This window comes from Centroberyx gerrardi, chromosome 8 (genome assembly GCF_048128805.1).
Source record: "Centroberyx gerrardi isolate f3 chromosome 8, fCenGer3.hap1.cur.20231027, whole genome shotgun sequence".
Taxonomy (NCBI): domain Eukaryota; kingdom Metazoa; phylum Chordata; class Actinopteri; order Beryciformes; family Berycidae; genus Centroberyx; species Centroberyx gerrardi.
Window position 1 is genome coordinate 28,473,179 of NC_136004.1, and position 72,089 is coordinate 28,545,267.

Consider the following 72,089-nt stretch of genomic DNA (forward strand, 5'->3'; position numbering starts at 1 on the left):
GTCAAGTCCAAGTCAAGTCCATTTCATTAATGTTAAGTCTCAAGTCTAAATGTAGAACAGCAAGTCAAGTCTGAACAAATCAACAGTCCAGTATCAATTTAATATCTTAAAGAAAACTAAATATCTAGGACTTTTCAATGCAATATGGTTTTAATAGGATAAAAACTTGGTAAGAGCATCATGAGTTTGATTTCTATAATCAATTTCAACTTCAATAAATTCAATTGTTCCATACAAATTCAGAAAACAGAATTTAAATTCAGTCGTCTGGTGGAACAAATCTCATCACTTTCAATCTAGACCTATAACAGAATCAGATGAGTCAAAACAGCAGTGATACCTAGTAGCATGTTGCACAGCAATGCCAAAGGAAGTTAATAGTGTCTGCCTTACTGTATCAAACCTAGTAATAATCAAGTGAGTATAAAATAGCATGAGTGACAGAATATTCACAGCTTTATTCTCTGGGACTAAAAGACATACTTGTGTTCACAAATATCTCAACATTGAATAAAATGTTGATAGGACGGCGTGCACAATGTTGAAAACCTGTGAAAATATATTTTGGCAAAATGAACGTTGAGACAAAGTCCTTAGTCGTCCATAGTCATTTTCCCCAACAATTACACAATGTAATATCAGTAAGATGTATTTCATTCTGATTCCAATCCAAGAGTGGGAAAGTAAATCGTTGGTGCAGAGATGTTTCTTGGGTTCGGCCTCAGATTTCGAGCCGCGGGACGTGCCGTTCCCTACGTCTTCCCAGTCGAACAGATAATGCGGTTTCTCTTCATCGCTGATTCCACTGATTCCACACGTTCCTTCGACCTTAATCAGCTGTGGACACATAAAGCACATGATTCTTGAGAAGCGGGATGAAACCGCTTTTAATTTTGAAAAAGTCAAATATTACATGTTAAGATATAAACAAGTTCGCCCTCTTAGATGACTGAGAAATATGCCAACCACACCCCCCACAAGGTAACAGCATCATTCACCTCCCACCTATCAAAACCCTGCCGACCTGATCATTGTAATAAACCTAATGTAGCTGTCCTTTCTAGTTATGACAAAGACTCAAGTCAGTTATCTTGCATTGACATAATAAACTGTTTTAAACCACTCAGGGGGCCTGGCCTCCTACACGAATCATACTATTTTAACTCTGCCAGTCAGTCAGATTGGCCTGGGTTAATCTATACAATCTGTAAACCATCATGGCACTCATGTAAAAAAATCGTATTCATATTAAACCTGCTACATCTAATTCTGTCACCAGCGCCTCTACATGCACCTTAAAACTGGCACTGCTTACTGTAATGTGAGATCTTTAGTTAACAAAACTTTCATTGTTAATGACTCATATCATGAATCATATATGCCAATAAACTTGACTGTATTCTGCTCACCGAGACCTGGCTTGACAAGACAGGTAACAAAGAGCTAATTGAAACAGCACCTGCGAGTTTTAAATTTTCACACTGCACAAGAAGTAATAGGAAGGGCGGGGGGGATTGCTGCTCTCTATACTGACTGTTTAAACTGTAAAACTGTTTCTCTTGGTGATTTCGCAACTTTTGAATATCTAGCTATAGTTGTTAAATCTGTATTTCCTACCTTGCTACTTATAGTGTATCACCCTCCTAAGCTCAAAAATGTTTTTTTTAGATGAATTTGGTGAGCTGCTGTCTAAAATTGCCATTGACTATGACATGCCTTGTGACTTCAACATTCATACTGACAGTCCCACTAACTCAGATACAAAACACTTTCTTAATGTGTTAGAAACGTTTGAAACCTGGTTATCTCTAAAGGCCTCAATATAACAGTAACTGACATTTTGGATGTTGCAATTTCAGACCATTTTTGCATCTTTTTTAATATGACCTGGGTACCCAAACATGACAATCTAGTCAGATTCGTAGATCAGCGTTTTATCCATGCTAATACACCTGATATGTTTATTTGTGAATACACAAAGCAAACACTGCCCACCGTGTCATCATGTGATGACATGATGGACAACTTCAACTCTGTTTTTTTGTGATCAAATTTTTATTGGCCATGTGCTTTTTTTTTTTACACACAAACACAAGAAAACAAAAACACAAAAACCACATACACCTACATACTCATAAACATACACTCAAGTCCCCCCTCCCCCCTCCCCACAGGACCCATCAACCCACCCCTCCAAAATCACAACAAAGTCAGCCCAACCAAATTCAAAGATTAACAAACATAGATCATACCTTGACCCATACAATCTACCAAATGAACGTACATCAAATCAACTGTCATGGGACTCAAAAATACAACAGTTATAAATTAAATTACACAATATTACCTAACTCATTGGAATAATTCATCACTCTCCTGCTGGTTCAGCGCCCGTATGCATGGCTTCAATAAATGAAGACCACGACCTAATGTTTTCCACGTTAGCGCCATGCATACGGGCCACTGACATCTCCATGTTGGCCAAGTCCACTACTGTGGACACCCATTGCTGATATGGCAAGGTGTGTGGGATGCCTTCCATCTCTGGGCTATCATTTTTTTTGCTGCTGTTAGGCCGACCAAAAACCAACGCCGCTGCCTCACGGACAGGTTCAACCCAGTGAAATCATTTAATAACAAAATTACAGGGGAACAAGGAACAGCAACCCCCAACACTACAGACATCCTCTCTGTTGTAAGTCAGATCATCGACAGCATTGCTCCCATTAGAACTAAACAGACCACTGGAAAACCTAAAGCTCCTTGGAGAAATGGGGAAAGAGTGAGGATGCTAAAAAGATCCCGCCGAAGGGCAGAGCGTAAATGGCGAAAGACCAAGCTGCAGGTAGATTATGAAATCTATAAAAAAAAATGCACTTAACTGCTATAACAAAGAAATGAAAATTGCAAGACAGTATTACATCTCTCAAATGATAAATGATAATAAAAATAAGGTACAGCTCCTAAATACATTTCCGACCTGCTCACTGGCTATAAACCAATCAGATCCCTCAGATCATCAGGCATGTGTCTCCTAAATGTACCTAGAGTTAAATCTAAATCAGGTGAAGGTGCATTTAGTCACTATGGTGCTGTTCTCTGGAACAAACTACCTGCTGACCTGAGATCTGCCACAACTGTATCCTCTTTTAAAAGCAGTCTTAAAACACTGCTTTTTTCTCAGGCTTTTGGTAGTTATAGTGTGTGTTTGCCTTTGTGTGCGTCTGCTGTAGTCCGTGTGTGAGTGCTGTTGTATGAATAGGACAGGGGTTGTAAAAAGCTGTATTTTATGTATGTGTGTGTGTGTTGTATGTGTGGCTCAAAGGTTATTTTATTTATGTGGAGTATTTTATATATGTGTGTATTCTATCTCTTATTTGTTTATTGTTACTATTTTGCCTTTTTATGTGAAGCACATTGAACTTACCTGTGTATGAAATGTGCTATACAAATAAAATTGACTTGACTTGACTTGACTCAGCTACTGAGCAGTGTTTCAGTGCAACCTCTTGATTTGACCATTTTTTCACAAAATAAGTTTTTCATATCATCGCTTGGTTTGTGTCATCACCGTCAGACGTGTTATTTCGGGGGGGTTTTAACATCTGAAGGGCCTTCAGATGATCACCTCCGATGAGTTTTAACATTCAAATTGTATTAACTTTCAACAAGAAACATTCAACGTGAAATAACAAAAACTGCTGTATTTGCATAGGCTTTGAATATAGTATCCATGTCACAGGAAGGAATGTCACAGATTTGTTTCTAATGCTTTATTTTGACCTCCACATTGTTCCCACAGAAGAAGAATTGAACAGTTGCTTTAATAAAGGTTAATATTTACCTGCACTGCACCATCTGGTTTGCGGTAGACAAAGAAAGATTCGCTGAAACTGAAAGCAAATTTTGAAGCTCCATCTTTCATAGTCCATCTGTGCACAGTCACTGTAAAAGAGAGAAGTAAGTTTAGTTTATATGTGAATGATTGAATGTGGCACAATAATATATTTAATACAAAGATAGCCCTTTACCCCGCAGCTCATGATGTTTCCTCAGTGACTGTCGGAGGCTGTCAGTAGTCTGAGATCAAGATGCCATTGTTAGATTAGGAGAAGGAATGTAAAACCTTGAATCATGTGATACCTTTAATACTAAATATCTTAGGTGTCTCAGGAGCATAACCGGTTCTCCCTATAGGATTAATAGGCAAATGCCTAGGGCCTCAAGCATCCTTTAATGTATTTTTTCTACTTAAAAAAAAAATATATATATATATATCTTATATTATCTTATCTTTTTGGATACATTCGTGCCAGTGATCATAAAACCAATCAAAAGCACTGATTTGGGGGAGGCCCACCCCCAGAAAAAGATGGATCTTATTGGCTGAGGCCCCCTTGAAAGTCTTCATTTTCTGCTCATGTCCACACAAGTAGAGAGAGCCACATTCACCTTTGTATTTGTTACATTTTATTTTGATATGTGCCGTATCTTATAACAGGTAACAAACATACAATGCTTTAAACACTACATTTTTATTCAGTCTTTATTGCTTCATGGTGGGTAGGATTTGTCTTAAATCCCTGGCAGGAGCATCCAGAAGCTCCAGTATCCTTCAGGGTTTAACTCTCTCTTACATGAGGGAAAGGGAAATGAAAGGGAAATGAAAGGGAAATGAAAATTACGTAGATTGAATGGAAGAAGACATGAAGACAGGATGTGACTCAGTGGGGAGATGTGGGGGTGTGATGTGAAATATCGTGAAATTTTCTGCCCGCATCCTACAAAAGAAAACCTATTTGGTCCTTAAAGGAGGTTAGCGAGACCTTTCTCCACAGCGCTCGCAGATGTGGCCCACATGCTGTAAACCGTCTGACAGGCAGATAGCTGAGGTGGGAGGCAGAGACTCAATTATTTCCTCAGAGTTTGACCCTGTCTAGTTTGGCCTGTTTATCCGGTTCAGCCAGACAGCTTGCAGCTTGCATTAGATATTCACCTTTCACTCAACGCTCATGTCGTCATTATCAAGATTCTCCAGGTGCAGATACATCATACATTTATTGCATGTCACCACTATCCAGAGGTGGGGACTCGAGTGGATTCAAGTCACAATTTTAATTACTTGAGACTTGACTTGACTTGGGTTCTGACTTGGGACTCGACTGACTTGTACTTAAAGACTTGAAAAGGTTTCTAAAGTCTTGACTTGAGATCTTGTGTTTGTGTAAATGACTTTGATTGAAAGTGATGAGATTTGTTCCAGCAGACGACTGAATTTAAATTCTGTTTTCTGAATTTGTATGGAATGATTGAATTTATTGAAGTTGAAACTGATTATAGAAATCAAACTCATGATGCTCTTACCAAGTTTTTATCCTATTAAAACCATATTGCATTGAAAAGTCCTAGATATTTAGTTTTCTTTAAGATATTAAATTGATACTGGACTGTTGATTTGTTCTGACTTGACTTGCTGTTCTACATTTAGCCTTGAGACTTGTGCCTCAAGACTTGAGAATGACTGGGGACTTGAGTAAAGTCTGCTTGGACACATCTCTGTCTCTACAACTTTATGTCTCCATAAAGTGTCTCCATATTTCAGAATTAACTTAAAGGATAAGGCCGGTGTTTTTTAATGCATTGCTTACCATCAACAAATCCTATGAAAATAACAAAATCAACAATGTTTGCTCGGGGCGCATGTCCTCCCCTCTCTCTCTCCCATACCTTCCTGTCTTTCTCTCACACTATCTCTGTCAAATAAAGCGTAAAAATGCCTAAAAAATAAATCTTAAAAAAAAAACCCAATGCGTTTGCTCTACTCCCGTTACTTTCTGACTTCCCACGTACCGTTTTTAGCCGTCAATCCGGAAGTCATTGGCTCCAATTGTAAACTAAAAACCTTGAAATACAGCTCACAAAGACATAGTTTCAATTTTAAAAATAGCAATTACAAAAAACTGTAAACAATAGCAAGACATACCAGTCCAAAAGAAAAAGAGACACTCTTCGTCTCGGAAAGCTTCTCATCTTACAGTTTTTTGTGATTGCTTACACACTTGTTGTGGGATTTGGCTCACTGTGTCAAAACTCTACACACAAGCCAAATAAGACACAACACTTGAAGATAAACATCTCACTTCTATGTCAAAATGAAACTCTGCAATCAAAACCTAACAATCCTTTTTCAAAATGGCATTTTTGCAACAAAATGATACACACATGCACCATTTGAATTACTCTTTCAAAGCAGCAACAACACACTGATGTACTTTATACAAAACACTGCTGTCTTTAGTACTTTGTATACCTTTTTAATTTTCTCATACCGGCTTCTGTGAAAGATTGTTCCAGTACAGTACATCTACTCAAATTTCAATGAACACAAAAATAGAAAGGCTTCAGAAAAAAAAAAATACAGCTTATTTTTTTGCCATTGCAGGTTTTTACAACAACAAAAAAACACAAAGAAAAGTAGAATTACAGTACAGTAATCAATACAATATGTTACCGTAAACTCAAACAAACAAAAATAATTACAGTAAGAGTAATGTCGTCGGAAATATGTCTCCGTCTATTGCCTGGTCCCCTTCTTTGTTCTTCTCTCTCTCTCTCTCTCTCTCTCTCTCTCTCTCTCTCTCTCTCTCTCTCTCACTGCCTCCATGTTTGCAAAGTACTCCCAAAAGAGGTGAGCTTACCTGAGGCCCATTTGTAGTGCTAAGGCTCAGACTGATTGGTGTTCAAGTACTGTATAAGTGTTTTCATGTATGTGTGGGTGTTGCCAATTTCAGGTATGTTTTGCATTTTGAATAGAAGTGTTTTCCCAATGATTGCAAGAGATTTCATTTTTTAACGAAGTGTCTAATGTAAGAAACTGTGTGTAGTGTTTTGCAAGAAGTGTGTTGCAGAATTGCAAACAAAGTGCAAAGCAGAAAATGTACTTTTGGTGCCTTTGTTTAAGGCATAGTTACAAAAGTTAAGGTTTTGATGCTTTTGTCTAAGCATTCACTTTCGGTGTGTAAGCAATCGGCAAAAACTGTATTAGCTGCAGTCTACACTTGAGTGTCTTTATAATGTTTATTTATGTTGGGCCAGCGCCAAGCAATAACCGCTCATCACCAAAGCTGTCAGCAAAATCAAGAAAAACTTCTGACTCAGAATTCTGAGATTTATTCTGAGATTTATCTCAGAACTCAGATACATTTTTCACGTGGCCCTAATCCTCTTCCGTAGCCTTGTGTTCAAAATTTCATCACTTCACTGTAGAGCTTTCATACCTCCAGATTGCTGTAAGCTGCAAACACACGAGACAAACACAATCTCCAACAGTTGAATCCAAAAAGCGATTAAAACACGTCTTTTCAACACAGCACCAGCCACACAGCAGTGGGACCTGCCTACATACTTCCTAAATGTCACGTTCAGTGCCACCCTGACTTGAGTCGGTGCCCCACCTCGGCCCCCTCAGTCAAAATGGCCTGGACACGCCACTGTAAAGTCTTTATCTCTCTATTTTACAGGCTGTATCTCTACAGCACATCTAGGACGACCTTGCTTGGATGGCTGTTATCAAGCTGGCACCTCCCTTCATAAAATAGTTTACAGAGGAAATTCTCTTTTGCCAGGAGGTCAGAGGCCAGAGTTACTCACTGCACCGCCCCTCTGCACAAATCATAACAAGTTTAACAGATTTACAAGTTACAGTTTTTTACGATTGCTAGCAACCTTTTATCAGTTCTGTAGTCACATTTTCATAACTCTTAACACAGTTAGCACAACATCGGTCTGTTGCGGGCCATACCATTAACACATTTCTTGTTCCTTTGACACAAAATGCATTCACTGAACACATTTTAAAAACTCTTGAATTTCTTTTACACACAAGCTCAACCAAGACCAAAACTATGGATTTTTACTGCCAAATTTACAAATGCTTTCACACTGTATGTCAGAACAGATAACCTCATGTTCTAAACCTAACTTATAGGCTAAAGTTGAAGTGAACAGCAGTTCACATTGTACATTGAAACATGTACATTTTTATTGCTAGTGAGAAACAGCTGATTGAAGTTATGCAAATAGACCAATCACAGCTGAACACTGCCAGGGGTGGATAAGGCACGCCAAAAGATACTTCCCAAGGTGCATAGCCAGAGAAAATATAAGGAGTGATGTGGACGAGAACATGTGGCCAAATGCAGAAGACCGGGTAGATTAGAAAAGGACTGTGTATTTTTCTTTTTTTTTCTTCTGTGCCTTTTTCTGTTTGTATATTTTATTTTTACACCACTGTAACCAGCAGCTATACTGCAGATTTTTGTTGATCTCTTGCAGTAATTTCCTATAGCAAATAAAGCCTTTACTGCAGCAATTCTGTAACTTATTCCTTTTTCATATACTGTACATTCTATAAAGTAAAGATGAGTCATTCACTTCTGATATAGAATGTTTGCAAAACATTTACTACACTCAACAAAATAAAAATGTAGAGTGACTTCAAAAGTAACTGCAGTGTGAAAAACAATTGATTATCAATATACTGTCTATTGTATAAGGGTAGAACTGACACATGTAAAGTAATGCATTATCTGTAATATCATCTGCTGTTAGTATTTTGTATGTCATTGTGCTGTGATTGACTAAATGTTCCTGTTGGAAGAAAACATGTGCTAGTGTTTTGAAAGAATTATTTGATTTTGAGACATGTTTGCAGTGTTTTGGTAGAGTTAGTGTATTTTGACAAAGTATTCTTGCATTTTGAAAATTAGTGTTGGTGTTTAGTTTACAATATGTGATTTTGAGCATAAAATTAACTGTTTTGCCAACTGTGTGTTGTAGGTGAGTTGGTGTGTGAAGAGTTTAGAAAAAGTATTATAAGTATTGAAAAACGCTTGCTAGCGATCGTAAAAAACTGTAAATGTAGGTTTCAACCATTTTATAGACAAAAAAGAAGACTAATAGAATATATATATATTTCTATACACTGAACAAAAATATAAACGCAACACTTTTGGTTTTGCTCCCATTTTTCATGAGTTGAAATAAAATATCTAAGACTTTTTCTATGCACACAAAAGGCTTATTTCTCTCAAATTTTGTTCACAAATTTGTTTAAATCCGTGTTAGTGAGCACTTCTCCTTTGCCAAGATAATCCATCCACCTGACAGGTGTGGCATACAGATTGGCAGTAAAAATGATCTAATTTTAAACAAAATAGATATGTGTGAGGCTTTTAACCATCATTTCGTAACCTCTGGCCATCTATTTGATAGACTGCCAATATGGTTCCAATAAACCAATCTCCTAGTCTGGTAACTGAGAACTCATCCAATTCTTGCCTCTGTGATAACAGATTTTCACTTTGACCTGTAAGTCAAATTTAAGTTCTTATTGCACTTACGCACTTAAGCACAAAGAAGTCAAAGGGTGAGGATGATCTTGATCTTTATCTCCTGCGTCTCAGTGCTCATATAATTGCCTCCCCACTCGCTCATATATTCAATCTAACATTTATCTCTGGTAAAATCCCCACTGTATGGAAAGCTGCACAGGTTGTTCCATTGCTTAAAGGTGGTAATACGAGTGACTTAATAACTATCGTCCAATATCAAAACTATGCTGCTTAGTCAAAATCCTTGAATCCTTAGTTAATTATCAGTTACAGGCTTTCCTGGAGGCATACAACATTCTTCAACCACAACAATGTGGGTTCAGACCAGGGCATAGTACGGTTACAGCAGCAACACTCGTAGTAAATAATATTGTTAACTGTCTTGATAACCGTCAGCCTGACCGCCTGGCTCTCCTCTGCACTTTCCCTGTCCTGCCTTGGCCCTCAGCTCCAGGTTTCCGACTGCCTGCCCAGGCCCTCGCTCCAGCTTCCAGCTACCAGCTATCGGCCCAGTAAATAAACTGTCTTTTGAACTGTGCTCCAGCCTCTTGTCTCTGTGTCTACACTTGGGTTCACTTGCCTAGCCGTAACACACACACATTAGATTAGACACACCACGTATGAACAGTGAGGCAGGAAAGACCGTTTTCAGTTTTTACGCTCCTGATAGATGGAATAGGCTGCAGGACTCTCTTAAACTGGACCGATTTGTCTCTATGGAGAAGTTCAGGGTGCTTTTAGAGGATGCATTATGTGAGGATTGCACATGCTTCTCATAGTCTTGTTGTTTATCTGAACCTGTGATTTTCATGTGATTTTATATTGTACTGTAATGTTTGTAATGTGTTTTTATATCTTGTGCTGTAATCAGGGCGTCCTTGAAAAAGAGAGCTTGCTCTCAATGGCCCTCCCTGAATAAATAAAGGTTCACATACATATCAAGATGCTGATTAAACAGCATGATTATGGCTGGTCACAATAAAAGGCCACTCTAAAATGTGCAGTTTTATCTTGAAAAAAGACATTTATTAGGCACTGAACTATGGATCTCACATGACTAGGGCTACAGATATGCATTTTTTGAAAACCAGTCAGTATCTGGTGTGACCACCATTTGCCTCATGCAGTGCGACACATCTCCTTCACATAGAGTTGATCAGGTTGTTGATTGTGGCCTGTGGAGTGTCGGTCCTCTCCTCGTCAATGGCTGTGTGAAGTTGCTGGATATCGGTAGGAATCGGAACACGCTGTTGTACACGCCGATCCAGAGCGTCCCAAACATGCTCAATGGGTGACATGTCTGGTGAGTATGCAGGCCGTGCAAGAACTGGGATGTTTTCAGCTTCCAGGAACTGTGTACAGATCCTTGCAACATGGGGCCGTGCATTATCATGCTGCAACATGAGCTGTGGTGGACATTCCTGCAGTCAAAACTTGTGACATAATAATAATAATCATGCTGTTTAATCAGCATCTTGATATGCCACACCTGTCAGGTGGATGGATTATCTTGCCAAAGGAGAAGTGCTCACTAACACAGATTTAAACAAATTTGTGAACAAAATTTGAGAGAAATAAGCCTTTTGTGTGCATAGAAAAAGTCTTAGATCTTTTATTTCAACTCATGAAAAATGAGAGCAAAAACAAAAGTGTTGCGTTTATATTTTTGTTCAGTATATATAGTGCATAGAAATGGCAGCAATATGCTTAATTATAGAAAAGTGGTTTTCCTCACTAAAGACCAGTGAAGGAATGCATTATGTGAAGTTAGTGTTGTGCATCTCTACATTTTACATTTTATGCATTTAGCTGGCACTCTGCTTATATGACTTATCTGTCTTATAATGGGTGTAACAGCAGAATAAGCTTCAATTCGTAGATCGCCAATATTACAAGCAACCAAGCAGTAAGAAGTGCAGGAGACAGAGCTGTGACAACACTCCTGCGACTCGAAAATGATCATGTACGAGAGAAAAGCTCTCTTACATGAGGGAAAGGAAAATGAAAATAAGAGCTAAGGAGACAGTGGTTAGTGGTTTTTAATTTGTGGGTTTTTTTTGGTGAGAGTAAATTACGTAGATTGAATGGAAGAAGACATGAAGACAGGATGTGACTCAGTGGGGAGATGTGGGGGTGAAATTTCGTGAAATTTTCTGCCCGCATCCTACAAAAGAAAACCTATTTGGTCCTTAAAGGAGGTTAGCGAGACCTTTCTCCACAGCGCTCGCAGATGTGGCCCACATGCTGTAAACCGTCTGACAGGCAGATAGCTGAGGTGGGAGGCAGAGACGCCCACCCCAAAAATTATTTATTTTATTATTTTATATTACATTTATATTATTTTATTATTATTTTATTCAGAGTTTGACCCTGTCTAGTTTGGCCTGTTTATCCGGTTCAGCCAGACAGCTTGCAGCTTGCATTAGATATTCACCTTTCACTCAACGCTCATGTCGTCATTATCAAGATTCTCCAGGTGCAGATACATCATACATTTATTGCATGTCACCACTATCCAGAGGTGGGGACTCGAGTGGATTCAAGTCACAATTTTAATTACTTGAGACTTGGGTTCTGGTGACTTGGGACTTGACTTTGACTTGCACTTGAAAAGGTTTCTAAAGACTTGACTTGAGATCTTGTGTTTGTGTAAATGACTCAGATTGAAAGTGATGAGATTTGTTCCAGCAGATGACTGAATTTAAATTCTGTTTTCTGAATTTGTATGGAATGATTGAATTTATTGAAGTTGAAACTGATTATAGAAATCAAACTCATGATGCTCTTACCAAGTTTTTATCCTATTAAAACCATATTGCACTGAAAAGTCCTAGATATTTAGTTTTCTTTAAGATATTAAATTGATACTGGACTGTTGATTTGTTCTGACTTGACTTGGTAATCTACATTTAGCCTTGAGACTTGTGCCTCAAGACTTGAGAATGACTGGGGACTTGAGTAAAGTCTGCTTGGACACATCTCTGTCTCTACAACTTTATGTCTCCATAAAGTGTCATATTTCAGAATTAACTTAAAGGATAAGGCCGGTGTTTTTTAATGCATTGCTTACCATCAATAAATCCTATGAAAATAACAAAATCAACAATGTTTGCTCTACTCCCGTTACTTTCTGACTTCCCACGTACCGTTTTTATCCGTCAACCCGGAAGTCATTGGCTCCAATTGTAAGCTAAAAACCTTGAAATACAGCTCACAAAGACATAGTTTACATTTTAAAAATCGCTAACTGTTACCACGAAAAGTCAGGCTGTTGTAGTTATTACCAAATCAAATTCAAATGGGAACAAATTCTTCATTATGCCGGGGACTATTTCAGTGCTACGGAACTCGCAAACATGTTTACAGCCGGCTTATTAAGTTGTTTGAGGAAAAAGTCGGCTGGCCCGGTGCATCATGATGATGAAATATGTTGCCCAGAGCAACGGCATGGCTCTTTGATGTGTTTTTAATCGTTTTTTTAATACAATGGAGTTCCTATGGCTGCTGGGACATGAGGCTGCATTGGGCACCGGCTACATGGACGAGACTTGTTGGCAAAACAAAATCATTGCTGATTTTGTTATTTTCATAGGATTTGTTGACGGTAAGCAATGCATTAAAAAACACCGGCCTTATCCTTTAAAGACGTCAACCTGCTTCTCAGATTGATGGGTGTGAATTTTGATGAGTAGTTTTCAGCAGGTTTTGTGGGCCAGGCGGTCATAATACTCCCTCTGGCACACAAATGACTGGAGTTTTTCACTTGACACCAGCATATTGTACTGTACAAGGCATTTCCATATGTAACATAAGGAAATGCAGGCATGGCTCAGATAAAGAAAAAAAAAAAAAAAAAATCTATTTCTGGGCCTTGCACATGCTCATGCTTGTGTTTTTCTATCAGTATTTGCTTTGGCGCAGCTCCAGCACTCCAATACTGCAACACTTCATCATGTTTCAACTTCAAGGACAAGGACTGTTCACCAAATGCAAGCATTGTTTTACTGTGAGCAGGCTTGGGCTCTTTCCATCAGGCATGACATGGGAAGTTGATTTAGGTTATGATTCATTCCAACAAAAGGGCTGGGCAGGGTTTTCTGGCAGCCTCGAGGTGTGTCACACACCGCTGGACTAATGTGTAGAGCTCTGGCATTTCCATTTCTGTAAGTGACAGTTTAGATTGGGGAACACATATTAATTATTAACTATGAATTTCCCTCAATAGTTAAATAATTTCCCTCAATAATATGTGATACTAGCACCTTATAAGCCCCATACTGAGCAAAGCAAAGTCCAATTCATGTGCAACAGCTTCCTTACTGACTGCTAAAAGCAACTAATTAGGAGGCTGTTGAGGGAAAACCCATAGTTAATAGGCTATACTTGTAGAATACAATAGTGCAGAATAGGGTACTAATAAGTGGTTTGTAATGACTAATAATGAACCAATACCTACTAATATGCAGGTTAATAAGCAATTTATTAATAGTTAATATGTGTTCCTTAATCTAAAGTGTTTCTGCAGCTCTTTATGTCAATGGCCTCTGGGATACATTACTGCTTTTAAATGAAAAATTTATTAAAGAACATGATTCAGCAGTTAGTATAAATTAATAAATTGTGCAAAGAAATTACTTTCTGCAGCTGTGATCTCATGAGGAAGCTCCATCATATCATATCATATACCGATATTTAATAAATACCAATATCAGACCGATATATCGGTCTAACTTTATCTGCACCCTCAGGAGAGCTGTCCTCTTGTTCCACCCTTTCATCTGCAGAGATTAACAGCTTACTGTGAAAGGGTGGACAGTGACTAAATGAACACAGCAACCCCTCCTTTGAGACAAGAGTGTGTCTGGGCCATTGTGTCGAGTGTGAGAGACTGTGTGCAAAAGGGTTGTAGATTGCATTAGACTAGAAACCTCTGATGTCCTCAATGAGAGATGAGAGAGGATAAATATCTGATGTTGGTGAGTCCAGATCTCACTGGATGGAGCGTTCTGTCACTTTTGTTTAGGGGACAGATTGGATTTCACTCTTAAATTTCGATTCATCTCTTCCTGAAGATGTCCTGTGTCCAGTGTCCACTCCTGACACAATTTCCTCAGTAAGCGGTGATAAGACGCTCTTCTCTGTTACAGCCCCACTTTGTGATTCAGGCTGATGAGGAAAGTGAGCTTTTACATACACATCTTGCCCAGTGTAGCTTTAAGGAAGTAAGAAACACAGCTTCATTCACAGACAGACAACTATACCCATCGCTGAAGTGGCATAATAGATCAGGAATGTATTTAACGCCCCGGGGGTCATGCCACTCCCCCAGCAGGTAGAGGACTGCACCACCTTTCACTTCATTTTTGAAAATGGAAAAATACATAAGGTCTTCTCATGCAGTAGCAGCAGCTATATAGACACAACTTCCCATCTCTCTGCATTATACACCGGCCAATGAGAATCCAAATCAATCCCAAGGAGAGGGAGACTCAAGAAGGCCCTTCATACCAAAGTTATTAAAGGTTACTAAAAATGCAGCTTTTATGACTTCTGAAAATCAGAATTTTGAATGCATTTTTTAAAAATAACAATATATATTTTTTTAAGTTTAACCATCTGTTCAAATACCAGTGGCAGTTTGAAATGGGTATGCAAAAAATGTTGGATGTCTTTTACTGTTTATCTGATAAGGCTGAAAATACCTTCAAATCATCAAATCAGATTTTACTTTACTTTACTCGTCTACCTCGAAATGCATCCTTTTATATTTAAAGTAAGTACTAAACTGTTGAAATATTTTGGAGCTCACTACTACCTACATCTTACTGTAATCTTAATGTAACCTAACCCTAGTCCTAACCAGAACTAAAAATAACTCTCAGTGAGAGTCATACATGACTGTATTCTTGTAAAAGCATTTGGACATCATCAGGTAGAAAACTCATAATGGATATACACCTGGTTAATGAAAAGAGAGTATCAGGTTTATTTTTTTCTGTAACATTACATTGTGTCAGCATAGAAATGAGTGTAAAACATTTGAAGAATCTCTCTGGTAACTGAAAAAGACACATGAAATCTACAAGCTTTCCATTTCCACCACCAGCAATCCCCTCAAGACATGAAAAGGCAAACAATTTATACAAAAACAATTGTCCTCCTGCATTAAAGCTTTGTACAAACACATTTGAAATCACCTGTTCAGAACATTTTCACAAAAATTCAGTAATCTTCCATTTTCATGCCGTACAACTCCTCTTTGACGGGTATAAATGTTAGTTTTTCTAGACACTGTGGGAAGGTACATCAGTTATAAGGTGCACAACAAGTTAAATGTAGCTGCTTTCAGTAGGAACAGTTTTCAACAATTACAAAATACTATTTAAGAACAGGTAGAAGAAATCATTTGTGAATGTGATACAATATGTGAAAAATAAACATTTGGTGATATAATACAAAAATATTCTGCTATTTCTGCCCAACTGCAAAAAATAACCTCTATACAGACAGTAACGAGAAAAGAAAGTATGTTTATAACAGAATCAGATGAGTCAAAACAGCAGTGATAGCTAGTAGCATGTTGCACAGCAATGCCAAAGGAAGTTAATAGTGTCTGCCTTACTGTATCAAACCTAGTAATAATCAAGTGAGTATAAAATAGCATGAGTGACAGAATATTCACAGCTTTATTCTCTGGGATTAAAAGACATACTTGTGTTCACAAATATCTCAACATTGAATAAAATGTTGATAGGACGGCGTGCACAATGTTGAAAACCTGTGAAAATATACTGTATGTTGGCAAATGAACGTTGAGACAAAGTCCTTAGTCGTCCATAGTCATTTTCCCCAACAATTACACAATGTAATATCAGTAAGAAACATTTCATTCTGATTCCCATCTAAGAGTTGGAAAGTAACAACCTCCTGACTGTTTGAACTGAGGATGACTTGGTCTTCATCATTGATGGAGAGATGTTTCTTGGGTTCGGCCACAGATTGCAAGCCACGGAACGTGCCGTTCCCTACGTTTTTCCATTCGAACAGATAATGCGGTTTCTCTTCATCGCTGATTCCAGTTTTTCCAGTGACCTTAATGTACTGTGGACACACAAAACACATAATGATTGGATGAAACAGCTTTTAATTTTGAAAAAGTAAAATATTGTAACGTGGATTGGTGTAGTTCTACAGTTCATTCGGCCATGTTAATGTTTCATGTATTTTGATAGGCTGCTGGGCATAGCGGAGACCCCTTTATATTTGTCCCTCTCCCCCTCCCCTTTGTTAGTTGTCTACTGTCTGCCCTGTGTACTGGTTTAACATCTGAAGGGCCTTCAGATGATCACCTCCGATGAGTTTTAACATTCAAATTGTATTAACTTTCAACAAGAAACATTCGATGTGAAATAACAAAAACTGCTGTATTTGCATAGGCTTTGAATTTAGTATCCATGTCACAGGAAGGAATTTCACAGATTTGTTTTTCCAGTTTCTAATGCCTTATTCTGACCTCCACATTGTTCCCACTGAAGAAGAATTAAACAGTTGCTTTAATAAAGGTTCATATTTACCTGCACTGGACCATCTGGTTTGCAGCAGACAAAGCAAGATTCGCTGAAACTGAAAGCAAATTTTGAAGCTCCATCTTTCATAGTCCATCTGTGCACAGTCACTGTAAAAGAGAGAAGTAAGTTTAGTTTATGTGTGAATGACTGAATGTGGCACAATATTATATTTCCCTTTAAAATCAGAGATTGCTCCTCACTGCATGGAGTGCTACAGTATCTAAGGACATACATGGCATTCAGGATATTTTTATTTATTCATGGACGGGTTTGGTGTGGAGCGTCACGTCGCCCTTCATACTGAACAAAGTGGTTTTTGGTGACATCATCAGGTGACAGTGGGTGGATTAAAGTGACACACATCCACCTCTTCCACTCATGCTGGACAAGGATTCAGCTGCAAAACTCAAAAGTCGGTCTCGCTCCACCGTGTTTGTACTGCGGTGGAGTGAGAACGATGTGCAGACCGACTTTGAGTTTTGCCGTTATAAGATGACAACCCATAAGACATTTCTGTGCATGAGGCTGGATGCGGAAAACACTAGAATGAAACACAGACTCTTATAACATCATTTTAGTGTCATTTTTTGATTGACGCTCTTGTTAATTGGCCATTAGGTTACTAACACCAAGAGAGACAAGTCTTGACTGTCGATCAAACTGGCACAGCACCTGTGGCCAATGGTACCAATGCCACATTCAAATTTGCAACCATATCCAATTATAGAAATTTAACATTTTATTAAAAAAATATTGGTTAAAATAATACAAAAAACCTACCCGCACAGTGGGTAACCAACAATTTACCCACATTTGGTGGGTGGCGGGTGTTAATTTCAGAGCCCGATCGCAAACTATAGGCATGTACCACCGAAGAAGAAGTTATTATACCTGCTTTTTTATTTTCCACTTGGACATCTCTGACTTGCAACTGCTCGTCCCAGACTGCCATGAGTTTCCCCTCTTTAGTCTTCAGATAGCCCTTTACCCCGCAGCTCATGATGTTTCCTCAGTGACTGTCGGAGGCTGCCAGCTGTCTGAGATCAAGATGCCATTGTTAGATTAGGAGAAGGAATGTAAAACCTTGAATCATGTGATACCTTTAATACTAAATATCTTAGGTGTCTCAGGAGCATAACCGGTTCTCCCTATAGGATTAATAGGCAAATGCCTAGGGCCTCCAGCATCCTTTAATGTATTTTTTGTACTTTTAAAAATATATATATATATCTTATCTTTTTGGATACATTCGTGCCAGTGATCATAAAACCAATCAAAAGCACTGATTTGGGGGAGGCCCACCCCCAGAAAAAGATGGATCTTATTGGCTGAGGCCCCCTTGAAAGTCTTCATTTTCTGCTCATGTCCACACAAGTAGAGAGAGCCACATTCACCTTTGTATTTGTTACATTTTATTTTGATATGTGCCGTATCTTATAACAGGTAACAAACATACAATGCTTTAAACACTACATTTTTATTCAGTCTTTATTGCTTGATGGTGGGTAGGATTTGTCTCCACAGAACATTTTGCCTAGGGCCTCCAGCGGTTTAGAGCCGGCCCTGCTCAGGAGGAAGATGGGACTCTGGGAAAGTATCGGTCCCTTCTTAATACTGAAAAAAACAGGGCTTGTTTGTTGAATTAAGTTAGAAGAACCTTGAATGATCCCTGTGGGGAAACTGGGCAGATGGTCAGGTGACCATGCAGTGTCTAGCTTCAGGATATTATAAAGCCAATCAGATAGTTTGTTCTGCACCAGGTGAGTCTGGGCTGGATATTTTTTCATCACAGAATAACAAAATAAAAATAAAAGCAAACATAGTAAACTATGGCGCTGAATGCAATTCAAGGCAATCATTTTGTACCATTTTTAGATTGAAAGGGGGCGGGGTCAGGGATTCCTTATTTATATCATGCTTGACTGAACTAAGAATAAATCACTCTGATCCGGAGAGTAGGTTAATATTTCCAGGCAGCTCCCATGGGTGCCCGGTCACCCTTTCTCTCACATCACAGAATAGAGACAGGACAAACTCACTGTTATGACTGTTATGTCAGAGGAAAAGTAGCCTGTTTATTGACATAAATTACCGTTTAAGTTAAATGAATATATGTTTTGCCATCACTCTGTGTCCGTGCATGGGTTAAATGATCTGCAGCTGGGACAGAACCAAGAGAAGCTTGGTTAATAATAACTGTTGTAAATAATAACTAAATAGCCATTGCTGCCAAAACCGTATAGCTGTTGCTGTGTCACAGCTATGAGGTAGAAGTTATATAGCCTGATTTCCAATCATTTGTTAACCTACTTTTTTATTTTTACCTGATTTTATGAAGAAACTGTTAATCGTCGACAACAGTTATAAAGCAGGTGGCAGCGACTGACACTGAACCACAGCTACAAACTAGATTTATAATTTGTAAACAACTGCCCCAGTTTTGTTTTTTGTTTTATAAAACTAAGCTGCAGGATATAGACGGCTATGCAGGTCGTGCACGAACCTCAAGTCCCTGTAGCAATATTATAGTGTTAATCTACCCAAAAAAAGATAAAATAATACCATTAAGTACGCTATTGAGTACCACAGTTACACTATAAGTTCCTGCAGGAATATTATAGGAATATTATACTTATTTGTCTTTCAGTCGGCATGCAAAATAAATCGATACAACTGTAAAGCATTTCTCTTACCTTCTCTGATGGACCGTGTCGCTTCTGTTCTCAGGTTGGTTAAACCCCAGAATTAGACGCTGTCGGTGTCCCGGTCAGTTACTCTGTTGCTGTCAGAATAGTTTCCAGTCGAGCCTTCTGCACCAATAAATAGTGCATCGATCCAGCCACTGACTCAGTCTGTAGGCGTCGTCTGTCTCTGCAAGGAGAGGCGACTTGGATGCACAGAGCAAGACACATAAAACAGCACCAAAGGAAAAAAAAAAAAAAAGAAAGAAACGAGTAATTTTATGATGATCTGCAGTAACAGATTAAGACACTGGGTAGCGCTCCTCGTTTTTACTGGGACTGGGTTACAGCGGCAGGTGGAGTACTATCTATCTCCTGACGAGTAGCTTGTCTCTTCAGTAACGATTTGGTACATGTTAAACTATATTAATCTACATGTATGTTGAGAGATCATAGTGCCAGAGACCAGGCATTGTATGGTTGACAAGTATAGGTGAATAAAGTGGTACATGTGTGAAATCCCAATACTGACTGACAATTCTGGCTCTGTCATGTTATCTAGGAGCAGCCTACTTCCCTAAAGCTAATGTAAGCTAAGACACTACAAAGCGCGTTACAAGTTCCCAATCTTCCCATGGAGAAAAACCCCTCCAGCAGGTTATACCATTTTTCTTGTGGCTGTTTTGAAATGTGTGTACAGCGGTGCATGGTGTAAACTGGCTTTTTTTCTGAATGCATGAATTGGAATTACACTTCTTGATTACTGGAGAGATTCCTTTAATTTGGTTAAAAAAAAAAAAAAAAGCTATAGGCTCTTCAGAGGGCCGGATCATGGTCCCGCAAGGCCCAAGGCTGGATTATGGACCGGGCCAGTGGGGCCAGTGCCCCGGGGCCTCGGACTGCCAGGGGCCTCCGAAGCCTCGGGCCCTGCGGCCCGATACTGCCAAAGGATGTTGAACACCAGGGCCCTCGGCACATACAGCGCAAGCTGACCACTAGGGCCCTCCGACACCTCGGCACATACTGTAGCCTACATAACGTTACTCTTTGCCGGAGATCAAGCAGAATTGAATGATATATGATAAGTGGGGGTGTGTGTCTTCATAGTGCAAGGCAACGAGACAAAGAATAGAAATAAAAAGGTATGGAGTCTTCATTTGTTATTTTGGATCATTTTTATGCACTATTATAAAATGCCCGCTGGTCACTCCATGACATCAGCTGGTTTGCTCCTATAAATAAAAATGATGCTTAAAAATGACACAATAGGCAGACATAGAAGGTTTAACACTCGGTTTTTCTAATTGCCAGGTTGCTAATAGCTAGCTAGCATTATCGTTATTTTTATAATGCTAATAGTTCATTGTCACTTATGTCTATAGAATCAGACCTTGTCAGACAGCTAGCCTTTGATGAACTAGTGGATGATTTTGCGAGGAGGAAGGTAAGAATGACACCCATATAGGAAAGCCTGGCCAGAAAAGGTCAATATGTAGCAAGAGGTGGGACTCTCCCTTCCTATTTCTCATAAGGAAAAAACAGGGGCAGAGGGGGGGGGGGCCTTGCGGGACCGTGATCCGGCCCTGGCGAGGCCCCATGGGCACATGTCTTGGAGGCCCCGTTAAACAATAAGGGCGCTTCAGCTTAAAGAAATTAGGAAATGTATGTTTTGGTATGAGGGGCAACACAATGGCACAGTGGTTAGAGCTGCTGCCTCGCAGCAAGGAAATTGATCAAGCTAAATTTAGTGGAAGTGTGAATATGAGAGTGAGTGGGAGTGTGAAAGTGAGAGTAAGTGGGAGCGTGAATGTGAGAGTGACGTCTGATCTACCACTATTATATATTAGTGTTTTATGTGGTACTATAAATAGTATTAAATATATTGTGGTATTATTATTTGAATAAATAGATATTACATAATAATAACAACAGCCTTCGAAAGACTGTTGTTAGAAAATATAGTCTACTTATAACTGAAGGCAGCTTTGAGTAGATATTAATAAAATCTTTTTTTTAAAAAAGCCTTTAAAAAGGCTGTTAGAAATTAGCCCTTCGGAAGGATTTTTGAAATAGTCTTTAAGAAAAGGAAAAAGATTTTAGAAAAAGATGAAGAAAAGTATCTGAATTTATCACTGTGACATACCAAGCAAGCAAAACTGCATCTGTCTGTGACTTTTGTAACCTGGAAATGTCTTACGTATATACTCGCCTGACATCGAGAGAATTCCGTTGCTTGAAATTCAAAAGATAACTTTTTTTTCATTGGCTGAGACCATGCACATAGGCCACACCCCGTCGATGGGGAGAAAAAAATACATTTACTTCAAAGGAAGCCATTTTATTACTTATATTTATTTTTATTCCCTTTATTTAATCTTGCCTTTTGTATTTTTGTTATGCTCTATCAGGTGTATATTAAAAAAAATATGGGTCCACAATCATAATCAGATGTACCAATTTTACATATTTATTCAGTAAACAACAATACTAAATAATAGCCAAATGGCTAAACAGTGTGCTAGCAAGCTAGTGTGGAGTAACAACACCACAATCTCCATAAGCACACTTTGGATCTGTGTACATTTTGGCCATTTGACTTTGAATAAAAGCCATGCTGAATGGTTAAAATGTACATTGATCTGTTAGCATTATATCTGAAAATCCATTCTTCCAGAAAAACTGTATACATTTCAAGATTTGATTACTACAGAGGCCGAGATGAGGAGACGTGCATTATGTTACGATCCGGCTCATGGGTCGCAACGTGATAAGTTCTGTGGTGTAGGGTTGGCTATTAAATAAAACGAAAAGCGCAACCGAAGCTAACAAATAAAGAATACGAGCACGGGGAACTGGAAGTGACCGGCGTGGGTTACTGTGTGTTCAGCTCCCATACCCAGACCAAATCACTCTAGCAAACACCCGTGCTGCAAAACAAAAAGGAACTAGGGGGGAAAACGAGCCAGAGCTTTAAAAAGCTCCCAAGAGCAAAACGCCTTCAATTTTCTTTTGTCAAAAGTAGATTTGGGAGAAGGTTTCGTGAGTTATGTTGAATTTTGTTGCTTTGTTTTGCACTAGTACTTGTCACTTGGTTTCTTCATTATGGTTTTCGTATTTCGGTTGATTTTTGCAAACTAGTGCAAAGGCTTTCACCCTTAGGAGCTTCTTTAATCTCCGGCTCGTTTTCCCCCTTAGATCTTTTTTTTGTAGCGCAGGTGTTTACCCCAAGCCGGGTCGTAACACATTGGCATTATTTTCTTTGTGCCGTTTTCTCAAGAGTATGATTATTTCATGATCTTAAGAAAAGAAAAAATAACGATAATGCTAGCTAGCCATTAACAAGCTGGCAGTTAGCAATTAGCAAACCGAGTGTTAAACCTGTACAAGTAAACCAGCTGACGTCACGGAGTGACCAGCGGGCATTTTATAACAGGAGTGCATAAAAATGATCCGGGGGGGCCCTCGCGGTCAGCTCGCACTGTGCGGAGGTGTACCTTGACCTCCTGAGTACCTTGACCTCAAGCTTGTTTTTAGTAAGTCCAGAGCCACCGGGTTACCGACTCACCGCCCTTATGACTGTGGCATTGAGCTACTGCCTGGCACTGCCCCACCCAAGGGGCGTGTTTACTCCCTGTCCGGTCCCAAAACAGCAGCCATAGATAAGTACATTTCGGAGGCTCTGGCCGGTGGCATCATCCGACCGTCTTCCTCTCCTGCTGCCGCTGGCTTCTTTTTTGTGGACAAGAAGGACAAGTCTTTCCACCTCTGCATTGACTACCGGGGACTGAACAACATCACCGTTAAGAACCGGTATCCACTACCTCTCATCTCTTCTGCCTTCGAGCTCCTGTAGGGGGCCAACATCTTCACCAAGCTCGACCCCCGCAACGCCTACCACCTTGGGCGAATCCGGGAGGGCGACGAATGGAAGACGGCATTCAACACCCCCAACGGACACTACGAGTACCTGGTAATGCCCTTCGGTCTCACCAATGCCCCAGCAGTTTTCCAGGCTCTCGTGAACGATGTGTTGAGAGACTTTGTCAATCGCTTCTTGTTTGTCTATCTAGACGATATTCTGGGTTTTTTTTGTTTTGTTTTTTTCCACAGACGGAACAGAAACATGTTTGCCACGTCCGCAAGGTCCTCGAGCGTCTCCTGGAAAACCAGCTCTACGTCAAGGCAGAGAAGTGCGAGTTCCACCGCACCACCGTATCTTTCCTGGGGTTCGTTGTTGAGCCTGGAAGCATCCAGATGGAAGAGTCCAAGGTGCAGGCAGTGCTCAATTGGCCACAACCCACTTCCCGCAAAGAGCTTCAAAGTTTTTTGGGGTTCGCCAATTTCTACCGCCGCTTCATCAGGAACTACAGTCAAGTAGCTGCTCCCCTCACAGCACTTACTTCCACCAAGACTCAGTTCAATTGGTCTCCTGCTGCTTTCACTAGCCTCAGACGTCGTTTCACCTCTGCTCCTATCCTGACCCTGCCAGATCCCACTCTACAGTTTGTGGTGGAGGTCGACGCTTCGGACGTGGGCGTTGGCGCCATCCTTTCCCAGCGCTTTCCCTCTGACAATAAGCTCCATCCCTGTGCCTTGTTCTCTCATCGCCTCAACCCCACTGAGAGGAACTATGACATCGGCAACTGGGAGCTCCTAGCAGTTCGGCTAGCCCTGAAGGAGTGGAGACACTGGAGGGTGCTGAGCAGCCGTTTATTGTCTAGGACCGACCAGAAGAACCTGGAGTGCATTACAGTTTTTCTCGATCGCTTACACACTATAACTGGGCCTATTAACTAAACATCCCAAACCATGATGCCATCTACCAAAAGACAGACCCATTTCCCAAAACTATAAACACTATTCCCCTGTTTCCACACATGATTAAGATTTGTTGAACTTTTTGTGAAAAACTCTACACACAAATCCCTTCATATATCACTGGCTGCACCATGTGCTCATTTAGAAAGCACTGGCATTCAATATCATTAACTCAAGTCATCACAGCTTGAACCCAATGACAGTAAGACGGCCATGCGTCTCAACTCCCGTCAGGCTTGCTGGGCTCTGTTCTTTGGCTGGTTTAACTTTGTTCTTGGAGCCGGGTCGGTAGGAAAGAATGGTAAACAAAGATGCTCTGACTCTCCTTCCTCTCCAGAACCCATCCTGCCCGCTGAGTGTGTCATCGCTGCAGTCCAGTGGGGAATTGAGAGAGTGGTTCATTCCGCTCAAGAGCAGGAGTACTGTCACGACTCGAGCTGGTTGATCATCCTGATCAGCTCTGCTCCAGTCCTGGTTTTCACCTCACCAGTTCCTGTCTCAGCTCATCTGCCAGTTAGTCTTGCAATCTGGCACAGACTGAAGGGAGAGTGGGTAATATATAGGATATTACCCACTCTCCCTTCAGTCTCTGTCAGATTGTCCTAGCTTCTATCTAGTTCGTTCCCGCCTTACCTGTTTTGCTCTGCCTGTACATATTATCTGCCTGGTTCTGACCCTGCCTGATCTTTGGACTACCTGATTGCCTACTCCTACTGGTACTGTGCCTTGTGACCACCCGTGTATGACCTGTGCCTGCCTACGACCCTGTACCTGCCTATTCCTTCAGTAAAGACGTTTTGAACTGTATTCCCCGTCTGCGTGTCTGCATTTGAGCCCTGGGTACGGATCCTGACAATCACTCTAACAAAGCTTATATAGCCTATATACAGTATATATGGCTTTGAGCTCTGCTTCATCATGCTCTAAGCGTAAACTACAGCGCAGTGTGCAGAGAAAATCATTGACTGCCAGCCCTCCCTCCCCTCTTCCCCTCCTAGATCTGATGATGGTACAACTATATTCCTGTAAAAGCATTTGGACATCATCAGGTAGAAAACTCCTAATGGATATACACCTGGTTAATGAAAAGGGAGTATCAGGTTTATTTTTTCCTGTAACATTACATTGTGTCAGCATAAAAATTACAACATTTGCTCTCTGGTAACTGAAAAAGACACATGAAATCTACAAGCTTTCCATTTCCACCACCAGCAATCCCCTCAAGACATGAAAAGGCAAACAATTTATACAAAAACAATTGTCCTCCTGCATTAAAGCTTTGTACAAACACATTTGAAATCACCTGTTCAGAACATTTTCACAAAAATTCAGTAATCTTCCATTTTCATGCCATACAACTCCTCTTTGATGGGTATAAATGTTAGTTTTTCTAGACACTGTGGGAAGGTACATCAGTTATAAGGTGCACAACAAGTTAAATGTAGCTGCTTTCAGTAGGAAGAGTTTTCAACAATTACAAAATACTATTTAAGAACAGGTAGAAGAAATCATTTGTGAATGTGATACAATATGTGAAAAATAAACATTTGGTGATATAATACAAAAATATTCTGCTATTTCTGCCCAACTGCAAAAAATAACCTCTATACAGACAGTAACGAGAAAAGAAAGTATGTTTATAACAGAATCAGATGAGTCAAAACAGCAGTGATAGCTAGTAGCATGTTGCACAGCAATGCCAAAGGAAGTTAATAGTGTCTGCCTTACTGTATCAAACCTAGTAATAATCAAGTGAGTATAAAATAGCATGAGTGACAGAATATTCACAGCTTTATTCTCTGGGATTAAAAGACATACTTGTGTTCACAAATATCTCAACATTGAATAAAATGTTGATAGGACGGCGTGCACAATGTTGAAAACCTGTGAAAATATACTGTATGTTGGCAAATGAACGTTGAGACAAAGTCCTTAGTCGTCCATAGTCATTTTCCCCAACAATTACACAATGTAATATTAGTAAGAGACATTTCATTCTGATTCCCATCTAAGAGTTGGAAAGTAACAACCTCCTGACTGTTTGAACTGAGGATGACTTGGTCTTCATCATTGATGGAGAGATGTTTCTTGGGTTCGGCCACAGATTGCAAGCCACGGAACGTGCCGTTCCCTACGTTTTTCCATTCGAACAGATAATGCGGTTTCTCTTCATCGCTGATTCCAGTTTTTCCAGTGACCTTAATGTACTGTGGACACACAAAACACATAATGATTGGATGAAACAGCTTTTAATTTTGAAAAAGTAAAATATTGTAACGTGGATTGGTGTAGTTCTACAGTTCATTCGGCCATGTTAATGTTTCATGTATTTTGATAGGCTGCTGGGCATCGCGGAGACCCCTTTATATTTGTCCCTCTCCCCCTCCCCTTTGTTAGTTGTCTACTGTCTGCCCTGTGTACTAGATGTCGAGCTCCCGTCTCCGTCTGCGCCCGGTTGTAGCAGTAAGACAAGCCTGACCATTTCCATCTGTAATCATCATCATTGAGGTAACTCTCTAACTGTAAAAGTTTGCCAAGTAAAGCCTGTCGGAACATAACAGCTCCCCCCTTGTTGTGGCATGTGCCTCGCCTCCATTGATTCCTGCTGTACAACAGCTAGCCACAACATAACCACGACAATATTACATGTTAAGATATAAACCAGTTCTCAGCTACTGAGCAGTGTTTCAGTGCAACCTCTTGATTTTACCATTTCTTCACAAAATAAGTTTTTCATATCATCGCTTGGTTTGTGTCATCACCGTCAGACGTGTTATTTCGGGGGGGTTTTAACATCTGAAGGGCCTTCAGATGATCACCTCCGATGAGTTTTAACATTCAAATTGTATTAACTTTCAACAAGAAACATTCAACGTGAAATAACAAAAACTGCTGTATTTGCATAGGCTTTGAATTTAGTATCCATGTCACAGGAAGGAATTTCACAGATTTGTTTTTCCAGTTTCTAATGTCTTATTCTGACCTCCACATTGTTCCCACTGAAGAAGAATTAAACAGTTGCTTTAATAAAGGTTCATATTTACCTGCACTGGACCATCTGGTTTGCAGCAGACAAAGCAAGATTCGCTGAAACTGAAAGCAAATTTTGAAGCTCCATCTTTCATAGTCCATCTGTGCACAGTCACTGTAAAAGAGAGAAGTAAGTTTAGTTTATGTGTGAATGACTGAATGTGGCACAATATTATATTTCCCTTTAAAATCAGAGATTGCTCCTCACTGCATGGAGTGCTACAGTATCTAAGGACATACATGGCATTCAGGATATTTTTATTTATTCATGGACGGGTTTGGTGTGGAGCGTCACGTCGCCCTTCATACTGAACAAAGTGGTTTTTGGTGACATCATCAGGTGACAGTGGGTGGATTAAAGTGACACACATCCACCTCTTCCACTCATGCTGGACAAGGATTCAGCTGCAAAACTCAAAAGTCGGTCTCGCTCCACCGTGTTTTTACTGCGGTGGAGTGAGAACGATGTGCAGACCGACTTTGAGTTTTGCCGTTATAAGATGACAACCCATAAGACATTTCTGTGCATGAGACTGGATGCGGAAAACACTAGAATGAAACACAGACTCTTATAACATCATTTTAGGGTCATTTTTTGATTGACGCTCTTGTTAATTGGCCATTAGGTTACTAACACCAAGAGAGACAAGTCTTGACTGTCGATCAAACTGGCACAGCACCTGTGGCCAATGCTACCAATGCCACATTCAAATTTGCAACCATATCCAATTATAGAAATTTAACATTTTATTAAAAAAATATTATATATTATATTATTATTATTATTATATTATATTGGTTAAAATAATACAAAAAACCTACCCGCACAGTGGGTAACCAACAATTTACCCACATTTGGTGGGTGGCGGGTGTTAATTTCAGAGCCCGATCGCAAACTATAGGCATGTACCACCGAAGAAGAAGTTATTATACCTGCTTTTTTATTTTCCACTTGGACATCTCTGACTTGCAACTGCTCGTCCCAGACTGCCATGAGTTTCCCCTCTTTAGTCTTCAGATAGCCCTTTACCCCGCAGCTCATGATGTTTCCTCAGTGACTGTCGGAGGCTGCCAGCTGTCTGAGATCAAGATGCCATTGTTAGATTAGGAGAAGGAATGTAAAACCTTGAATCATGTGATACCTTTAATACTAAATATCTTAGGTGTCTCAGGAGCATAACCGGTTCTCCCTATAGGATTAATAGGCAAATGCCTAGGGCCTCCAGCATCCTTTAATGTATTTTTTGTACTTTTAAAAATATATATATATATCTTATCTTTTTGGATACATTTGTGCCAGTGATCATAAAACCAATCAAAAGCACTGATTTGGGGGAGGCCCACCCCCAGAAAAAGATGGATCTTATTGGCTGAGGCCCCCTTGAAAGTCTTCATTTTCTGCTCATGTCCACACAAGTAGAGAGAGCCACATTCACCTTTGTATTTGTTACATTTTATTTTGATATGTGCCGTATCTTATAACAGGTAACAAACATACAATGCTTACAACACTACATTTTTATTCAGTCTTTATTGCTTGATGGTGGGTAGGATTTGTCTCCACAGAACATTTTGCCTAGGGCCTCCAGCGGTTTAGAGCCGGCCCTGCTCAGGAGGAAGATGGGACTCTGGGAAAGTATCGGTCCCTTCTTAATATTTCATTTTTTTCTTAGCATTAGCATTGCATCTGGGGGGTTAAAGTTTGGGGCTTGTTTGTTGAATTAAGTTAGAAGAACCTTGAATGATCCCTGTGGGGAAACTGGGCAGATGGTCAGGTGACCATGCAGTGTCGAGCTTCAGGATATTATAAAGCCAATCAGATAGTTTGTTCTGCACCAGGTGAGTCTGGGCTGGATATTTTTTCATCACAGAATAACAAAATAAAAATAAAAGCAAACATAGTAAACTATGGCGCTGAATGCAATTCAAGGCAATCATTTTGTACCATTTTTAGATTGAAAGGGGGCGGGGTCAGGGATTCCTTATTTATATCATGCTTGACTGAACTAAGAATAAATCACTCTGATCCGGAGAGTAGGTTAATATTTCCAGGCAGCTCCCATGGGTGCCCGGTCACCCTTTCTCTCACATCTCAGAATAGAGACAGGACAAACTCACTGTTATGACTGTTATGTCAGAGGAAAAGTAGCCTGTTGGCCTACTTATTGACATAAATTACCGTTTAAGTTAAATGAATATATGTTTTGCCATCACTGTGTCCGTGCATGGGTTAAATGATCTGCAGCTGGGACAGAACCAAGAGAAGCTTGGTTAATAATAACTGTTGTAAATAATAACTAAATAGCCATTGCTGCCAAAACCGTATAGCTGTTGCTGTGTCACAGCTATGAGGTAGAAGTTATATAGCCTGATTTCCAATCATTTTTTAACCTACTGTATTATTTTTACCTGATTTTATGAAGAAACTGTTAATCGTCGACAACAGTTATAAAGCAGGTGGCAGCGACTGACACTGAACCACAGCTACAAACTAGATTTATAATTTGTAAACAACTGCCCCAGTTTTGTTTTTTGTTTTATAAAACTAAGCTGCAGGATATAGACGGCTATGCAGGTCGTGCACGAACCTCAAGTCCCTGTAGCAATATTATAGTGTTAATCTACCCAAAAAAAGATAAAATAATACCATTAAGTACGCTATTGAGTACCACAGTTACACTATAAGTTCCTGCAGGAATATTATAGGAATATTATACTTATTTGTCTTTCAGTCGGCATGCAAAATAAATCGATACAACTGTAAAGCATTTCTCTTACCTTCTCTGATGGACCGTGTCGCTTCTGTTCTCAGGTTGGTTAAACCCCAGAATTAGACGCTGTCGGTGTCCCGGTCAGTTACTCTGTTGCTGTCAGAATAGTTTCCAGTCGAGCCTTCTGCACCAATAAATAGTGCATCGATCCAGCCACTGACTCAGTCTGTAGGCGTCGTCTGTCTCTGCAAGGAGAGGCGACTTGGATGCACAGAGCAAGACACATAAAACAGCACCAAAGGAAAAAAAAAAAAAAAGAAAGAAACGAGTAATTTTATGATGATCTGCAGTAACAGATTAAGACACTGGGTAGCGCTCCTCGTTTTTACTGGGACTGGGTTACAGCGGCAGGTGGAGTACTATCTATCTCCTGACGAGTACCTTGTCTCTTCAGTAACGATTTGGTACATGTTAAACTATATTAATCTACATGTATGTTGAGAGATCATAGTGCCAGAGACCAGGCATTGTATGGTTGACAAGTATAGGTGAATAAAGTGGTACATGTGTGAAATCCCAATACTGACTGACAATTCTGGCTCTGTCATGCTATCTTGGAGCAGCCTACTTCCCTAAAGCTAATGTAAGCTAAGACACTACAAAGCGCGTTACAAGTTCCCAATCTTCCCATGGAGAAAAACCCCTCCAGCAGGTTATACCATTTTTCTTGTGGCTGTTTTGAAATGTGTGTACAGCGGTGCATGGTGTAAACTGGCTTTTTTTCTGAATGCATGAATTGGAATTACACTTCTTGATTACTGGAGAGATTCCTTTAATTTGGTTAAAAAAAAAAAAAAAAGCTATAGGCTCTTCAGAGGGCCGGATCATGGTCCCGCAAGGCCCAAGGCTGGATTATGGACCGGGCCAGTGGGGCCAGTGCCCCGGGGCCTCGGACTGCCAGGGGCCTCCGAAGCCTCGGGCCCTGCGGCCCGATACTGCCAAAGGATGTTGAGGGCCCTCGGCACATACAGCGCAAGCTGACCACTAGGGCCCTCCGACACCTCGGCACATACTGTAGCCTACATAACGTTACTCTTTGCCGGAGATCAAGCAGAATTGAATGATATATGATAAATGGGGGTGTGTGTCTTCATAGTGCAAGGCAACGAGACAAAGAATAGAAATAAAAAGGTATGGAGTCTTCATTTGTTATTTTGGATCATTTTTATGCACTATTATAAAATGCCCGCTGGTCACTCCATGACATCAGCTGGTTTGCTCCTATAAATAAAAATGATGCTTAAAAATGACACAATAGGCAGACATAGAAGGTTTAACACTCGGTTTTTCTAATTGCCAGGTTGCTAATAGCTAGCTAGCATTATCGTTATTTTTATAATGCTAATAGTTCATTGTCACTTATGTCTATAGAATCAGACCTTGTCAGACAGCTAGCCTTTGATGAACTAGTGGATGATTTTGCGAGGAGGAAGGTAAGAATGACACCCATATAGGAAAGCCTGGCCAGAAAAGGTCAATATGTAGCAAGAGGTGGGACTCTCCCTTCCTATTTCTCATAAGGAAAAAACAGGGGCAGAGGGGGGGGGGGCCTTGCGGGACCGTGATCCGGCCCTGGCGAGGCCCCATGGGCACATGTCTTGGAGGCCCCGTTAAACAATAAGGGCGCTTCAGCTTAAAGAAATTAGGAAATGTATGTTTTGGTATGAGGGGCAACACAATGGCACAGTGGTTAGAGCTGCTGCCTCGCAGCAAGGAAATTGATCAAGCTAAATTTAGTGGAAGTGTGAATATGAGAGTGAGTGGGAGTGTGAAAGTGAGAGTAAGTGGGAGCGTGAATGTGAGAGTGACGTCTGATCTACCACTATTATATATTAGTGTTTTATGTGGTACTATAAATAGTATTAAATATATTGTGGTATTATTATTTGAATAAATAGATATTACATAATAATAACAACAGCCTTCGAAAGACTGTTGTTAGAAAATATAGTCTACTTATAACTGAAGGCAGCTTTGAGTAGATATTAATAAAATCTTTTTTTTAAAAAAGCCTTTAAAAAGGCTGTTAGAAATTAGCCCTTCGGAAGGATTTTTGAAATAGTCTTTAAGAAAAGGAAAAAGATTTTAGAAAAAGATGAAGAAAAGTATCTGAATTTATCACTGTGACATACCAAGCAAGCAAAACTGCATCTGTCTGTGACTTTTGTAACCTGGAAATGTCTTACGTATATACTCGCCTGACATCGAGAGAATTCCGTTGCTTGAAATTCAAAAGATAACTTTTTTTTCATTGGCTGAGACCATGCACATAGGCCACACCCCGTCGATGGGGAGAAAAAAATACATTTACTTCAAAGGAAGCCATTTTATTACTTATATTTATTTTTATTCCCTTTATTTAATCTTGCCTTTTGTATTTTTGTTATGCTCTATCAGGTGTATATTAAAAAAAATATGGGTCCACAATCATAATCAGATGTACCAATTTTACATATTTATTCAGTAAACAACAATACTAAATAATAGCCAAATGGCTAAACAGTGTGCTAGCAAGCTAGTGTGGAGTAACAACACCACAATCTCCATAAGCACACTTTGGATCTGTGTACATTTTGGCCATTTGACTTTGAATAAAAGCCATGCTGAATGGTTAAAATGTACATTGATCTGTTAGCATTATATCTGAAAATCCATTCTTCCAGAAAAACTGTATACATTTCAAGATTTGATTACTACAGAGGCCGAGATGAGGAGACGTGCATTATGTTACGATCCGGCTCATGGGTCGCAACGTGATAAGTTCTGTGGTGTAGGGTTGGCTATTAAATAAAACGAAAAGCGCAACCGAAGCTAACAAATAAAGAATACGAGCACGGGGAACTGGAAGTGACCGGCGTGGGTTACTGTGTGTTCAGCTCCCATACCCAGACCAAATCACTCTAGCAAACACCCGTGCTGCAAAACAAAAAGGAACTAGGGGGGAAAACGAGCCAGAGCTTTAAAAAGCTCCCAAGAGCAAAACGCCTTCAATTTTCTTTTGTCAAAAGTAGATTTGGGAGAAGGTTTCGTGAGTTATGTTGAATTTTGTTGCTTTGTTTTGCACTAGTACTTGTCACTTGGTTTCTTCATTATGGTTTTCGTATTTCGGTTGATTTTTGCAAACTAGTGCAAAGGCTTTCACCCTTAGGAGCTTCTTTAATCTCCGGCTCGTTTTCCCCCTTAGATCTTTTTTTTGTAGCGCAGGTGTTTACCCCAAGCCGGGTCGTAACACATTGGCATTATTTTCTTTGTGCCGTTTTCTCAAGAGTATGATTATTTCATGATCTTAAGAAAAGAAAAAATAACGATAATGCTAGCTAGCCATTAACAAGCTGGCAGTTAGCAATTAGCAAACCGAGTGTTAAACCTGTACAAGTAAACCAGCTGACGTCACGGAGTGACCAGCGGGCATTTTATAACAGGAGTGCATAAAAATGATCCGGGGGGGCCCTCGCGGTCAGCTCGCACTGTGCGGAGGTGTACCTTCACCTCCTGAGTACCTTGACCTCAAGCTTGTTTTTAGTAAGTCCAGAGCCACCGGGTTACCGACTCACCGCCCTTATGATTGTGGCATTGAGCTACTGCCTGGCACTGCCCCACCCAAGGGGCGTGTTTACTCCCTGTCCGGTCCCAAAACAGCAGCCATAGATAAGTACATTTCGGAGGCTCTGGCCGGTGGCATCATCCGACCGTCTTTCTCTCCTGCTGCCGCTGGCTTCTTTTTTGTGGACAAGAAGGACAAGTCTTTCCGCCTCTGCATTGACTACCGGGGACTGAACAACATCACCGTTAAGAACCGGTATCCACTACCTCTCATCTCTTCTGCCTTCGAGCTCCTGTAGGGGGCCAACATCTTCACCAAGCTCGACCCCCGCAACGCCTACCACCTTGGGCGAATCCGGGAGGGCGACGAATGGAAGACGGCATTCAACACCCCCAACGGACACTACGAGTACCTGGTAATGCCCTTCGGTCTCACCAATGCCCCAGCAGTTTTCCAGGCTCTCGTGAACGATGTGTTGAGAGACTTTGTCAATCGCTTCTTGTTTGTCTATCTAGACGATATTCTGGGTTTTTTTTGTTTTGTTTTTTTCCACAGACGGAACAGAAACATGTTTGCCACGTCCGCAAGGTCCTCGAGCGTCTCCTGGAAAACCAGCTCTACGTCAAGGCAGAGAAGTGCGAGTTCCACCGCACCACCGTATCTTTCCTGGGGTTCGTTGTTGAGCCTGGAAGCATCCAGATGGAAGAGTCCAAGGTGCAGGCAGTGCTCAATTGGCCACAACCCACTTCCCGCAAAGAGCTTCAAAGTTTTTTGGGGTTCGCCAATTTCTACCGCCGCTTCATCAGGAACTACAGTCAAGTAGCTGCTCCCCTCACAGCACTTACTTCCACCAAGACTCAGTTCAATTGGTCTCCTGCTGCTTTCACTAGCCTCAGACGTCGTTTCACCTCTGCTCCTATCCTGACCCTGCCAGATCCCACTCTACAGTTTGTGGTGGAGGTCGACGCTTCGGACGTGGGCGTTGGCGCCATCCTTTCCCAGCGCTGTCCCTCTGACAATAAGCTCCATCCCTGTGCCTTGTTCTCTCATCGCCTCAACCCCACTGAGAGGAACTATGACATCGGCAACTGGGAGCTCCTAGCAGTTCGGCTAGCCCTGAAGGAGTGGAGACACTGGAGGGTGCTGAGCAGCCGTTTATTGTCTAGGACCGACCAGAAGAACCTGGAGTGCATTACAGTTTTTCTCGATCGCTTACACACTATAACTGGGCCTATTAACTAAACATCCCAAACCATGATGCCATCTACCAAAAGACAGACCCATTTCCCAAAACTATAAACACTATTCCCCTGTTTCCACACATGATTAAGATTTGTTGAACTTTTTGTGAAAAACTCTACACACAAATCCCTTCATATATCACTGGCTGCACCATGTGCTCATTTAGAAAGCACTGGCATTCAATATCATTAACTCAAGTCATCACAGCTTGAACCCAATGACAGTAAGACGGCCATGCGTCTCAACTCCCGTCAGGCTTGCTGGGCTCTGTTCTTTGGCTGGTTTAACTTTGTTCTTGGAGCCGGGTCGGTAGGAAAGAATGGTAAACAAAGATGCTCTGACTCTCCTTCCTCTCCAGAACCCATCCTGCCCGCTGAGTGTGTCATCGCTGCAGTCCAGTGGGGAATTGAGAGAGTGGTTCATTCCGCTCAAGAGCAGGAGTACTGTCACGACTCGAGCTGGTTGATCATCCTGATCAGCTCTGCTCCAGTCCTGGTTTTCACCTCACCAGTTCCTGTCTCAGCTCATCTGCCAGTTAGTCTTGCAATCTGGCACAGACTGAAGGGAGAGTGGGTAATATATAGGATATTACCCACTCTCCCTTCAGTCTCTGTCAGATTGTCCTAGCTTCTATCTAGTTCGTTCCCGCCTTACCTGTTTTGCTCTGCCTGTACATATTATCTGCCTGGTTCTGACCCTGCCTGATCTTTGGACTACCTGATTGCCTACTCCTACTGGTACTGTGCCTTGTGACCACCCGTGTATGACCTGTGCCTGCCTACGACCCTGTACCTGCCTATTCCTTCAGTAAAGACGTTTTGAACTGTATTCCCCGTCTGCGTGTCTGCATTTGAGCCCTGGGTACGGATCCTGACAATCACTCTAACAAAGCTTATATAGCCTATATACAGTATATATGGCTTTGAGCTCTGCTTCATCATGCTCTAAGCGTAAACTACAGCGCAGTGTGCAGAGAAAATCATTGACTGCCAGCCCTCCCTCCCCTCTTCCCCTCCTAGATCTGATGATGGTACAACTATATTCCTGTAAAAGCATTTGGACATCATCAGGTAGAAAACTCCTAATGGATATACACCTGGTTAATGAAAAGGGAGTATCAGGTTTATTTTTTCCTGTAACATTACATTGTGTCAGCATAAAAATTACAACATTTGCTCTCTGGTAACTGAAAAAGACACATGAAATCTACAAGCTTTCCATTTCCACCACCAGCAATCCCCTCAAGACATGAAAAGGCAAACAATTTATACAAAAACAATTGTCCTCCTGCATTAAAGCTTTGTACAAACACATTTGAAATCACCTGTTCAGAACATTTTCACAAAAATTCAGTAATCTTCCATTTTCATGCCGTACAACTCCTCTTTGACGGGTATAAATGTTAGTTTTTCTAGACACTGTGGGAAGGTACATCAGTTATAAGGTGCACAACAAGTTAAATGTAGCTGCTTTCAGTAGGAAGAGTTTTCAACAATTACAAAATACTATTTAAGAACAGGTAGAAGAAATCATTTGTGAATGTGATACAATATGTGAAAAATAAACATTTGGTGATATAATACAAAAATATTCTGCTATTTCTGCCCAACTGCAAAAAATAACCTCTATACAGACAGTAACGAGAAAAGAAAGTATGTTTATAACAGAATCAGATGAGTCAAAACAGCAGTGATAGCTAGTAGCATGTTGCACAGCAATGCCAAAGGAAGTTAATAGTGTCTGCCTTACTGTATCAAACCTAGTAATAATCAAGTGAGTATAAAATAGCATGAGTGACAGAATATTCACAGCTTTATTCTCTGGGATTAAAAGACATACTTGTGTTCACAAATATCTCAACATTGAATAAAATGTTGATAGGACGGCGTGCACAATGTTGAAAACCTGTGAAAATATACTGTATGTTGGCAAATGAACGTTGAGACAAAGTCCTTAGTCGTCCATAGTCATTTTCCCCAACAATTACACAATGTAATATTAGTAAGAGACATTTCATTCTGATTCCCATCTAAGAGTTGGAAAGTAACAACCTCCTGACTGTTTGAACTGAGGATGACTTGGTCTTCATCATTGATGGAGAGATGTTTCTTGGGTTCGGCCACAGATTGCAAGCCACGGAACGTGCCGTTCCCTACGTTTTTCCATTCGAACAGATAATGCGGTTTCTCTTCATCGCTGATTCCAGTTTTTCCAGTGACCTTAATGTACTGTGGACACACAAAACACATAATGATTGGATGAAACAGCTTTTAATTTTGAAAAAGTAAAATATTGTAACGTGGATTGGTGTAGTTCTACAGTTCATTCGGCCATGTTAATGTTTCATGTATTTTGATAGGCTGCTGGGCATAGCGGAGACCCCTTTATATTTGTCCCTCTCCCCCTCCCCTTTGTTAGTTGTCTACTGTCTGCCCTGTGTACTAGATGTCGAGCTCCCGTCTCCGTCTGCGCCCGGTTGTAGCAGTAAGACAAGCCTGACCATTTCCATCTGTAATCATCATCATTGAGGTAACTCTCTAACTGTAAAAGATTGCCAAGTAAAGCCTGTCGGAACATAACAGCTCCCCCCTTGTTGTGGCATGTGCCTCGCCTCCATTGATTCCTGCTGTACAACAGCTAGCCACAACATAACCACGACAATATTACATGTTAAGATATAAACCAGTTCTCAGCTACTGAGCAGTGTTTCAGTGCAACCTCTTGATTTTACCATTTCTTCACAAAATAAGTTTTTCATATCATCGCTTGGTTTGTGTCATCACCGTCAGACGTGTTATTTCGGGGGGGTTTTAACATCTGAAGGGCCTTCAGATGATCACCTCCGATGAGTTTTAACATTCAAATTGTATTAACTTTCAACAAGAAACATTCGACGTGAAATAACAAAAACTGCTGTATTTGCATAGGCTTTGAATTTAGTATCCATGTCACAGGAAGGAATTTCACAGATTTGTTTTTCCAGTTTCTAATGCTTTATTTTGACCTCCACATTGTTCCCACTGAAGAAGAATTAAACAGTTGCTTTAATAAAGGTTCATATTTACCTGCACTGGACCATCTGGTTTGCAGCAGACAAAGCAAGATTCGCTGAAACTGAAAGCAAATTTTGAAGCTCCATCTTTCATAGTCCATCTGTGCACAGTCACTGTAAAAGAGAGAAGTAAGTTTAGTTTATGTGTGAATGACTGAATGTGGCACAATATTATATTTCCCTTTAAAATCAGAGATTGCTCCTCACTGCATGGAGTGCTACAGTATCTAAGGACATACATGGCATTCAGGATATTTTTATTTATTCATGGACGGGTTTGGTGTGGAGCGTCACGTCGCCCTTCATACTGAACAAAGTGGTTTTTGGTGACATCATCAGGTGACAGTGGGTGGATTAAAGTGACACACATCCACCTCTTCCACTCATGCTGGACAAGGATTCAGCTGCAAAACTCAAAAGTCGGTCTCGCTCCACCGTGTTTTTACTGCGGTGGAGTGAGAACGATGTGCAGACCGACTTTGAGTTTTGCCGTTATAAGATGACAACCCATAAGACATTTCTGTGCATGAGACTGGATGCGGAAAACACTAGAATGAAACACAGACTCTTATAACATCATTTTAGGGTCATTTTTTGATTGACGCTCTTGTTAATTGGCCATTAGGTTACTAACACCAAGAGAGACAAGTCTTGACTGTCGATCAAACTGGCACAGCACCTGTGGCCAATGCTACCAATGCCACATTCAAATTTGCAACCATATCCAATTATAGAAATTTAACATTTTATTAAAAAAATATTATATATTATATTATTATTATTATTATATTATATTGGTTAAAATAATACAAAAAACCTACCCGCACAGTGGGTAACCAACAATTTACCCACATTTGGTGGGTGGCGGGTGTTAATTTCAGAGCCCGATCGCAAACTATAGGCATGTACCACCGAAGAAGAAGTTATTATACCTGCTTTTTTATTTTCCACTTGGACATCTCTGACTTGCAACTGCTCGTCCCAGACTGCCATGAGTTTCCCCTCTTTAGTCTTCAGATAGCCCTTTACCCCGCAGCTCATGATGTTTCCTCAGTGACTGTCGGAGGCTGCCAGCTGTCTGAGATCAAGATGCCATTGTTAGATTAGGAGAAGGAATGTAAAACCTTGAATCATGTGATACCTTTAATACTAAATATCTTAGGTGTCTCAGGAGCATAACCGGTTCTCCCTATAGGATTAATAGGCAAATGCCTAGGGCCTCAAGCATCCTTTAATGTATTTTTTGTACTTTTAAAAATATATATATATATCTTATCTTTTTGGATACATTCGTGCCAGTGATCATAAAACCAATCAAAAGCACTGATTTGGGGGAGGCCCACCCCCAGAAAAAGATGGATCTTATTGGCTGAGGCCCCCTTGAAAGTCTTCATTTTCTGCTCATGTCCACACAAGTAGAGAGAGCCACATTCACCTTTGTATTTGTTACATTTTATTTTGATATGTGCCGTATCTTATAACAGGTAACAAACATACAATGCTTACAACACTACATTTTTATTCAGTCTTTATTGCTTGATGGTGGGTAGGATTTGTCTCCACAGAACATTTTGCCTAGGGCCTCCAGCGGTTTAGAGCCGGCCCTGCTCAGGAGGAAGATGGGACTCTGGGAAAGTATCGGTCCCTTCTTAATATTTCATTTTTTTCTTAGCATTAGCATTGCATCTGGGGGGTTAAAGTTTGGGGCTTGTTTGTTGAATTAAGTTAGAAGAACCTTGAATGATCCCTGTGGGGAAACTGGGCAGATGGTCAGGTGACCATGCAGTGTCGAGCTTCAGGATATTATAAAGCCAATCAGATAGTTTGTTCTGCACCAGGTGAGTCTGGGCTGGATATTTTTTCATCACAGAATAACAAAATAAAAATAAAAGCAAACATAGTAAACTATGGCGCTGAATGTAATTCAAGGCAATCATTTTGTACCATTTTTAGATTGAAAGGGGGCGGGGTCAGGGATTCCTTATTTATATCATGCTTGACTGAACTAAGAATAAATCACTCTGATCCGGAGAGTAGGTTAATATTTCCAGGCAGCTCCCATGGGTGCCCGGTCACCCTTTCTCTCACATCACAGAATAGAGACAGGACAAACTCACTGTTATGACTGTTATGTCAGAGGAAAAGTAGCCTGTTGGCCTACTTATTGACATAAATTACCGTTTAAGTTAAATGAATATATGTTTTGCCATCACTCTGTGTCCGTGCATGGGTTAAATGATCTGCAGCTGGGACAGAACCAAGAGAAGCTTGGTTAATAATAACTGTTGTAAATAATAACTAAATAGCCATTGCTGCCAAAACCGTATAGCTGTTGCTGTGTCACAGCTATGAGGTAGAAGTTATATAGCCTGATTTCCAACCATTTTTTAACCTACTGTATTATTTTTACCTGATTTTATGAAGAAACTGTTAATCGTCGACAACAGTTATAAAGCAGGTGGCAGCGACTGACACTGAACCACAGCTACAAACTAGATTTATAATTTGTAAACAACTGCCCCAGTTTTGTTTTTTGTTTTATAAAACTAAGCTGCAGGATATAGACGGCTATGCAGGTCGTGCACGAACCTCAAGTCCCTGTAGCAATATTATAGTGTTAATCTACCCAAAAAAAGATAAAATAATACCATTAAGTACGCTATTGAGTACCACAGATACACTATAAGTTCCTGCAGGAATATTATAGGAATATTATACTTATTTGTCTTTCAGTCGGCATGCAAAATAAATCGATACAACTGTAAAGCATTTCTCTTACCTTCTCTGATGGACCGTGTCGCTTCTGTTCTCAGGTTGGTTAAACCCCAGAATTAGACGCTGTCGGTGTCCCGGTCAGTTACTCTGTTGCTGTCAGAATAGTTTCCAGTCGAGCCTTCTGCACCAATAAATAGCATCGATCCAGCCACTGACTCAGTCTGTAGGCGTCGTCTGTCTCTGCAAGGAGAGGCGACTTGGATGCACAGAGCAAGACACATAAAACAGCACCAAAGGAAAAAAAAAAAAAAAGAAAGAAACGAGTAATTTTATGATGATCTGCAGTAACAGATTAAGACACTGGGTAGCGCTCCTCGTTTTTACTGGGACTGGGTTACAGCGGCAGGTGGAGTACTATCTATCTCCTGACGAGTAGCTTGTCTCTTCAGTAACGATTTGGTACATGTTAAACTATATTAATCTACATGTATGTTGAGAGATCATAGTGCCAGAGACCAGGCATTGTATGGTTGACAAGTATAGGTGAATAAAGTGGTACATGTGTGAAATCCCAATACTGACTGACAATTCTGGCTCTGTCATGCTATCTTGGAGCAGCCTACTTCCCTAAAGCTAATGTAAGCTAAGACACTACAAAGCGCGTTACAAGTTCCCAATCTTCCCATGGAGAAAAACCCCTCCAGCAGGTTATACCATTTTTCTTGTGGCTGTTTTGAAATGTGTGTACAGCGGTGCATGGTGTAAACTGGCTTTTTTTCTGAATGCATGAATTGGAATTACACTTCTTGATTACTGGAGAGATTCCTTTAATTTGGTTAAAAAAAAAAAAAAAGCTATAGGCTCTTCAGAGGGCCGGATCATGGTCCCGCAAGGCCCAAGGCTGGATTATGGACCGGGCCAGTGGGGCCAGTGCCCCGGGGCCTCGGACTGCCAGGGGCCTCCGAAGCCTCGGGCCCTGCGGCCCGATACTGCCAAAGGATGTTGAGGGCCCTCGGCACATACAGCGCAAGCTGACCACTAGGGCCCTCCGACACCTCGGCACATACTGTAGCCTACATAACGTTACTCTTTGCCGGAGATCAAGCAGAATTGAATGATATATGATAAATGGGGGTGTGTGTCTTCATAGTGCAAGGCAACGAGACAAAGAATAGAAATAAAAAGGTATGGAGTCTTCATTTGTTATTTTGGATCATTTTTATGCACTATTATAAAATGCCCGCTGGTCACTCCATGACATCAGCTGGTTTGCTCCTATAAATAAAAATGATGCTTAAAAATGACACAATAGGCAGACATAGAAGGTTTAACACTCGGTTTTTCTAATTGCCAGGTTGCTAATAGCTAGCTAGCATTATCGTTATTTTTATAATGCTAATAGTTCATTGTCACTTATGTCTATAGAATCAGACCTTGTCAGACAGCTAGCCTTTGATGAACTAGTGGATGATTTTGCGAGGAGGAAGGTAAGAATGACACCCATATAGGAAAGCCTGGCCAGAAAAGGTCAATATGTAGCAAGAGGTGGGACTCTCCCTTCCTATTTCTCATAAGGAAAAAACAGGGGCAGAGGGGGGGGGGGCCTTGCGGGACCGTGATCCGGCCCTGGCGAGGCCCCATGGGCACATGTCTTGGAGGCCCCGTTAAACAATAAGGGCGCTTCAGCTTAAAGAAATTAGGAAATGTATGTTTTGGTATGAGGGGCAACACAATGGCACAGTGGTTAGAGCTGCTGCCTCGCAGCAAGGAAATTGATCAAGCTAAATTTAGTGGAAGTGTGAATATGAGAGTGAGTGGGAGCGTGAATGTGAGAGTGACGTCTGATCTACCACTATTATATATTAGTGTTTTATGTGGTACTATAAATAGTATTAAATATATTGTGGTATTATTATTTGAATAAATAGATATTACATAATAATAACAACAGCCTTCGAAAGACTGTTGTTAGAAAATATAGTCTACTTATAACTGAAGGCAGCTTTGAGTAGATATTAATAAAATCTTTTTTTTAAAAAAGCCTTTAAAAAGGCTGTTAGAAATTAGCCCTTCGGAAGGATTTTTGAAATAGTCTTTAAGAAAAGGAAAAAGATTTTAGAAAAAGATGAAGAAAAGTATCTGAATTTATCACTGTGACATACCAAGCAAGCAAAACTGCATCTGTCTGTGACTTTTGTAACCTGGAAATGTCTTACGTATATACTCGCCTGACATCGAGAGAATTCCGTTGCTTGAAATTCAAAAGATAACTTTTTTTTCATTGGCTGAGACCATGCACATAGGCCACACCCCGTCGATGGGGAGAAAAAAATACATTTACTTCAAAGGAAGCCATTTTATTACTTATATTTATTTTTATTCCCTTTATTTAATCTTGCCTTTTGTATTTTTGTTATGCTCTATCAGGTGTATATTAAAAAAAATATGGGTCCACAATCATAATCAGATGTACCAATTTTACATATTTATTCAGTAAACAACAATACTAAATAATAGCCAAATGGCTAAACAGTGTGCTAGCAAGCTAGTGTGGAGTAACAACACCACAATCTCCATAAGCACACTTTGGATCTGTGTACATTTTGGCCATTTGACTTTGAATAAAAGCCATGCTGAATGGTTAAAATGTACATTGATCTGTTAGCATTATATCTGAAAATCCATTCTTCCAGAAAAACTGTATACATTTCAAGATTTGATTACTACAGAGGCCGAGATGAGGAGACGTGCATTATGTTACGATCCGGCTCATGGGTCGCAACGTGATAAGTTCTGTGGTGTAGGGTTGGCTATTAAATAAAACGAAAAGCGCAACCGAAGCTAACAAATAAAGAATACGAGCACGGGGAACTGGAAGTGACCGGCGTGGGTTACTGTGTGTTCAGCTCCCATACCCAGACCAAATCACTCTAGCAAACACCCGTGCTGCAAAACAAAAAGGAACTAGGGGGGAAAACGAGCCAGAGCTTTAAAAAGCTCCCAAGAGCAAAACGCCTTCAATTTTCTTTTGTCAAAAGTAGATTTGGGAGAAGGTTTCGTGAGTTATGTTGAATTTTGTTGCTTTGTTTTGCACTAGTACTTGTCACTTGGTTTCTTCATTATGGTTTTCGTATTTCGGTTGATTTTTGCAAACTAGTGCAAAGGCTTTCACCCTTAGGAGCTTCTTTAATCTCCGGCTCGTTTTCCCCCTTAGATCTTTTTTTTGTAGCGCAGGTGTTTACCCCAAGCCGGGTCGTAACACATTGGCATTATTTTCTTTGTGCCGTTTTCTCAAGAGTATGATTATTTCATGATCTTAAGAAAAGAAAAAATAACGATAATGCTAGCTAGCCATTAACAAGCTGGCAGTTAGCAATTAGCAAACCGAGTGTTAAACCTGTACAAGTAAACCAGCTGACGTCACGGAGTGACCAGCGGGCATTTTATAACAGGAGTGCATAAAAATGATCCGGGGGGGCCCTCGCGGTCAGCTCGCACTGTGCGGAGGTGTACCTTCACCTCCTGAGTACCTTGACCTCAAGCTTGTTTTTAGTAAGTCCAGAGCCACCGGGTTACCGACTCACCGCCCTTATGATTGTGGCATTGAGCTACTGCCTGGCACTGCCCCACCCAAGGGGCGTGTTTACTCCCTGTCCGGTCCCAAAACAGCAGCCATAGATAAGTACATTTCGGAGGCTCTGGCCGGTGGCATCATCCGACCGTCTTCCTCTCCTGCTGCCGCTGGCTTCTTTTTTGTGGACAAGAAGGACAAGTCTTTCCACCTCTGCATTGACTACCGGGGACTGAACAACATCACCGTTAAGAACCGGTATCCACTACCTCTCATCTCTTCTGCCTTCGAGCTCCTGTAGGGGGCCAACATCTTCACCAAGCTCGACCCCCGCAACGCCTACCACCTTGGGCGAATCCGGGAGGGCGACGAATGGAAGACGGCATTCAACACCCCCAACGGACACTACGAGTACCTGGTAATGCCACGTCCGCAAGGTCCTCGAGCGTCTCCTGGAAAACCAGCTCTACGTCAAGGCAGAGAAGTGCGAGTTCCACCACACCACCGTATCTTTCCTGGGGTTCGTTGTTGAGCCTGGAAGCATCCAGATGGAAGAGTCCAAGGTGCAGGCAGTGCTCAATTGGCCACAGCCCACTTCCCGCAAAGAGCTTCAAAGTTTTTTGGGGTTCGCCAATTTCTACCGCCGCTTCATCAGGAACTACAGTCAAGTAGCTGCTCCCCTCACAGCACTTACTTCCACCAAGACTCAGTTCAATTGGTCTCCTGCTGCTTTCACTAGCCTCAGACATCGTTTCACCTCTGCTCCTATCCTGACCCTGCCAGATCCCACTCTACAGTTTGTGGTGGAGGTCGACGCTTCGGACGTGGGCGTTGGCGCCATCCTTTCCCAGCGCTGTCCCTCTGACAATAAGCTCCATCCCTGTGCCTTGTTCTCTCATCGCCTCAACCCCACTGAGAGGAACTATGACATCGGCAACTGGGAGCTCCTAGCAGTTCGGCTAGCCCTGAAGGAGTGGAGACACTGGAGGGTGCTGAGCAGCCGTTTATTGTCTAGGACCGACCAGAAGAACCTGGAGTGCATTACAGTTTTTCTCGATCGCTTACACACTATAACTGGGCCTATTAACTAAACATCCCAAACCATGATGCCATCTACCAAAAGACAGACCCATTTCCCAAAACTATAAACACTATTCCCCTGTTTCCACACATGATTAAGATTTGTTGAACTTTTTGTGAAAAACTCTACACACAAATCCCTTCATATATCACTGGCTGCACCATGTGCTCATTTAGAAAGCACTGGCATTCAATATCATTAACTCAAGTCATCACAGCTTGAACCCAATGACAGTAAGACGGCCATGCGTCTCAACTCCCGTCAGGCTTGCTGGGCTCTGTTCTTTGGCTGGTTTAACTTTGTTCTTGGAGCCGGGTCGGTAGGAAAGAATGGTAAACAAAGATGCTCTGACTCTCCTTCCTCTCCAGAACCCATCCTGCCCGCTGAGTGTGTCATCGCTGCAGTCCAGTGGGGAATTGAGAGAGTGGTTCATTCCGCTCAAGAGCAGGAGTACTGTCACGACTCGAGCTGGTTGATCATCCTGATCAGCTCTGCTCCAGTCCTGGTTTTCACCTCACCAGTTCCTGTCTCAGCTCATCTGCCAGTTAGTCTTGCAATCTGGCACAGACTGAAGGGAGAGTGGGTAATATATAGGATATTACCCACTCTCCCTTCAGTCTCTGTCAGATTGTCCTAGCTTCTATCTAGTTCGTTCCCGCCTTACCTGTTTTGCTCTGCCTGTACATATTATCTGCCTGGTTCTGACCCTGCCTGATCTTTGGACTACCTGATTGCCTACTCCTACTGGTACTGTGCCTTGTGACCACCCGTGTATGACCTGTGCCTGCCTACGACCCTGTACCTGCCTATTCCTTCAGTAAAGACGTTTTGAACTGTATTCCCCGTCTGCGTGTCTGCATTTGAGCCCTGGGTACGGATCCTGACAATCACTCTAACAAAGCTTATATAGCCTATATACAGTATATATGGCTTTGAGCTCTGCTTCATCATGCTCTAAGCGTAAACTACAGCGCAGTGTGCAGAGAAAATCATTGACTGCCAGCCCTCCCTCCCCTCTTCCCCTCCTAGATCTGATGATGGTACAACTATATTCCTGTAAAAGCATTTGGACATCATCAGGTAGAAAACTCCTAATGGATATACACCTGGTTAATGAAAAGGGAGTATCAGGTTTATTTTTTCCTGTAACATTACATTGTGTCAGCATAAAAATTACAACATTTGCTCTCTGGTAACTGAAAAAGACACATGAAATCTACAAGCTTTCCATTTCCACCACCAGCAATCCCCTCAAGACATGAAAAGGCAAACAATTTATACAAAAACAATTGTCCTCCTGCATTAAAGCTTTGTACAAACACATTTGAAATCACCTGTTCAGAACATTTTCACAAAAATTCAGTAATCTTCCATTTTCATGCCGTACAACTCCTCTTTGACGGGTATAAATGTTAGTTTTTCTAGACACTGTGGGAAGGTACATCAGTTATAAGGTGCACAACAAGTTAAATGTAGCTGCTTTCAGTAGGAAGAGTTTTCAACAATTACAAAATACTATTTAAGAACAGGTAGAAGAAATCATTTGTGAATGTGATACAATATGTGAAAAATAAACATTTGGTGATATAATACAAAAATATTCTGCTATTTCTGCCCAACTGCAAAAAATAACCTCTATACAGACAGTAACGAGAAAAGAAAGTATGTTTATAACAGAATCAGATGAGTCAAAACAGCAGTGATAGCTAGTAGCATGTTGCACAGCAATGCCAAAGGAAGTTAATAGTGTCTGCCTTACTGTATCAAACCTAGTAATAATCAAGTGAGTATAAAATAGCATGAGTGACAGAATATTCACAGCTTTATTCTCTGGGATTAAAAGACATACTTGTGTTCACAAATATCTCAACATTGAATAAAATGTTGATAGGACGGCGTGCACAATGTTGAAAACCTGTGAAAATATACTGTATGTTGGCAAATGAACGTTGAGACAAAGTCCTTAGTCGTCCATAGTCATTTTCCCCAACAATTACACAATGTAATATCAGTAAGAAACATTTCATTCTGATTCCCATCTAAGAGTTGGAAAGTAACAACCTCCTGACTGTTTGAACTGAGGATGACTTGGTCTTCATCATTGATGGAGAGATGTTTCTTGGGTTCGGCCACAGATTGCAAGCCACGGAACGTGCCGTTCCCTACGTTTTTCCATTCGAACAGATAATGCGGTTTCTCTTCATCGCTGATTCCAGTTTTTCCAGTGACCTTAATGTACTGTGGACACACAAAACACATAATGATTGGATGAAACAGCTTTTAATTTTGAAAAAGTTAAATATTGTAACGTGGATTGGTGTAGTTCTACAGTTCATTCGGCCATGTTAATGTTTCATGTATTTTGATAGGCTGCTGGGCATAGCGGAGACCCCTTTATATTTGTCCCTCTCCCCCTCCCCTTTGTTAGTTGTCTACTGTCTGCCCTGTGTACTGGTTTAACATCTGAAGGGCCTTCAGATGATCACCTCCGATGAGTTTTAACATTCAAATTGTATTAACTTTCAACAAGAAACATTCGACGTGAAATAACAAAAACTGCTGTATTTGCATAGGCTTTGAATTTAGTATCCATGTCACAGGAAGGAATTTCACAGATTTGTTTTTCCAGTTTCTAATGCCTTATTCTGACCTCCACATTGTTCCCACTGAAGAAGAATTAAACAGTTGCTTTAATAAAGGTTCATATTTACCTGCACTGGACCATCTGGTTTGCAGCAGACAAAGCAAGATTCGCTGAAACTGAAAGCAAATTTTGAAGCTCCATCTTTCATAGTCCATCTGTGCACAGTCACTGTAAAAGAGAGAAGTAAGTTTAGTTTATGTGTGAATGACTGAATGTGGCACAATATTATATTTCCCTTTAAAATCAGAGATTGCTCCTCACTGCATGGAGTGCTACAGTATCTAAGGACATACATGGCATTCAGGATATTTTTATTTATTCATGGACGGGTTTGGTGTGGAGCGTCACGTCGCCCTTCATACTGAACAAAGTGGTTTTTGGTGACATCATCAGGTGACAGTGGGTGGATTAAAGTGACACACATCCACCTCTTCCACTCATGCTGGACAAGGATTCAGCTGCAAAACTCAAAAGTCGGTCTCGCTCCACCGTGTTTGTACTGCGGTGGAGTGAGAACGATGTGCAGACCGACTTTGAGTTTTGCCGTTATAAGATGACAACCCATAAGACATTTCTGTGCATGAGACTGGATGCGGAAAACACTAGAATGAAACACAGACTCTTATAACATCATTTTAGGGTCATTTTTTGATTGACGCTCTTGTTAATTGGCCATTAGGTTACTAACACCAAGAGAGACAAGTCTTGACTGTCGATCAAACTGGCACAGCACCTGTGGCCAATGGTACCAATGCCACATTCAAATTTGCAACCATATCCAATTATAGAAATTTAACATTTTATTAAAAAAATATTATATATTATATTATTATTATTATTATATTATATTGGTTAAAATAATACAAAAAACCTACCCGCACAGTGGGTAACCAACAATTTACCCACATTTGGTGGGTGGCTGGTGTTAATTTCAGAGCCCGATCGCAAACTATAGGCATGTACCACCGAAGAAGAAGTTATTATACCTGCTTTTTTATTTTCCACTTGGACATCTCTGACTTGCAACTGCTCGTCCCAGACTGCCATGAGTTTCCCCTCTTTAGTCTTCAGATAGCCCTTTACCCCGCAGCTCATGATGTTTCCTCAGTGACTGTCGGAGGCTGCCAGCTGTCTGAGATCAAGATGCCATTGTTAGATTAGGAGAAGGAATGTAAAACCTTGAATCATGTGATACCTTTAATACTAAATATCTTAGGTGTCTCAGGAGCATAACCGGTTCTCCCTATAGGATTAATAGGCAAATGCCTAGGGCCTCCAGCATCCTTTAATGTATTTTTTGTACTTTTAAAAATATATATATATATCTTATCTTTTTGGATACATTCGTGCCAGTGATCATAAAACCAATCAAAAGCACTGATTTGGGGGAGGCCCACCCCCAGAAAAAGATGGATCTTATTGGCTGAGGCCCCCTTGAAAGTCTTCATTTTCTGCTCATGTCCACACAAGTAGAGAGAGCCACATTCACCTTTGTATTTGTTACATTTTATTTTGATATGTGCCGTATCTTATAACAGGTAACAAACATACAATGCTTACAACACTACATTTTTATTCAGTCTTTATTGCTTGATGGTGGGTAGGATTTGTCTCCACAGAACATTTTGCCTAGGGCCTCCAGTGGTTTAGAGCCGGCCCTGCTCAGGAGGAAGATGGGACTCTGGGAAAGTATCGGTCCCTTCTTAATACTGAAAAAAACAGGGCTTGTTTGTTGAATTAAGTTAGAAGAACCTTGAATGATCCCTGTGGGGAAACTGGGCAGATGGTCAGGTGACCATGCAGTGTCTAGCTTCAGGATATTATAAAGCCAATCAGATAGTTTGTTCTGCACCAGGTGAGTCTGGGCTGGATATTTTTTCATCACAGAATAACAAAATAAAAATAAAAGCAAACATAGTAAACTATGGCGCTGAATGCAATTCAAGGCAATCATTTTGTACCATTTTTAGATTGAAAGGGGGCGGGGTCAGGGATTCCTTATTTATATCATGCTTGACTGAACTAAGAATAAATCACTCTGATCCGGAGAGTAGGTTAATATTTCCAGGCAGCTCCCATGGGTGCCCGGTCACCCTTTCTCTCACATCTCAGAATAGAGACAGGACAAACTCACTGTTATGACTGTTATGTCAGAGGAAAAGTAGCCTATTAGCCTACTTATTGACATAAATTACCGTTTAAGTTAAATGAATATATGTTTTGCCATCACTGTGTCCGTGCATGGGTTAAATGATCTGCAGCTGGGACAGAACCAAGAGAAGCTTGGTTAATAATAACTGTTGTAAATAATAACTAAATAGCCATTGCTGCCAAAACCGTATAGCTGTTGCTGTGTCACAGCTATGAGGTAGAAGTTATATAGCCTGATTTCCAATCATTTTTTAACCTACTGTATTATTTTTACCTGATTTTATGAAGAAACTGTTAATCGTCGACAACAGTTATAAAGCAGGTGGCAGCGACTGACACTGAACCACAGCTACAAACTAGATTTATAATTTGTAAACAACTGCCCCAGTTTTGTTTTTTGTTTTATAAAACTAAGCTGCAGGATATAGACGGCTATGCAGGTCGTGCACGAACCTCAAGTCCCTGTAGCAATATTATAGTGTTAATCTACCCAAAAAAAGATAAAATAATACCATTAAGTACGCTATTGAGTACCACAGTTACACTATAAGTTCCTGCAGGAATATTATAGGAATATTATACTTATTTGTCTTTCAGTCGGCATGCAAAATAAATCGATACAACTGTAAAGCATTTCTCTTACCTTCTCTGATGGACCGTGTCGCTTCTGTTCTCAGGTTGGTTAAACCCCAGAATTAGACGCTGTCGGTGTCCCGGTCAGTTACTCTGTTGCTGTCAGAATAGCTTCCAGTCGAGCCTTCTGCACCAATAAATAGTGCATCGATCCAGCCACTGACTCAGTCTGTAGGCGTCGTCTGTCTCTGCAAGGAGAGGCGACTTGGATGCACAGAGCAAGACACATAAAACAGCACCAAAGGAAAAAAAAAAAAAAAGAAAGAAACGAGTAATTTTATGATGATCTGCAGTAACAGATTAAGACACTGGGTAGCGCTCCTCGTTTTTACTGGGACTGGGTTACAGCCGCAGGTGGAGTACTATCTATCTCCTGACGAGTAGCTTGTCTCTTCAGTAACGATTTGGTACATGTTAAACTATATTAATCTACATGTATGTTGAGAGATCATAGTGCCAGAGACCAGGCATTGTATGGTTGACAAGTATAGGTGAATAAAGTGGTACATGTGTGAAATCCCAATACTGACTGACAATTCTGGCTCTGTCATGCTATCTAGGAGCAGCCTACTTCCCTAAAGCTAATGTAAGTTAAGACACTACAAAGCGCGTTACAAGTTCCCAATCTTCCCATGGAGAAAAACCCCTCCAGCAGGTTATACCATTTTTCTTGTGGCTGTTTTGAAATGTGTGTACAGCGGTGCATGGTGTAAACTGGCTTTTTTTCTGAATGCATGAATTGGAATTACACTTCTTGATTACTGGAGAGATTCCTTTAATTTGGTTAAAAAAAAAAAAAAAGCTATAGGCTCTTCAGAGGGCCGGATCATGGTCCCGCAAGGCCCAAGGCTGGATTATGGACCGGGCCAGTGGGGCCAGTGCCCCGGGGCCTCGGACTGCCAGGGGCCTCCGAAGCCTCGGGCCCCGCGGCCCGATACTGCCAAAGGATGTTGAACACCAGGGCCCTCGGCACATACAGCGCAAGCTGACCACTAGGGCCCTCCGACACCTCGGCACATACTGTAGCCTACATAACGTTACTCTTTGCCGGAGATCAAGCAGAATTGAATGATATATGATAAATGGGGGTGTGTGTCTTCATAGTGCAAGGCAACGAGACAAAGAATAGAAATAAAAAGGTATGGAGTCTTCATTTGTTATTTTGGATCATTTTTATGCACTATTATAAAATGCCCGCTGGTCACTCCATGACATCAGCTGGTTTGCTCCTATAAATAAAAATGATGCTTAAAAATGACACAATAGGCAGGCATAGAAGGTTTAACACTCGGTTTTTCTAATTGCCAGGTTGCTAATAGCTAGCTAGCATTATCGTTATTTTTATAATGCTAATAGTTCATTGTCACTTATGTCTATAGAATCAGACCTTGTCAGACAGCTAGCCTTTGATGAACTAGTGGATGATTTTGCAAGGAGGAAGGTAAGAATGACACCCACATAGGAAAGCCTGGCCAGAAAAGGTCAATATGTAGCAAGAGGTGGGACTCTCCCTTCCTATTTCTCATAAGGAAAAAACAGGGGCGGGGGGGGGGGGGGCCTTGCGGGACCGTGATCCAGCCCTGGCGAGGCCCCATGGGCACATGTCTTGGAGGCCCCGTTAAACAATAAGGGCGCTTCAGCTTAAAGAAATTAGGAAATGTATGTTTTGGTATGAGGGGCAACACAATGGCACAGTGGTTAGAGCTGCTGCCTCGCAGCAAGGAAATTGATCAAGCTAAATTTAGTGGAAGTGTGAATATGAGAGTGAGTGGGCGTGTGAAAGTGAGAGTGAGTGGGAACGTGAATGTGAGAGTGACGTCTGATCTACCACTATTATATATTAGTGTTTTATGTGGTACTATAAATAGTATTAAATATATTGTGGTATTATTATTTGAATAAATAGATATTACATAATAATAACAACAGCCTTCGAAAGACTGTTGTTAGAAAATATAGTCTACTTATAACTGAAGGCAGCTTTGAGTAGATATTAATAAAATCTTTAAAAAAAAAAAGCCTTTAAAAAGGCTGTTAGAAATTAGCCCTTCGGAAGGATTTTTGAAATAGTCTTTAAGAAAAGGAAAAAGATTTTAGAAAAAGATGAAGAAAAGTATCTGAATTTATCACTGTGACATACCAAGCGAGCAAAACTGCATCTGTCTGTGACTTTTGTAACCTGGAAATGTCTTACGTATATACCCGCCTGACATCGAGAGAATTCCGTTGCTTGAAATTCAAAAGATAACTTTTTTTTCATTGGCTGAGACCATGCACATAGGCCACACCCCGTCGATGGGGAGAAAAAAATACATTTACTTCAAAGGAAGCCATTTTATTACTTATATTTATTTTTATTCCCTTTATTTAATCTTGCCTTTTGTATTTTTGTTACGCTCTATCAGGTGTATATTAAAAAAAATATGGGTCCACAATCATAATCAGATGTACCAATTTTACATATTTATTCAGTAAACAACAATACTAAATAATAGCCAAATGGTTAAACAGTGTGCTAGCAAGCTAGTGTGGAGTAACAACACCACAATCTCCATAAGCACACTTTGGATCTGTGTACATTTTGGCCATTTGACTTTGAATAAAAGCCATACTGAATGGTTAAAATGTACATTGATCTGTTAGCATTATATCTGAAAATCCATTCTTCCAGAAAAACTGTATACATTTCAAGATTTGATTACTACAGAGGCCGAGATGAGGAGACGTGCATTATGTTACGATCCGGCTCATGGGTCGCAACGTGATAAGTTCTGTGGTGTAGGGTTGGCTATTAAATAAAACGAAAAGCGCAACCGAAGCTAACAAATAAAGAATACGAGCACGGGGAACTGGAAGTGACCGGCGTGGGTTACTGTGTGTTCAGCTCCCATACCCAGACCAAATCACTCTAGCAAACACCCGTGCTGCAAAACAAAAAGGAACTAGGGGGGAAAACGAGCCAGAGCTTTAAAAAGCTCCCAAGAGCAAAAAGCCTTCAATTTTCTTTTGTCAAAAGTAGATTTGGGAGAAGGTTTCGTGAGTTATGTTGAATTTTGTTGCTTTGTTTTGTACTAGTACTTGTCACTTGGTTTCTTCATTATGGTTTTCGTATTTCGGTTGATTTTTGCAAACTAGTGCAAAGGCTTTCACCCTTAGGAGCTTCTTTAATCTCCGGCTCGTTTTCCCACTTAGATCTTTTTTTTGTAGCGCGGGTGTTTACCCCAAGCCGGGTCGTAACACTTTGGCATTATTTTCTTTGTGCCGTTTTCTCAAGAGTATGATTATTTCATGATCTTAAGAAAAGAAAAAATAACGATAATGCTAGCTAGCCATTAACAAGCTGGCAGTTAGCAATTAGCAAACCGAGTGTTAAACCTGTACAAGTAAACCAGCTGACGTCACGGAGTGACCAGCGGGCATTTTATAACAGGAGTGCATAAAAATGATCCGGGGGGGCCCTCGCGGTCAGCTCGCACTGTGCGGAGGTGTACCTTGACCTCCTGAGTACCTTGACCTCAAGCTTGTTTTTAGTAAGTCCAGAGCCACCGGGTTACCGACTCACCGCCCTTATGACTGTGGCATTGAGCTACTGCCTGGCACTGCCCCACCCAAGGGGCGTGTTTACTCCCTGTCCGGTCCCAAAACAGCAGCCATAGATAAGTACATTTCGGAGGCTCTGGCCGGTGGCATCATCCGACCGTCTTTCTCTCCTGCTGCCGCTGGCTTCTTTTTTGTGGACAAGAAGGACAAGTCTTTCCACCTCTGCATTGACTACCGGGGACTGAACAACATCACCGTTAAGAACCGGTATCCACTACCTCTCATCTCTTCTGCCTTCGAGCTCCTGTAGGGGGCCAACATCTTCACCAAGCTCGACCCCCGCAACGCCTACCACCTTGGGCGAATCCGGGAGGGCGACGAATGGAAGACGGCATTCAACACCCCCAACGGACACTACGAGTACCTGGTAATGCCACGTCCGCAAGGTCCTCGAGCGTCTCCTGGAAAACCAGCTCTACGTCAAGGCAGAGAAGTGCGAGTTCCACCACACCACCGTATCTTTCCTGGGGTTCGTTGTTGAGCCTGGAAGCATCCAGATGGAAGAGTCCAAGGTGCAGGCAGTGCTCAATTGGCCACAACCCACTTCCCGCAAAGAGCTTCAAAGTTTTTTGGGGTTCGCCAATTTCTACCGCCGCTTCATCAGGAACTACAGTCAAGTAGCTGCTCCCCTCACAGCACTTACTTCCACCAAGACTCAGTTCAATTGGTCTCCTGCTGCTTTCACTAGCCTCAGACATCGTTTCACCTCTGCTCCTATCCTGACCCTGCCAGATCCCACTCTACAGTTTGTGGTGGAGGTCGACGCTTCGGACGTGGGCGTTGGCGCCATCCTTTCCCAGCGCTGTCCCTCTGACAATAAGCTCCATCCCTGTGCCTTGTTCTCTCATCGCCTCAACCCCACTGAGAGGAACTATGACATCGGCAACTGGGAGCTCCTAGCAGTTCGGCTAGCCCTGAAGGAGTGGAGACACTGGAGGGTGCTGAGCAGCCGTTTATTGTCTAGGACCGACCAGAAGAACCTGGAGTGCATTACAGTTTTTCTCGATCGCTTACACACTATAACTGGGCCTATTAACTAAACATCCCAAACCATGATGCCATCTACCAAAAGACAGACCCATTTCCCAAAACTATAAACACTATTCCCCTGTTTCCACACATGATTAAGATTTGTTGAACTTTTTGTGAAAAACTCTACACACAAATCCCTTCATATATCACTGGCTGCACCATGTGCTCATTTAGAAAGCACTGGCATTCAATATCATTAACTCAAGTCATCACAGCTTGAACCCAATGACAGTAAGACGGCCATGCGTCTCAACTCCCGTCAGGCTTGCTGGGCTCTGTTCTTTGGCTGGTTTAACTTTGTTCTTGGAGCCGGGTCGGTAGGAAAGAATGGTAAACAAAGATGCTCTGACTCTCCTTCCTCTCCAGAACCCATCCTGCCCGCTGAGTGTGTCATCGCTGCAGTCCAGTGGGGAATTGAGAGAGTGGTTCATTCCGCTCAAGAGCAGGAGTACTGTCACGACTCGAGCTGGTTGATCATCCTGATCAGCTCTGCTCCAGTCCTGGTTTTCACCTCACCAGTTCCTGTCTCAGCTCATCTGCCAGTTAGTCTTGCAATCTGGCACAGACTGAAGGGAGAGTGGGTAATATATAGGATATTACCCACTCTCCCTTCAGTCTCTGTCAGATTGTCCTAGCTTCTATGTAGTTCGTTCCCGCCTTACCTGTTTTGCTCTGCCTGTACATATTATCTGCCTGGTTCTGACCCTGCCTGATCTTTGGACTACCTGATTGCCTACTCCTACTGGTACTGTGCCTTGTGACCACCCGTGTATGACCTGTGCCTGCCTACGACCCTGTACCTGCCTATTCCTTCAGTAAAGACGTTTTGAACTGTATTCCCCGTCTGCGTGTCTGCATTTGAGCCCTGGGTACGGATCCTGACAATCACTCTAACAAAGCTTATATAGCCTATATACAGTATATATGGCTTTGAGCTCTGCTTCATCATGCTCTAAGCGTAAACTACAGCGCAGTGTGCAGAGAAAATCATTGACTGCCAGCCCTCCCTCCCCTCTTCCCCTCCTAGATCTGATGATGGTACAACTATATTCCTGTAAAAGCATTTGGACATCATCAGGTAGAAAACTCCTAATGGATATACACCTGGTTAATGAAAAGGGAGTATCAGGTTTATTTTTTCCTGTAACATTACATTGTGTCAGCATAAAAATTACAACATTTGCTCTCTGGTAACTGAAAAAGACACATGAAATCTACAAGCTTTCCATTTCCACCACCAGCAATCCCCTCAAGACATGAAAAGGCAAACAATTTATACAAAAACAATTGTCCTCCTGCATTAAAGCTTTGTACAAACACATTTGAAATCACCTGTTCAGAACATTTTCACAAAAATTCAGTAATCTTCCATTTTCATGCCGTACAACTCCTCTCTTCGGGTATAAATGTTAGTTTTTCTAGACACTGTGGGAAGGTACATCAGTTATAAGGTGCACAACAAGTTAAATGTAGCTGCTTTCAGTAGGAAGAGTTTTCAACAATTACAAAATACTATTTAAGAACAGGTAGAAGAAATCATTTGTGAATGTGATACAATATGTGAAAAATAAACATTTGGTGATATAATACAAAAATATTCTGCTATTTCTGCCCAACTGCAAAAAATAACCTCTATACAGACAGTAACGAGAAAAGAAAGTATGTTTATAACAGAATCAGATGAGTCAAAACAGCAGTGATAGCTAGTAGCATGTTGCACAGCAATGCCAAAGGAAGTTAATAGTGTCTGCCTTACTGTATCAAACCTAGTAATAATCAAGTGAGTATAAAATAGCATGAGTGACAGAATATTCACAGCTTTATTCTCTGGGATTAAAAGACATACTTGTGTTCACAAATATCTCAACATTGAATAAAATGTTGATAGGACGGCGTGCACAATGTTGAAAACCTGTGAAAATATACTGTATGTTGGCAAATGAACGTTGAGACAAAGTCCTTAGTCGTCCATAGTCATTTTCCCCAACAATTACACAATGTAATATCAGTAAGAAACATTTCATTCTGATTCCCATCTAAGAGTTGGAAAGTAACAACCTCCTGACTGTTTGAACTGAGGATGACTTGGTCTTCATCATTGATGGAGAGATGTTTCTTGGGTTCGGCCACAGATTGCAAGCCACGGAACGTGCCGTTCCCTACGTTTTTCCATTCGAACAGATAATGCGGTTTCTCTTCATCGCTGATTCCAGTTTTTCCAGTGACCTTAATGTACTGTGGACACACAAAACACATAATGATTGGATGAAACAGCTTTTAATTTTGAAAAAGTAAAATATTGTAACGTGGATTGGTGTAGTTCTACAGTTCATTCGGCCATGTTAATGTTTCATGTATTTTGATAGGCTGCTGGGCATAGCGGAGACCCCTTTATATTTGTCCCTCTCCCCCTCCCCTTTGTTAGTTGTCTACTGTCTGCCCTGTGTACTAGATGTCGAGCTCCCGTCTCCGTCTGCGCCCGGTTGTAGCAGTAAGACAAGCCTGACCATTTCCATCTGTAATCATCATCATTGAGGTAACTCTCTAACTGTAAAAGTTTGCCAAGTAAAGCCTGTCGGAACATAACAGCTCCCCCCTTGTTGTGGCATGTGCCTCGCCTCCATTGATTCCTGCTGTACAACAGCTAGCCACAACATAACCACGACAATATTACATGTTAAGATATAAACCAGTTCTCAGCTACTGAGCAGTGTTTCAGTGCAACCTCTTGATTTTACCATTTCTTCACAAAATTAGTTTTTCATATCATCGCTTGGTTTGTGTCATCACCGTCAGACATGTTATTTCGGGGGGGGTTTTAACATCTGAAGGGCCTTCAGATGATCACCTCCGATGAGTTTTAACATTCAAATTGTATTAACTTTCAACAAGAAACATTCGACGTGAAATAACAAAAACTGCTGTATTTGCATAGGCTTTGAATTTAGTATCCATGTCACAGGAAGGAATTTCACAGATTTGTTTTTCCAGTTTCTAATGTCTTATTCTGACCTCCACATTGTTCCCACTGAAGAAGAATTAAACAGTTGCTTTAATAAAGGTTCATATTTACCTGCACTGGACCATCTGGTTTGCAGCAGACAAAGCAAGATTCGCTGAAACTGAAAGCAAATTTTGAAGCTCCATCTTTCATAGTCCATCTGTGCACAGTCACTGTAAAAGAGAGAAGTAAGTTTAGTTTATGTGTGAATGACTGAATGTGGCACAATATTATATTTCCCTTTAAAATCAGAGATTGCTCCTCACTGCATGGAGTGCTACAGTATCTAAGGACATACATGGCATTCAGGATATTTTTATTTATTCATGGACGGGTTTGGTGTGGAGCGTCACGTCGCCCTTCATACTGAACAAAGTGGTTTTTGGTGACATCATCAGGTGACAGTGGGTGGATTAAAGTGACACACATCCACCTCTTCCACTCATGCTGGACAAGGATTCAGCTGCAAAACTCAAAAGTCGGTCTCGCTCCACCGTGTTTGTACTGCGGTGGAGTGAGAACGATGTGCAGACCGACTTTGAGTTTTGCCGTTATAAGATGACAACCCATAAGACATTTCTGTGCATGAGACTGGATGCGGAAAACACTAGAATGAAACACAGACTCTTATAACATCATTTTAGAGTCATTTTTTGATTGACGCTCTTGTTAATTGGCCATTAGGTTACTAACACCAAGAGAGACAAGTCTTGACTGTCGATCAAACTGGCACAGCACCTGTGGCCAATGGTACAAATGCCACATTCAAATTTGCAACCATATCCAATTATAGAAATTTAACATTTTATTAAAAAAATATTGGTTAAAATAATACAAAAAACCTACCCGCACAGTGGGTAACCAACAATTTACCCACATTTGGTGGGTGGCGGGTGTTAATTTCAGAGCCCGATCGCAAACTATAGGCATGTACCACCGAAGAAGAAGTTATTATACCTGCTTTTTTATTTTCCACTTGGACATCTCTGACTTGCAACTGCTCGTCCCAGACTGCCATGAGTTTCCCCTCTTTAGTCTTCAGATAGCCCTTTACCCCGCAGCTCATGATGTTTCCTCAGTGACTGTCGGAGGCTGCCAGCTGTCTGAGATCAAGATGCCATTGTTAGATTAGGAGAAGGAATGTAAAACCTTGAATCATGTGATACCTTTAATACTAAATATCTTAGGTGTCTCAGGAGCATAACCGGTTCTCCCTATAGGATTAATAGGCAAATGCCTAGGGCCTCCAGCATCCTTTAATGTATTTTTTGTACTTTTAAAAATATATATATATATCTTATCTTTTTGGATACATTTGTGCCAGTGATCATAAAACCAATCAAAAGCACTGATTTGGGGGAGGCCCACCCCCAGAAAAAGATGGATCTTATTGGCTGAGGCCCCCTTGAAAGTCTTCATTTTCTGCTCATGTCCACACAAGTAGAGAGAGCCACATTCACCTTTGTATTTGTTACATTATATTTTGATATGTGCCGTATCTTATAACAGGTAACAAACATACAATGCTTTAAACACTACATTTTTATTCAGTCTTTATTGCTTCACGGTGGGTAGGATTTGTCTCCACAGAACATTTTGCCTAGGGCCTCCAGCGGTTTAGAGCCGGCCCTGCTCAGGAGGAAGATGGGACTCTGGGAAAGTATCGGTCCCTTCTTAATACTGAAAAAAACAGGGCTTGTTTGTTGAATTAAGTTAGAAGAACCTTGAATGATCCCTGTGGGGAAACTGGGCAGATGGTCAGGTGACCATGCAGTGTCGAGCTTCAGGATATTATAAAGCCAATCAGATAGTTTGTTCTGCACCAGGTGAGTCTGGGCTGGATATTTTTTCATCACAGAATAACAAAATAAAAATAAAAGCAAACATAGTAAACTATGGCGCTGAATGTAATTCAAGGCAATCATTTTGTACCATTTTTAGATTGAAAGGGGGCGGGGTCAGGGATTCCTTATTTATATCATGCTTGACTGAACTAAGAATAAATCACTCTGATCCGGAGAGTAGGTTAATATTTCCAGGCAGCTCCCATGGGTGCCCGGTCACCCTTTCTCTCACATCTCAGAATAGAGACAGGACAAACTCACTGTTATGACTGTTATGTCAGAGGAAAAGTAGCCTATTAGCCTACTTATTGACATAAATTACCGTTTAAGTTAAATGAATATATGTTTTGCCATCACTGTGTCCGTGCATGGGTTAAATGATCTGCAGCTGGGACAGAACCAAGAGAAGCTTGGTTAATAATAACTGTTGTAAATAATAACTAAATAGCCATTGCTGCCAAAACCGTATAGCTGTTGCTCTGTGTCACAGCTATGAGGTAGAAGTTATATAGCCTGATTTCCAATCATTTTTTAACCTACTGTATTATTTTTACCTGATTTTATGAAGAAACTGTTAATCGTCGACAACAGTTATAAAGCAGGTGGCAGCGACTGACACTGAACCACAGCTACAAACTAGATTTATAATTTGTAAACAACTGCCCCAGTTTTGTTTTTTGTTTTATAAAACTAAGCTGCAGGATATAGACGGCTATGCAGGTCGTGCACGAACCTCAAGTCCCTGTAGCAATATTATAGTGTTAATCTACCCAAAAAAAGATAAAATAATACCATTAAGTACGCTATTGAGTACCACAGATACACTATAAGTTCCTGCAGGAATATTATAGGAATATTATAGTTATTTGTCTTTCAGTCGGCATGCAAAATAAATCGATACAACTGTAAAGCATTTCTCTTACCTTCTCTGATGGACCGTGTCGCTTCTGTTCTCAGGTTGGTTAAACCCCAGAATTAGACGCTGTCGGTGTCCCGGTCAGTTACTCTGTTGCTGTCAGAATAGTTTCCAGTCGAGCCTTCTGCACCAATAAATAGTGCATCGATCCAGCCACTGACTCAGTCTGTAGGCGTCGTCTGTCTCTGCAAGGAGAGGCGACTTGGATGCACAGAGCAAGACACATAAAACAGCACCAAAGGAAAAAAAAAAAAAAAGAAAGAAACGAGTAATTTTATGATGATCTGCAGTAACAGATTAAGACACTGGGTAGCGCTCCTCGTTTTTACTGGGACTGGGTTACAGCGGCAGGTGGAGTACTATCTATCTCCTGACGAGTAGCTTGTCTCTTCAGTAACGATTTGGTACATGTTAAACTATATTAATCTACATGTATGTTGAGAGATCATAGTGCCAGAGACCAGGCATTGTATGGTTGACAAGTATAGGTGAATAAAGTGGTACATGTGTGAAATCCCAATACTGACTGACAATTCTGGCTCTGTCATGTTATCTTGGAGCAGCCTACTTCCCTAAAGCTAATGTAAGCTAAGACACTACAAAGCGCGTTACAAGTTCCCAATCTTCCCATGGAGAAAAACCCCTCCAGCAGGTTATACCATTTTTCTTGTGGCTGTTTTGAAATGTGTGTACAGCGGTGCATGGTGTAAACTGGCTTTTTTTCTGAATGCATGAATTGGAATTACACTTCTTGATTACTGGAGAGATTCCTTTAATTTGGTTAAAAAAAAAAAAAAAGCTATAGGCTCTTCAGAGGGCCGGATCATGGTCCCGCAAGGCCCAAGGCTGGATTATGGACCGGGCCAGTGGGGCCAGTGCCCCGGGGCCTCGGACTGCCAGGGGCCTCCGAAGCCTCGGGCCCCGCGGCCCGATACTGCCAAAGGATGTTGAACACCAGGGCCCTCGGCACATACAGCGCAAGCTGACCACTAGGGCCCTCCGACACCTCGGCACATACTGTAGCCTACATAACGTTACTCTTTGCCGGAGATCAAGCAGAATTGAATGATATATGATAAATGGGGGTGTGTGTCTTCATAGTGCAAGGCAACGAGACAAAGAATAGAAATAAAAAGGTATGGAGTCTTCATTTGTTATTTTGGATCATTTTTATGCACTATTATAAAATGCCCGCTGGTCACTCCATGACATCAGCTGGTTTGCTCCTATAAATAAAAATGATGCTTAAAAATGACACAATAGGCAGACATAGAAGGTTTAACACTCGGTTTTTCTAATTGCCAGGTTGCTAATAGCTAGCTAGCATTATCGTTATTTTTATAATGCTAATAGTTCATTGTCACTTATGTCTGTAGAATCAGACCTTGTCAGACAGCTAGCCTTTGATGAACTAGTGGATGATTTTGCGAGGAGGAAGGTAAGAATGACACCCATATAGGAAAGCCTGGCCAGAAAAGGTCAATATGTAGCAAGAGGTGGGACTCTCCCTTCCTATTTCTCATAAGGAAAAAACAGGGGCAGAGGGGGGGGGGGCCTTGCGGGACCGTGATCCGGCCCTGGCGAGGCCCCATGGGCACATGTCTTGGAGGCCCCGTTAAACAATAAGGGCGCTTCAGCTTAAAGAAATTAGGAAATGTATGTTTTGGTATGAGGGGCAACACAATGGCACAGTGGTTAGAGCTGCTGCCTCGCAGCAAGGAAATTGATCAAGCTAAATTTAGTGGAAGTGTGAATATGAGAGTGAGTGGGAGTGTGAAAGTGAGAGTAAGTGGGAGCGTGAATGTGAGAGTGACGTCTGATCTACCACTATTATATATTAGTGTTTTATGTGGTACTATAAATAGTATTAAATATATTGTGGTATTATTATTTGAATAAATAGATATTACATAATAATAACAACAGCCTTCGAAAGACTGTTGTTAGAAAATATAGTCTACTTATAACTGAAGGCAGCTTTGAGTAGATATTAATAAAATCTTTTTTTTAAAAAAGCCTTTAAAAAGGCTGTTAGAAATTAGCCCTTCGGAAGGATTTTTGAAATAGTCTTTAAGAAAAGGAAAAAGATTTTAGAAAAAGATGAAGAAAAGTATCTGAATTTATCACTGTGACATACCAAGCAAGCAAAACTGCATCTGTCTGTGACTTTTGTAACCTGGAAATGTCTTACGTATATACTCGCCTGACATCGAGAGAATTCCGTTGCTTGAAATTCAAAAGATAACTTTTTTTTCATTGGCTGAGACCATGCACATAGGCCACACCCCGTCGATGGGGAGAAAAAAATACATTTACTTCAAAGGAAGCCATTTTATTACTTATATTTATTTTTATTCCCTTTATTTAATCTTGCCTTTTGTATTTTTGTTATGCTCTATCAGGTGTATATTAAAAAAAATATGGGTCCACAATCATAATCAGATGTACCAATTTTACATATTTATTCAGTAAACAACAATACTAAATAATAGCCAAATGGCTAAACAGTGTGCTAGCAAGCTAGTGTGGAGTAACAACACCACAATCTCCATAAGCACACTTTGGATCTGTGTACATTTTGGCCATTTGACTTTGAATAAAAGCCATGCTGAATGGTTAAAATGTACATTGATCTGTTAGCATTATATCTGAAAATCCATTCTTCCAGAAAAACTTTATACATTTCAAGATTTGATTACTACAGAGGCCGAGATGAGGAGACGTGCATTATGTTACGATCCGGCTCATGGGTCGCAACGTGATAAGTTCTGTGGTGTAGGGTTGGCTATTAAATAAAACGAAAAGCGCAACCGAAGCTAACAAATAAAGAATACGAGCACGGGGAACTGGAAGTGACCGGCGTGGGTTACTGTGTGTTCAGCTCCCATACCCAGACCAAATCACTCTAGCAAACACCCGTGCTGCAAAACAAAAAGGAACTAGGGGGGAAAACGAGCCAGAGCTTTAAAAAGCTCCCAAGAGCAAAACGCCTTCAATTTTCTTTTGTCAAAAGTAGATTTGGGAGAAGGTTTCGTGAGTTATGTTGAATTTTGTTGCTTTGTTTTGCACTAGTACTTGTCACTTGGTTTCTTCATTATGGTTTTCGTATTTCGGTTGATTTTTGCAAACTAGTGCAAAGGCTTTCACCCTTAGGAGCTTCTTTAATCTCCGGCTCGTTTTCCCCCTTAGATCTTTTTTTTGTAGCGCAGGTGTTTACCCCAAGCCGGGTCGTAACACATTGGCATTATTTTCTTTGTGCCGTTTTCTCAAGAGTATGATTATTTCATGATCTTAAGAAAAGAAAAAATAACGATAATGCTAGCTAGCCATTAACAAGCTGGCAGTTAGCAATTAGCAAACCGAGTGTTAAACCTGTACAAGTAAACCAGCTGACGTCACGGAGTGACCAGCGGGCATTTTATAACAGGAGTGCATAAAAATGATCCGGGGGGGCCCTCGCGGTCAGCTCGCACTGTGCGGAGGTGTACCTTGACCTCCTGAGTACCTTGACCTCAAGCTTGTTTTTAGTAAGTCCAGAGCCACCGGGTTACCGACTCACCGCCCTTATGACTGTGGCATTGAGCTACTGCCTGGCACTGCCCCACCCAAGGGGCGTGTTTACTCCCTGTCCGGTCCCAAAACAGCAGCCATAGATAAGTACATTTCGGAGGCTCTGGCCGGTGGCATCATCCGACCGTCTTCCTCTCCTGCTGCCGCTGGCTTCTTTTTTGTGGACAAGAAGGACAAGTCTTTCCACCTCTGCATTGACTACCGGGGACTGAACAACATCACCGTTAAGAACCGGTATCCACTACCTCTCATCTCTTCTGCCTTCGAGCTCCTGTAGGGGGCCAACATCTTCACCAAGCTCGACCCCCGCAACGCCTACCACCTTGGGCGAATCCGGGAGGGCGACGAATGGAAGACGGCATTCAACACCCCCAACGGACACTACGAGTACCTGGTAATGCCCTTCGGTCTCACCAATGCCCCAGCAGTTTTCCAGGCTCTCGTGAACGATGTGTTGAGAGACTTTGTCAATCGCTTCTTGTTTGTCTATCTAGACGATATTCTGGGTTTTTTTTGTTTTGTTTTTTTCCACAGACGGAACAGAAACATGTTTGCCACGTCCGCAAGGTCCTCGAGCGTCTCCTGGAAAACCAGCTCTACGTCAAGGCAGAGAAGTGCGAGTTCCACCGCACCACCGTATCTTTCCTGGGGTTCGTTGTTGAGCCTGGAAGCATCCAGATGGAAGAGTCCAAGGTGCAGGCAGTGCTCAATTGGCCACAACCCACTTCCCGCAAAGAGCTTCAAAGTTTTTTGGGGTTCGCCAATTTCTACCGCCGCTTCATCAGGAACTACAGTCAAGTAGCTGCTCCCCTCACAGCACTTACTTCCACCAAGACTCAGTTCAATTGGTCTCCTGCTGCTTTCACTAGCCTCAGACGTCGTTTCACCTCTGCTCCTATCCTGACCCTGCCAGATCCCACTCTACAGTTTGTGGTGGAGGTCGACGCTTCGGACGTGGGCGTTGGCGCCATCCTTTCCCAGCGCTTTCCCTCTGACAATAAGCTCCATCCCTGTGCCTTGTTCTCTCATCGCCTCAACCCCACTGAGAGGAACTATGACATCGGCAACTGGGAGCTCCTAGCAGTTCGGCTAGCCCTGAAGGAGTGGAGACACTGGAGGGTGCTGAGCAGCCGTTTATTGTCTAGGACCGACCAGAAGAACCTGGAGTGCATTACAGTTTTTCTCGATCGCTTACACACTATAACTGGGCCTATTAACTAAACATCCCAAACCATGATGCCATCTACCAAAAGACAGACCCATTTCCCAAAACTATAAACACTATTCCCCTGTTTCCACACATGATTAAGATTTGTTGAACTTTTTGTGAAAAACTCTACACACAAATCCCTTCATATATCACTGGCTGCACCATGTGCTCATTTAGAAAGCACTGGCATTCAATATCATTAACTCAAGTCATCACAGCTTGAACCCAATGACAGTAAGACGGCCATGCGTCTCAACTCCCGTCAGGCTTGCTGGGCTCTGTTCTTTGGCTGGTTTAACTTTGTTCTTGGAGCCGGGTCGGTAGGAAAGAATGGTAAACAAAGATGCTCTGACTCTCCTTCCTCTCCAGAACCCATCCTGCCCGCTGAGTGTGTCATCGCTGCAGTCCAGTGGGGAATTGAGAGAGTGGTTCATTCCGCTCAAGAGCAGGAGTACTGTCACGACTCGAGCTGGTTGATCATCCTGATCAGCTCTGCTCCAGTCCTGGTTTTCACCTCACCAGTTCCTGTCTCAGCTCATCTGCCAGTTAGTCTTGCAATCTGGCACAGACTGAAGGGAGAGTGGGTAATATATAGGATATTACCCACTCTCCCTTCAGTCTCTGTCAGATTGTCCTAGCTTCTATCTAGTTCGTTCCCGCCTTACCTGTTTTGCTCTGCCTGTACATATTATCTGCCTGGTTCTGACCCTGCCTGATCTTTGGACTACCTGATTGCCTACTCCTACTGGTACTGTGCCTTGTGACCACCCGTGTATGACCTGTGCCTGCCTACGACCCTGTACCTGCCTATTCCTTCAGTAAAGACGTTTTGAACTGTATTCCCCGTCTGCGTGTCTGCATTTGAGCCCTGGGTACGGATCCTGACAATCACTCTAACAAAGCTTATATAGCCTATATACAGTATATATGGCTTTGAGCTCTGCTTCATCATGCTCTAAGCGTAAACTACAGCGCAGTGTGCAGAGAAAATCATTGACTGCCAGCCCTCCCTCCCCTCTTCCCCTCCTAGATCTGATGATGGTACAACTATATTCCTGTAAAAGCATTTGGACATCATCAGGTAGAAAACTCCTAATGGATATACACCTGGTTAATGAAAAGGGAGTATCAGGTTTATTTTTTCCTGTAACATTACATTGTGTCAGCATAAAAATTACAACATTTGCTCTCTGGTAACTGAAAAAGACACATGAAATCTACAAGCTTTCCATTTCCACCACCAGCAATCCCCTCAAGACATGAAAAGGCAAACAATTTATACAAAAACAATTGTCCTCCTGCATTAAAGCTTTGTACAAACACATTTGAAATCACCTGTTCAGAACATTTTCACAAAAATTCAGTAATCTTCCATTTTCATGCCGTACAACTCCTCTTTGACGGGTATAAATGTTAGTTTTTCTAGACACTGTGGGAAGGTACATCAGTTATAAGGTGCACAACAAGTTAAATGTAGCTGCTTTCAGTAGGAAGAGTTTTCAACAATTACAAAATACTATTTAAGAACAGGTAGAAGAAATCATTTGTGAATGTGATACAATATGTGAAAAATAAACATTTGGTGATATAATACAAAAATATTCTGCTATTTCTGCCCAACTGCAAAAAATAACCTCTATACAGACAGTAACGAGAAAAGAAAGTATGTTTATAACAGAATCAGATGAGTCAAAACAGCAGTGATAGCTAGTAGCATGTTGCACAGCAATGCCAAAGGAAGTTAATAGTGTCTGCCTTACTGTATCAAACCTAGTAATAATCAAGTGAGTATAAAATAGCATGAGTGACAGAATATTCACAGCTTTATTCTCTGGGATTAAAAGACATACTTGTGTTCACAAATATCTCAACATTGAATAAAATGTTGATAGGACGGCGTGCACAATGTTGAAAACCTGTGAAAATATACTGTATGTTGGCAAATGAACGTTGAGACAAAGTCCTTAGTCGTCCATAGTCATTTTCCCCAACAATTACACAATGTAATATTAGTAAGAGACATTTCATTCTGATTCCCATCTAAGAGTTGGAAAGTAACAACCTCCTGACTGTTTGAACTGAGGATGACTTGGTCTTCATCATTGATGGAGAGATGTTTCTTGGGTTCGGCCACAGATTGCAAGCCACGGAACGTGCCGTTCCCTACGTTTTTCCATTCGAACAGATAATGCGGTTTCTCTTCATCGCTGATTCCAGTTTTTCCAGTGACCTTAATGTACTGTGGACACACAAAACACATAATGATTGGATGAAACAGCTTTTAATTTTGAAAAAGTAAAATATTGTAACGTGGATTGGTGTAGTTCTACAGTTCATTCGGCCATGTTAATGTTTCATGTATTTTGATAGGCTGCTGGGCATAGCGGAGACCCCTTTATATTTGTCCCTCTCCCCCTCCCCTTTGTTAGTTGTCTACTGTCTGCCCTGTGTACTAGATGTCGAGCTCCCATCTCCGTCTGCGCCCGGTTGTAGCAGTAAGACAAGCCTGACCATTTCCATCTGTAATCATCATCATTGAGGTAACTCTCTAACTGTAAAAGTTTGCCAAGTAAAGCCTGTCGGAACATAACAGCTCCCCCCTTGTTGTGGCATGTGCCTCGCCTCCATTGATTCCTGCTGTACAACAGCTAGCCACAACATAACCACGACAATATTACATGTTAAGATATAAACCAGTTCTCAGCTACTGAGCAGTGTTTCAGTGCAACCTCTTGATTTTACCATTTCTTCACAAAATTAGTTTTTCATATCATCGCTTGGTTTGTGTCATCACCGTCAGACATGTTATTTCGGGGGGGGTTTTAACATCTGAAGGGCCTTCAGATGATCACCTCCGATGAGTTTTAACATTCAAATTGTATTAACTTTCAACAAGAAACATTCGACGTGAAATAACAAAAACTGCTGTATTTGCATAGGCTTTGAATTTAGTATCCATGTCACAGGAAGGAATTTCACAGATTTGTTTTTCCAGTTTCTAATGCTTTATTTTGACCTCCACATTGTTCCCACTGAAGAAGAATTAAACAGTTGCTTTAATAAAGGTTCATATTTACCTGCACTGGACCATCTGGTTTGCAGCAGACAAAGCAAGATTCGCTGAAACTGAAAGCAAATTTTGAAGCTCCATCTTTCATAGTCCATCTGTGCACAGTCACTGTAAAAGAGAGAAGTAAGTTTAGTTTATGTGTGAATGACTGAATGTGGCACAATATTATATTTCCCTTTAAAATCAGAGATTGCTCCTCACTGCATGGAGTGCTACAGTATCTAAGGACATACATGGCATTCAGGATATTTTTATTTATTCATGGACGGGTTTGGTGTGGAGCGTCACGTCGCCCTTCATACTGAACAAAGTGGTTTTTGGTGACATCATCAGGTGACAGTGGGTGGATTAAAGTGACACACATCCACCTCTTCCACTCATGCTGGACAAGGATTCAGCTGCAAAACTCAAAAGTCGGTCTCGCTCCACCGTGTTTTTACTGCGGTGGAGTGAGAACGATGTGCAGACCGACTTTGAGTTTTGCCGTTATAAGATGACAACCCATAAGACATTTCTGTGCATGAGGCTGGATGCGGAAAACACTAGAATGAAACACAGACTCTTATAACATCATTTTAGGGTCATTTTTTGATTGACGCTCTTGTTAATTGGCCATTAGGTTACTAACACCAAGAGAGACAAGTCTTGACTGTCGATCAAACTGGCACAGCACCTGTGGCCAATGGTACCAACGCCACATTCAAATTTGCAACCATATCCAATTATAGAAATTTAACATTTTATTAAAAAAATATTGGTTAAAATAATACAAAAAACAGTGGCGGGTAACTTGACGATTTTACTCGCCACAGCCAACAATTTACCCACATTTGGTGGGTGGCGGGTGTTAATTTCAGAGCCCGATCGCAAACTATAGGCATGTACCACCGAAGAAGAAGTTATTATACCTGCTTTTTTATTTTCCACTTGGACATCTCTGACTTGCAACTGCTCGTCCCAGACTGCCATGAGTTTCCCCTCTTTAGTCTTCAGATAGCCCTTTACCCCGCAGCTCATGATGTTTCCTCAGTGACTGTCGGAGGCTGCCAGCTGTCTGAGATCAAGATGCCATTGTTAGATTAGGAGAAGGAATGTAAAACCTTGAATCATGTGATACCTTTAATACTAAATATCTTAGGTGTCTCAGGAGCATAACCGGTTCTCCCTATAGGATTAATAGGCAAATGCCTAGGGCCTCAAGCATCCTTTAATGTATTTTTTGTACTTTTAAAAATATATATATATCTTATCTTTTTGGATACATTCGTGCCAATGATCAAAAAACCAATCAAAAGCACTGATTTGGGGGAGGCCCACCCCCAGAAAAAGATGGATCTTATTGGCTGAGGCCCCCTTGAAAGTCTTCATTTTCTGCTCATGTCCACACAAGTAGAGAGAGCCACATTCACCTTTGTATTTGTTACATTTTATTTTGATATGTGCCGTATCTTATAACAGGTAACAAACATACAATGCTTACAACACTACATTTTTATTCAGTCTTTATTGCTTGATGGTGGGTAGGATTTGTCTCCACAGAACATTTTGCCTAGGGCCTCCAGCGGTTTAGAGCCGGCCCTGCTCAGGAGGAAGATGGGACTCTGGGAAAGTATCGGTCCCTTCTTAATATTTCATTTTTTTCTTAGCATTAGCATTGCATCTGGGGGGTTAAAGTTTGGGGCTTGTTTGTTGAATTAAGTTAGAAGAACCTTGAATGATCCCTGTGGGGAAACTGGGCAGATGGTCAGGTGACCATGCAGTGTCGAGCTTCAGGATATTATAAAGCCAATCAGATAGTTTGTTCTGCACCAGGTGAGTCTGGGCTGGATATTTTTTCATCACAGAATAACAAAATAAAAATAAAAGCAAACATAGTAAACTATGGCGCTGAATGTAATTCAAGGCAATCATTTTGTACCATTTTTAGATTGAAAGGGGGCGGGGTCAGGGATTCCTTATTTATATCATGCTTGACTGAACTAAGAATAAATCACTCTGATCCGGAGAGTAGGTTAATATTTCCAGGCAGCTCCCATGGGTGCCCGGTCACCCTTTCTCTCACATCACAGAATAGAGACAGGACAAACTCACTGTTATGACTGTTATGTCAGAGGAAAAGTAGCCTGTTGGCCTACTTATTGACATAAATTACCGTTTAAGTTAAATTAATATATTTTTTGCCATCACTCTGTGTCCGTGCATGGGTTAAATGATCTGCAGCTGGGACAGAACCAAGAGAAGCTTGGTTAATAATAACTGTTGTAAATAATAACTAAATAGCCATTGCTGCCAAAACCGTATAGCTGTTGCTCTGTGTCACAGCTATGAGGTAGAAGTTATATAGCCTGATTTCCAATCATTTTTTAACCTACTGTATTATTTTTACCTGATTTTATGAAGAAACTGTTAATCGTCGACAACAGTTATAAAGCAGGTGGCAGCGACTGACACTGAACCACAGCTACAAACTAGATTTATAATTTGTAAACAACTGCCCCAGTTTTGTTTTTTGTTTTATAAAACTAAGCTGCAGGATATAGACGGCTATGCAGGTCGTGCACGAACCTCAAGTCCCTGTAGCAATATTATAGTGTTAATCTACCCAAAAAAAGATAAAATAATACCATTAAGTACGCTATTGAGTACCACAGTTACACTATAAGTTCCTGCAGGAATATTATAGGAATATTATAGTTATTTGTCTTTCAGTCGGCATGCAAAATAAATCGATACAACTGTAAAGCATTTCTCTTACCTTCTCTGATGGACCGTGTCGCTTCTGTTCTCAGGTTGGTTAAACCCCAGAATTAGACGCTGTCGGTGTCCCGGTCAGTTACTCTGTTGCTGTCAGAATAGCTTCCAGTCGAGCCTTCTGCACCAATAAATAGTGCATCGATCCAGCCACTGACTCAGTCTGTAGGCGTCGTCTGTCTCTGCAAGGAGAGGCGACTTG

General features: G+C 41.2%; 6 long non-coding RNA genes across 6 annotated transcripts; all 6 read right to left on the reverse strand.

The window, feature by feature from the left end:
- Window positions 1–15,338: 15,338 nt before the first annotated feature.
- On the reverse strand, window positions 15,339–19,786 carry LOC139916171 (uncharacterized). The gene is made up of 4 exons (XR_011784843.2): window positions 19,654–19,786; window positions 17,852–17,997; window positions 16,967–17,067; window positions 15,339–16,493 (listed from the first exon to the last, which is right to left on the reverse strand). It is a non-coding gene; the product is annotated as an uncharacterized LOC139916171 (long non-coding RNA).
- Window positions 19,787–26,192: 6,406 nt separating this feature from the next.
- LOC144539644 (uncharacterized) lies at window positions 26,193–30,400 on the reverse strand. The gene is made up of 4 exons (XR_013505068.1): window positions 30,268–30,400; window positions 28,423–28,568; window positions 27,504–27,604; window positions 26,193–26,666 (listed from the first exon to the last, which is right to left on the reverse strand). It is a non-coding gene; the product is annotated as an uncharacterized LOC144539644 (long non-coding RNA).
- Window positions 30,401–36,140: 5,740 nt separating this feature from the next.
- On the reverse strand, window positions 36,141–41,011 carry LOC139916170 (uncharacterized). Its single transcript, XR_011784842.2, has 4 exons — window positions 40,878–41,011; window positions 39,031–39,176; window positions 38,112–38,212; window positions 36,141–37,274 (listed from the first exon to the last, which is right to left on the reverse strand). It is a non-coding gene; the product is annotated as an uncharacterized LOC139916170 (long non-coding RNA).
- Window positions 41,012–46,572: 5,561 nt separating this feature from the next.
- Window positions 46,573–51,054, reverse strand: LOC144539616 (uncharacterized). Its single transcript, XR_013505051.1, has 4 exons — window positions 50,904–51,054; window positions 49,096–49,241; window positions 48,177–48,277; window positions 46,573–47,703 (listed from the first exon to the last, which is right to left on the reverse strand). It is a non-coding gene; the product is annotated as an uncharacterized LOC144539616 (long non-coding RNA).
- Window positions 51,055–56,629: 5,575 nt separating this feature from the next.
- LOC144539618 (uncharacterized) lies at window positions 56,630–61,426 on the reverse strand. The gene is made up of 4 exons (XR_013505052.1): window positions 61,294–61,426; window positions 59,484–59,629; window positions 58,599–58,699; window positions 56,630–57,760 (listed from the first exon to the last, which is right to left on the reverse strand). It is a non-coding gene; the product is annotated as an uncharacterized LOC144539618 (long non-coding RNA).
- Window positions 61,427–67,173: 5,747 nt separating this feature from the next.
- On the reverse strand, window positions 67,174–72,042 carry LOC144539593 (uncharacterized). The gene is made up of 4 exons (XR_013505040.1): window positions 71,892–72,042; window positions 70,045–70,190; window positions 69,144–69,244; window positions 67,174–68,305 (listed from the first exon to the last, which is right to left on the reverse strand). It is a non-coding gene; the product is annotated as an uncharacterized LOC144539593 (long non-coding RNA).
- Window positions 72,043–72,089: the final 47 nt, after the last annotated feature.